The 72,089-nt window shown below is 38.3% G+C and overlaps 1 protein-coding gene, 1 long non-coding RNA gene and 2 pseudogenes across 2 annotated transcripts; 1 reads left to right on the forward strand and 3 right to left on the reverse strand.

Annotated features, from left to right (window-relative positions):
- Positions 1-1,442: 1,442 nt before the first annotated feature.
- LOC132626366 (glucan endo-1,3-beta-glucosidase, acidic-like) lies at positions 1,443-15,219 on the reverse strand. The gene is made up of 3 exons (XM_060341224.1): positions 15,086-15,219; positions 13,381-13,713; positions 1,443-2,206 (listed from the first exon to the last, which is right to left on the reverse strand). Exons 1-3 carry the CDS (start codon positions 15,168-15,170, stop codon positions 1,572-1,574), a joined length of 1,053 nt encoding a protein of 350 aa, XP_060197207.1. The 5' UTR covers positions 15,171-15,219; the 3' UTR covers positions 1,443-1,571.
- Positions 15,220-26,681: 11,462 nt separating this feature from the next.
- LOC132629417 (glucan endo-1,3-beta-glucosidase-like) lies at positions 26,682-35,100 on the reverse strand (annotated as a pseudogene).
- Positions 35,101-44,386: 9,286 nt separating this feature from the next.
- On the reverse strand, positions 44,387-58,981 carry LOC132628465 (fe(2+) transport protein 1-like; annotated as a pseudogene).
- LOC132629418 (uncharacterized) lies at positions 47,179-48,979 on the forward strand. Its single transcript, XR_009578222.1, has 2 exons — positions 47,179-47,921; positions 48,690-48,979. It is a non-coding gene; the product is annotated as an uncharacterized LOC132629418 (long non-coding RNA).
- Positions 58,982-72,089: the final 13,108 nt, after the last annotated feature.

Raw genomic sequence — 72,089 nt, forward strand, 5'->3', positions numbered from 1 at the left:
AGGTGTTTTAGACTAATGATTCGAACTTAGGAAGATAAAATAAAGATCTAGTCCGTCGAGCCGTGGTGGTCAGACCATCTGCCATGGCGAAAATTCATTAAAGCATAGGCCCTCGCCATGGCAGTCAAGACCTTGCCATGGCGGCACTAAGCCCGCCATGGTGAACGCACCAGAAACTAGAAATCTGATTTTTCACAAGTTAATCGCAAAATTCCGACATCAGTTTGAGGCCTTCTGTACACAAACTAGATATGCACTCATACCTAAAAACATGCTACGAACTCACTCGTGGCCTCGAAATTCCCAATGGAGGTTTAATTTACCAAGTCAACCCCCAAACGGATAAAATCAAGTTTCCAACCAAGTGCCCATAACGCAACCAAATTCCTCGAGAACTGAACCATGCACCCCACCAAGTCATAATCGACCCTCCGGTCCTCACAAAATCGACGAAATTCCAAAAAAGGCTGGTTTACCTAAAAGTTAACTATTGGTAAAACGCTTTTCACTTTAAGGTTCTATTTCACATAGGTCATCATAAAACTGGCCCGACTACCTCGGGAACCATACCAACCATCCCCGCGGATCAAAATCGTACCCACATGTCTCGGGGAAGGTTTAACGGGGATAAATGGGTCAAAACTGCAACAACGACCAAACAGGTCGTTACACATGCGATTTCATCTCATAGATGAAATCCCAAATCATTCAAAAAGGCATGATTTGGGATTTCAAATCATGATTTCAAAAATTTTAATTGTAAAACTTGGGACATAAGTTTATATTTTGTAAAAAAAAAAGACTTATAAGTTGGTAGATATTTTTAACAATTACTCTCACCAACCTCATTAACTTCTACTAACCTTTATTTATGTGGGAGGATTATATTAAAGAGTAGTTACATTATTATTCATGTTAAAATTCTTTTTATTGAACTAAAGTTTGATCAATTGATGATATATTTTTCAAAAAGACCTTCTAGTTGCGTATTAATTTTGTTATGAACTATGACTTGCTCATTTGATAAGATTATATAAAAATTGAGATAGTTTTGATAGTTTTCACAACTTGTGAGATTTTTATGTCTATAAGAAAAAATACAACTTAAGAAATCCAAATTGTATGTCCAAACATGAGTTCATCTCATGGTTTCAACTCATGATTTCAAATCCTGTCCAAACGGCTCGCAATCATTTCAATCACTAACTACATACTAATTCTCAAACAAAAATATTAATGATTCTCAAGTTATTGTGAATTTAAATTTTTCTAAAGGTAAATACATATACAAACACATTTAGACTTGGCTTAGTACTATAGAAGCTCAATTGTGCTCTATATATGTTGTAGCCTATAATAAATTTGGTCGGACTCGACTCAATTTGGATCATCTCGATTCGATGCCCAACCTTCTTTGCTAGAGCAGAGTAAGAAAACAAAAATTGACAAATCTAAGTATAACATATTGATATCAAGGAAATATAAGAGGTACATTTTCTATTGAGGAGAAAGATATACCATTTCTCCTTATTATAATTCATATCACTATATATTTAAATAGATATGCTATATTAATTGAAATTGAGTTGATACTTAGGCCTCTGATCTGGATAAAAGAGTCCAAAATGTTTCTCACTGATTTTCCCTTGCTTTTGATTTTCGTCAAACATGGCGAACAAATAAGTTTCTATTGTCTTTCCAGGTTTCTTTGGAGTTCCTGCACCTCCTTTTACATGATTAATCAAATTCGTATAATAAGTCTGAGCATTTTCTATCGTTGCTGCAGGGTCTCCTTCAGAAGGCCACCCACTTTCCGATACAATAATCTCAATATTTTGTCCTCCAAGTTTCTCTGTAGCAAAATACATAGAATCCAAAAGGGCATCAAAAAGGTTTTGATATCCTGCATCATTTTTTTCTTGCTGATTGAACAATGCATAAGAAAACAGAATGTCAGCAGGGTTATCAATATGGCCAAAATAAGGGTAAATATTGGCTAAGAGTGGAAGGTTATTTTGTGCTAGAAATACTATTATGGGATTGATGAAGTTTTTGTATTCTTCGCGAAAAATACCATCTTTGGGTGGATAGGTGTTCGCTAATAGCCCTGAATATGTCGCGGTTGAGACTTTAATTTTATCTTGCAACCCTGCTGCTGATAACGCATTGCGAACGTTCTCCATCACGGGAGCAACATTGTCACGACCTACCCCGTAGGCCGCGGCTAGTGTCCGTGCTGGACACCCGGACGTAGCCCATAACCCAAACCGGCATATTAGCAGAATATATAAATATAAAAGTCAAATGGCGTCACTAACTATCACAGATGAACAGATATAGCACGTAGAAGTCGATAAGGCTATCACGGATCATATCAACCCAAAGCATATACAGAACCCACATGTATGTCTACAGACCTCTACAGAACACATCAGACTCATAAGACAGGACAGGGCCCCGTCGTACCCCTGAATAGCATAAATATGTAAAATGGCAAAAGACTGTACCAAAACGTAGGCTCCGGACAATAGAGCACTCCAATATAGCAGAATATAGTCCTAAGCAGGCGGATCGGCAAATCTGTCGTCTGTACCTGCGCGGCATGAAAACGCAGCCCCCAAAGAAAGGGGGTCAGTACGGAATAGGTACTGAATATGTAAAGCCTGAAGTACAGAAATAAAGTCATAGTCGAAACAGAACTTGCAGAAAAATGAGTGTAATATCTAGATTATCAAATGCATATTTCCAAAACATCAAGAACGTATGCAGAAACATATGCCATATCATATCCGGCCCCCGCCAAGGGACGCGGTGAACAGAACGTGGTCGCCACCCCGACACTGGCGCCACAACACATCATGCTCCAGAATAGGGAATAACCCCGTAACATAACATACCATATCAGATGGCCATATCATATCATATCAGAAAGTGTGTACATGGCACAGCATACTCCACAACCCATGTACAAGTAAACCTGCCCCCTCACATCGAGGCACGACGAACAATGCAGTGGAATACGCTTGACAACATATCCTGGCCCAGGCTCAGTGAAGGAAACATTGAGACATCCACGAGTGGAGTAGTGAGAAACTAATGCAATATGAGACATAATACATTTTACAAGGACTCGATGGAGTATTCCGAATAACAACCTTATTAATGAAACCGCACGATAGTCACGGTGCGTATGTTTCGGATATCGAAAATAGATTATGTGATAATAGTCTTCTTGGGATCATTTCCATATTCCAAAATAATTTATAAGACTCAATAGAATAACTTAAACAAGTGTCATTTAGTAGACAGAAGAGTAGTTAAGACGTTTCCTTTAAAACTTCTCAAAATAGGTTAAAATGCAATAAGGGTGAAATCGAGCATAGTGGGCCCACCTCGGGTCAACTAAAGTGATGGGCTCAATTTACGTACCTTAAGCCTATAGAGCCATCCCTGGAGATCTTAGAACAATTTCCTAACTCTCCAGGCAATTTGTGAAAGCTTACCAAATCCTTTCAACAAAACGTACTTATAGGATTCAATTCTATTGAATGAAAAAGGGACATTTTCAAATTCAGTTTTCTATGAACAGAATATCCCCCGAGGTTCAATTTCAAACCTAGTACATCTAGGACATGCCAACAGAAAGAAGGATAGCTTTACATACCTTTTTCGCGTCTTACGCCTCTCCAACTCAATCTCAATTTTCTCCAAAATCTGCATTTGGTCACAATTACCAACTATCAATTTCAAGCCTTTAGGACTTGAATCTTAAATTACACTTTTCTACAGAAATTTGGGCAACATCTCCCCTATAAATACCACATCCCCGAGATTTAACTCGGATCCAAACATCAACAATCAAACCAACAACAATACCAACAACATTAATAATCGACTAGAAACGCATTCTAACTTAAATAATCTTCTTTTCCAATAATGCAACAATTTCCAATCTAACTTGCATTTTCAAATCAATATCAACATTTCCATATACATTAACAATCAAGATCACTCCGATTCCATTCGGGAGCATTTCCTCTCTTTTAACATAATGTTTACAATTACCCCAAAATTTCCATAAAACCATAATTCTTTCGAAACTTCAAACTTTCAACATAAACATTCCTAACATATTTTTGTCACCTCGTTTCATTAACAATAATCATGATTTACACCTTAACACTTCATTTTCATAATATCATACAATCATTCTAAAATGACATAATCTTCTACATTCCATTTCAATACCAACTTAAACCATTTAACCTTCATTTACATGATAAGGATCACAACAACATAACTAACATATTAAACAAAATTAATTCAATTCCATTCTCACTTCCATACCACACGGCCAAACCCACATTCCCAACCTCCACCAATTCATTCAACTCTCATTTTTAATATCAAGTCCACCACAACTACAACTAGAACGCAACAAAAATTCAACTCATCACATGTATACAACACAACATACACACGGCCACATGCACCCATATACACCCACTTTGCAAACTTCTATATTTTCATAATTTCTACTTATTTCTACATGCTACAACACATATATGTATATTCCAAAGTAAAAGGAGCAAGATCTTACCTTTGTTCTTCCAATCTTCTTCACTAAACCCACTTGTTAATTTGAAGAAACAAGCTCCCTATCTTCCAAATTATCTACACCAAGTTGTAAAGGGTCCTAGAATTAGTGGAAATATCACAAGACAATAATTTTTGGATCAAGATTTTTGAGGGGCTAAAATTTGGCACCATGGCCGAATGGCTTCATCTTTTTGCTCTTGGTATTTTTGTTTTTCTCCTTATTAGATTTCTTGAAGCTTCTTTGGATAAATGATGAATATATAACCCTTTTTATCTTATTTAGCACATGGGAATTTAATTAAAAACCATGGGTTGGGCCTTGTACATGGCCGGCCACCCTCACTCACTTGGGCCTTAATTTTCATCATTTATTTTGAGCCCAATGACTTATGGATCCCATTTTGTAATTCCTGAAACTAATTTCCAAAATTTCAATTTTTGCCCCTAACTTTCCTCAACACTTCCATATTAATATTCTTTCATAAACAACTCATGTGTTAAGTAAAATCAATTATTACCTTATTTCTTACAAGTCAAAGTTATTTCCAATTTTTCAAATGTGCAAAAACACGGGATATAACATCCTCCCCCCCCCCCCCCCTTTAGAACATTCGTCCTCGAATGCTAGATTAGTCTTAGGGTCTATAAGTACTTCGGGGGAGTTTCTTTTTATGATCGGCTCATATGATACACATTCATCTTTGAATATAACCAAGTAAGGGATTTAGATTACCTGTGGGCATAGGGAACAAATGAGGATACTTCTTCTTCATTTCTTCTTCAGTTTCCCATGTCATCTCCTCCCTGTTATTGTTTCGCCACAGTACCTTAACGGAAGCTACATCTTTATTCCGCAATCTCCTTACCTGGCGATCCAGAATGGCTACCGGCTGCTCTTCGTAAAATAGTTCCTCCGTCACCTGAATATCATCTGCTGGAAATATTCTGGAAGGATCACCGACACATTTGCGGAGCATGGATACATGAAATACCGGATGTACCGCTTTCAGATCAGATGGTAGATCTAGCTCATAGGCGACATTCCCAATCTTTCGAATAATCTGATAAGGCCCAATATATCGCGGACTAAGCTTACCCTTTTTGCCGAATCGCATTACGCCCTTCATGGGCGACACCTTCAGGAATACCCAGTCACCAACCTGGAACTCCAAAGGTCGACGCCGTTTATCAGCATATGACTTCTGTCGACTCTGGGCTGTTAATAGTCGCTCTCGGATAAGTTTCACCTTATCGACTGCCTGCTGGATCATATCTGGGCCTATCAATTCTGTTTCGCCAACATCGAACCAGCCGATCGGTGACCTGCATTTTCTGCCATACAGAGCCTCGTATGGTGCCATCTGGATGCTAGAATGGTAGCTGTTATTTTAAGCAAACTCTATCAACGGTAGATGATCATCCCAGCTACCTCTGAAATCAATAACACAGGCCCGAAACATATCTTCTAGCGTCTGTATAGTGCGCTCGGCCTGCCTGTCGCTCTGAGGATAGAATGTTGTGCTCAGACTCACCTGAGTCCCTAATCCTTCCTGAAAAGATCTCCAGAAGTTAGCCGTGAACTGGGCACCTCTGTCAGTGATAATAGATATAGGAACTCCATGAAGCCTCACTATTTCTTTAATATATAGCCTGGCATAATCCTCAGCTGAATAAGTAGTCCTGACGGGGAGGAAATGGGCTGATTTTGTCAGCCTATCAACAATAACCCATATGGAGTCATACTTCCGTGGAGTGCGAGGCAAACCTGTAATGAAGTCCATATTAATTATCTCCCACTTCCAGGTCGGAATTTCCATTGCTTGTAACAGTACACCCGGCTTCTGATGTTCAATCTTAACCTGCTGGCAATTCGGACACTGGGCAACGAACTCTGCGATATCCCGTTTCATGCCATCCCACCAGTATAGGCATCTGAGGTCATGATACATCTTCGTCGATCCAGGATGAACAGAATAGCGAGCATAGTGTGCCTCGCTCATAACCTGCTGCCGTAGCCCTGCAATATCAGGTACACACAACCTGCCTCTGTACAATAATATTTCGTCCGGTGTAAACTCGAACGGAGTCTTCTCCTTTTCATGGGTTGTGTCTCTGTACTGTGCTAAAACAGGATCTTCATATTGGTACCGCTTAATATCTTCCCTAATAGATGATTCAGAAACCCCTCGGACAGAAATCCGCGTACCTCCAGAATCGGCCAGACGCACTCCAAGATTAGCCAGCTGGTGAATATCACGTACTATCTCTTTCTTTACTGGTTGTAAATCTGCCAAGCTACCCATAGACTTGCGGCTGAGTGCATCTGCAACAACATTGGCTTTGCCCGGATGATACAGAATATCAACATCATAGTCTTTCAGCAGCTCTAGCCTCCTCCTCTGCCGCAAATTCAGCTCCTTCTGCTTAAAGATGTACTGGAGACTCTTATGATCTGTATAAATATCAACATGGACACCATATAGATAGTGCCTCCATATCTTCAAGGCATGGATTACCGCTGCTAGCTCCAGATCATGGGTGGGATAATTCTTTTCATGCTTTTTGAGCTGCCTGGAAGCGTAAGCTATAACTCTGCCGTGCTGCATCAATACACAGCCAAGCCCCACACCGAAAGCATCACAATAAATAACATACCCATCTGGTCCCTCTGGAAGAGTCAGGACTGGAGCTGTAGTCAACTTCTCTTTCAGCAACTGGAAACTTCGTTCACAAGCATCAGTCCACTGGAACTTAGCTCTCTTCTGAGTTAGCCTCGTTAAAGGCGCTGAAATCGAAGAAAACTTTTCCACAAATCTTCTGTAATAGCCTGCTAATCCCAGAAAACTACGTACCTCCGTGGGCGTCGTGGGTCTAGGCCAATTCTTTACGGCCTCAATCTTCTGTGTGTCCACCCGGACACCATCAGCTGCAATAATATGTCCTAAGAATGCCACTGAAGCCAGCCATAATTCACATTTAGAGAATTTAGCATATAATTTCTGATGCCGAAGTACCCCAAGTACCGCTCTCAGATGATCTGCGTGTTCCTCCTCTGACCGTGAATAAACCAGAATATCGTCAATAAATACAATTACGAACATATCCAAAAACGGCCTGAATACCCGATTCATCAGATCCATGAATACCGCTGGAGCATTAGTCAGCCCAAAAGACATAACTCTGAATTCATAATGCCCATAGCGAGTCCGGAATGCTGTCTTAGGAATATCAGCCTCTCGTACCCGTACCTGGTGATAGCCTGACCGCAGATCTATCTTCGAAAAACACTTAGCGCCCTGCAACTGATCAAACAAATCATCAATCCTGGGGAGGGGGTATTTATTCTTTATGGTTACCTTATTTATCTGCCGATAATCAATACACATACGCAGTGACCCATCTTTCTTCCGTACAAATAATACCGGGGCTCCCCAAGGCGAAGTGCTGGGTCTGATGAAGCCTTTTTCTAACAGATCCTTCAGCTGCTCTTTCAATTCTTTTAATTCTGCAGGTGCCATTCTGTACGGGGGAAAAGATATAGGCTGAGTGTCTGGCAGCAAATCACTAGTAAAATCTATCTCCCGCACCGGAGGAAGACCTGGAAGCTCATCCGGGAATACATTTGGAAATTCATTAACCACTGGAACTGACTGAAGAGTCGGTGCTTCTGCTTTCAAGTCTTGTACACGAACCAGATGATAAATATACCCTTTTCTGATCATCTTCCTCGCCTTAAGGTATGAAATAAACTTACCTTTCGGCGATGCTGTATTACCTGCCCACTCTATAACTGGCTCCCCAGGAAATTGGAAACGAACCACCTTTTTCTGGCAATCAACATTAGCATAACAGGAAGCTAGCCAGTCCATACCCATAATAACATCGAATTCAATCATATCTAACTCCACCAAATCTGCCTTAGTATCTCGGCCACATACAATTACAGAACAATCTTTATATACCTGTCTCGCTATAATAAAGTCCCCAATCGGTGTGGCTACTTCAAATGGCTCTATAGGTTCGGGCGTTATACCAATTTTACTAGCGACGAGAGGGGAAATATATGACAGAGTCGAACCTGGATCAATCAATGCATATACAGACCGAGAGAAGACCAATAATGTACCTGTAACAACATTTGGCGACGCCTCCTGATCCTGGCGGCTGGCCAAAGCATAAATGCGGTTCGAAGGACCGCTAGTACTGGAAACTCCACCACGGCCTCTGCCGCGACCTGCTGGTGCTGATGTACCCGGCCTCGTAGGGCGCATAGCCACCGAAGAAGATGATGACCCAACGGCTGATCCGGTAGGCTGCGCTGCACCACCCAAATTACCCTTATACGGGCAATCTCTCACAAAATGGCTCCTGGCGGCCACAAGAAAAACAAGCACCTGTGGCCCGGTAGCACTCTCTAGGATGGTATCTCCCACAATAAGAACACTGAGGCTTGGGTGGCCTCATCTGGCCGGAACTCCTGTCTACTCGCGAACCTGAAGCCCTGGAGCTCTGGCCTGCTCCTGAATACCCTGGGCTATCAACTCTCCGACCTGTAAACTGTGGAGGTGTGCTCTGTGCTGGCTGGGAAGAATGTCTGCTAGCCTGCGGCTGCTGCTGGGGCTGGCTGCTCCGAAAATCCCCAGAATACCCAGCTGACCTGGCCCTCTTGGGCCGTCTCCAATCCTGGCTCCTGTCGGGCTGATGTCCCCTGTGCCGGTCCTCCATACCATGGGCGTGCGCCTGTATACGAGCAATATCCATACCGGGCTGAGCGGCCAACACCAAACAACTATCGACCAAATAATCGTCCAGCCCCATAATATACCGGTGCATCCTGTCAGTCATAGTAGCTACCATAGCAGGTGCATATCGGGCCAATGAGTCAAACTCCAAACTATAATCTCGAACGCTGCGGCCTCTCTGTCTCAGCAATAGAAATCTGTCAGCCCTAGCCCGTCGCAACTCCGGAGGCAGAAAATGGCCAAGAAAAGCCTCAGTAAACTCATCCCAGACTGCTGGGGGAGCATCGTCGCCTCTGGATAACTCCCAGCACTCGTACCAATTAGCTGCTACATCATACAACCGGTATGAAGCCAACTCAACTGACTCGGTCGCAGAAGCCTTAATCAAGTTTAACATACGCCGCATCTTTCTGATAAACTCCTGGGGATCCTCCTCGGGCTTTGTCCCGAAGAACTCTGGAGGATTACAGGTCAGGAACTCACGAGCTCTCGAACTGTCACGTCTGTCTGCACGGTCACCTCCCAATCCGTGCCTCTGAACCTGTCCCGCCACCAATCTGGTCAGCAACTGGACCGCATCTCTCAGGGCCCTATCCTCCGCTCCTGGCTGTGGAGCTGGGGGCTCAGGTGCTGCAGCCTCTGGGGCTACTGGTGAAGCCTCCCCCTGATCCATAGTGGCAGCGGCTGGTGCTCCCGACTCCTCTGATGATGATGATGTAGTAGAGTCTGCTGGCCGGGGCGCAGTATCACGCATAATCTGAGCAAGGGTCCGGGTAACTTTCTGAGCCCGGCTAGTCTCTCCGGCCACTGTTGACTTGCCCTTCTGGCAGCTGTCGCCTTTTTCGGAGGCATGGCTGAAAACAAAACAATTCGTTAGGGAGGAATCATCCTGATAATATCGCTCTATCGCACGATCTAAGATAAGAAGGAAGGGTAGCATCCTAAATGCCCTGTAGCCTCCTGTCTATAGATGTGGTGCACGACACACCGATAAACAGGACTCTACTAGACACGGTCTGTAGACATTCCGAGGACGAACAGCTCTGATACCACTTTTGTCACGACCCACCCCGTAGGCCGCGGCTAGTGTCCGTGCTGGACACCCGGACGTATCCCATAACCCAAACCGGCATATTAGCAGAATATATAAATATAAAAGTCAAATGGCGTCACTAACTATCACAGATGAACAGATATAGCACGTAGAAGCCGATAAGGCTATCACAGATCATATCAACCCAAAGCATATACAAAACCCACATGTATGTCTACAGACCTCTACAGAACACATCAGACTCATAAGACGGGACAAGGCCCCGTCGTACCCCTGAATAGCATAAATATGTACAATGGCAAAAGACTGTACCAAAACGTAGGCTCCGGAAAATAGAGCACTCCAATATAGCAGAATATAGTCCTAAGCAGGCGGATCGGCAAATCTGTCGTCTGTACCTGCGCGGCATGAAAACGCAGCCCCCAAAGAAAGGGGGTCAGTATGGAATAGGTACTGAATATGTAAAGCCTGAAGTACAGAAATAAAGTCATACTCGAAACAGAACTTGCAGAAAAATGAGTGTAATATCCAGATTATCAAATGCATATTTCCAAAACATCAAAAACGTATGCAGAAACATATGCCATATCATATCTGGCCCCCGCCAAGGGACGCGGTGAACAGAACGTGGTCGCCACCCCGACACTGGCGCCACAACACATCATGCTCCAGAATAGGGAATAACCCCGTAACATAACATACCATATCAGATGGCCATATCATATCATATCAGAAAGTGTGTACATGGCACAGCATACTCCACAACCCATGTACAAGTAAACCTGCCCCCTCACATCGAGGCACGACGAACAATGCAGTGGAATACGCTTGACAACATATCCTGGCCCAGGCTCAGTGAAGGAAACATTGAGACATCCACGAGTGGAGTAGTGAGAAACTAATGCAATATGAGACATAATACATTTTACAAGGACTCGATGGAGTATTCCGAATAACAACCTTATTAATGAAACCGCACGATAGTCACGGTGCGTATGTTTCGGATATCGAAAATAGATTATGTGATAATAGTCTTCTTGGGATCATTTCCATATTCCAAAATAATTTATAAGACTCAATAGAATAACTTAAACAAGTGTCATTTAGTAGACAGAAGAGTAGTTAAGACGTTTCCTTTAAAACTTCTCAAAATAGGTTAAAATGCAATAAGGGTGAAATCGAGCATAGTGGGCCCACCTCGGGTCAACTAAAGTGATGGGCTCAATTTACGTACCTTAAGCCTATAGAGCCATCCCTGGAGATCTTAGAACAATTTCCTAACTCTCCAGGCAATTTGTGAAAGCTTACCAAATCCTTTCAACAAAACGTACTTATAGGATTCAATTCTATTGAATGAAAAAGGGACATTTTCAAATTCAGTTTTCTATGAACAGAATATCCCCCGAGGTTCAATTTCAAACCTAGTACATCTAGGACATTCCAAGAGAAAGAAGGATAGCTTTACATACCTTTTTCGCGTCTTACGCCTCTCCAACTCAATCTCAATTTTCTCCAAAATCTGCATTTGGTCACAATTACCAACTATCAATTTCAAGCCTTTAGGACTTGAATCTTAAATTACACTTTTTTACAGAAATTTGGGCAACATCTCCCCTATAAATACCACATCCCCGAGATTTAACTCGGCTCCAAACATCAACAATCAAACCAACAACAATACCAACAACATTAATAATCGACTAGAAACGCATTCTAACTTAAATAATCTTCTTTTCCAATAATGCAACAATTTCCAATCTAACTTGCATTTTCAAATCAATATCAACATTTCCATATACATTAACAATCAAGATCACTCCGATTCCATTCGGGAGCATTTCCTCTCTTTTAACATAATGTTTACAATTACCCCAAAATTTCCATAAAACCATAATTCTTTCGAAACTTCAAACTTTCAACATAAACATTCCTAACATATTTTTGTCACCTCGTTTCATTAACAATAATCATGATTTACACCTTAACACTTCATTTTCATAATATCATACAATCATTCTAAAATGACATAATCTTCTACATTCCATTTCAATACCAACTTAAACCATTTAACCTTCATTTACATGATAAGGATCACAACAACATAACTAACATATTAAACAAAATTAATTCAATTCCATTCTCACTTCCATACCACACGGCCAAACCCACATTCCCAACCTCCACCAATTCATTCAACTCTCATTTTTAATATCAAGTCCACCACAACTACAACTAGAACGCAACAAAAATTCAACTCATCACATGTATACAACACAACATACACACGGCCACATGCACCCATATACACCCACTTTGCAAACTTCTATATTTTCATAATTTCTACTTATTTCTACATGCTACAACACATATATGTATATTCCAAAGTAAAAGGAGCAAGATCTTACCTTTGTTCTTCCAATCTTCTTCACTAAACCCACTTGTTAATTTGAAGAAACAAGCTCCCTATCTTCCAAATTATCTACACCAAGTTGTAAAGGGTCCTAGAATTAGTGGAAATATCACAAGACAATAATTTTTGGATCAAGATTTTTGAGGGGCTAAAATTTGGCACCATGGCCGAATGGCTTCATCTTTTTGCTCTTGGTATTTTTGTTTTTCTCCTTATTAGATTTCTTGAAGCTTCTTTGGATAAATGATGAATATATAACCCTTTTTATCTTATTTAGCACATGGGAATTTAATTAAAAACCATGGGTTGGGCCTTGTACATGGCCGGCCACCCTCACTCACTTGGGCCTTAATTTTCATCATTTATTTTGAGCCCAATGACTTATGAATCCCATTTTGTAATTCCTGAAACTAATTTCCGAAATTCTAATTTTTGCCCCTAACTTTCCTCAACACTTCCATATTAATATTCTTTCATAAACAACTCATGTGTTAAGTAAAATCAATTATTACCTTATTTCTTACAAGTCAAAGTTATTTCCAATTTTTCAAATGTGCGAAAACACGGGATATAACAAACATATTGCGCATATTGACCGGTATTTGTACCGGGATCAACTTCATTTCCGACAGCTATATATTTAAATTTAACATCTGGGATATAACTTCTTACATTATCTTGGACCCAAGCATTGGCACTTGAAGGATTAGTTAGGGCTTCAAGATCTTGATTTGGGACATCAAGAATTATTTCAATATTACTACCTTTGAGTGCATTAAAGACGTTTTTATCTGGGTAGTAGATTCTCATTTTTTTTAATGCCATTAGCATTGTATAGTTTATGACATCTTGCTCTGATGGTAAATTGTTGGCAATTTTTCCATAGCATACTCCAACCGACTGCACTCCTGCATTTATGAGGGGGAAAACATCAAAATAATAGTTATAATAATAACAAGGCTAATGGCGATTAATAGTTGAAAAACAGCCTATTTAGGAGCTGATTTTCTTTTTTCTTTTTTTCATCCGCACGCGCCTAAACGACAGTGTAGCCATGGTCTTTGTCACATCGATGTCTAAGGGAGTAAATACTGTCAAATAGCCAAGTTCAAGGGGGATAACTAAGACTACTAGTAGTTTAGGTATGCAACTATTAATTCGTGCCAAGTTTAAGAGAGTCTTTAGCTATTTTGCCTAACAATAACAACACCTCAATAAAAACAAATTGAGATCAGTTATACAAATGCTCACTGGCCATATTTCTCTATTTATATTTTTCTTAGGCAAGCATTACACACAATAAAATAAAATAAAACAAAGCACTAGAAATTCTCTATATTATCTATTGGCGTGGTGTCAAAACAACTATTTGGAAAAGATCAATTCAGGATGGTTGGTTAATACCTCCATAAAGAAATTATGTTTTGGTTTGCAAGGATTATTTTGAGACATTAGTTGAAGTCTATAAAATACATTTTGTAAAGATCTTTGTAAATGTCACAGACTCTCGATTGCGTCTGTATTTTATGTCCTTATCAATAGGACCTACTGCACCCTCCTGGAATAAGGTAAACGCGGATTAGCTCACTAAAATATGTAGTGCTTTTCACTTGGACTTTTAACTCGTTTTACACTAACAGTGACAAAATTGTTATATTATCAGGTCACCAAGAAGTAATTACATGCAATTATTTATAATAAGTAGGATTAGTAATCTAGAAAATAAGGTAGGTTATCTCCCACGATATATTAAAATGCTCCTAATTAATAGAATAAAAATTTACATTACTAGTGTGTATAAGTAAATCCACATGATACAAGCAGTGGCGGATGCAGATGCAATATCCAGGCACTGGGTCCAGATGAACCTTGTAGTTCTAATGTGGAGCATAAATTTATGTATAGAAAATTACTAAAATTGTAACAAATAGTACGCTTGAATCCATAATTTAAAAATATAATGAGCTCAATATTAAAAACCAAGGATTGAAGCCACAAAATTTAAATATTGAATCTGCCTCTAAATACAAGGTGCGTATACAATTAAACATCTCTATAACAGTATCGTTTTTTCTGATATTTTTTTGTTGTTATAACTAAATGCTATTATAGAGAATACATAACATAACATGAAAGATCGATTCCACATAAAATATGATTGTTATAACTAAATGTTGTTATAGAGGATGATTGTTATGGAGAGGTCATACAATATATATATATATATGTAGCATACGTGAGTGCGTGTGTGAGAGAAAGAAGAGGGAGATCGAGAGAGACCTTTCATTTGGGTACTGCACATTAACAGCCCAACAAGCAAAATGGAAGCTGCAGGAAATAACCCGTTTTTACTGCAAAAAGCCATAGCAAAATTGGAACTGAGAAGAGTAAGAAAACTTATAAAAAATACTTGAGCTGATATTGTGTGTTAAGGAACCATCAAATTGCTTCTTATATAGGCAAGAATAAGAAGAATAAGAAGACCAAGAAATTAGACAGTGTGGAAAAGCCAAGTCAAGTTAGGCAGTGTGGAAATCCCAAGTCAAGTTGCCCTGTGAAGCACGTCAAGGAACTAATAGTAAAATTTAGTCTAGAATAATCAAGTCTGTCACCCAGTGAATCGCACGTCATGGAATATGTCAGATTAAGAAAAAAGGATGTGGAAAGTTCAAATCTAGCTAGTAGGTGAATGGAAACATTTAAATGTACGAGAAAAAAATGGTTGATTCAATTTAATTCCATAAGAAAAAAAAACAAACCCTGAATTTGCACTCATCCCTCTCCATTAATCTGTAGTACTCCCTCCGTTTCAATTTATATGAACCCATTTGACGAGGCACGACATTTAAGAAAGAGAGAAGACTTTTGAAACTTGTAGTTCAAAATAAGCCTTGAAAATTTGTGTGGCTATAAATCATTCATAAAGTGAATTTGTTTCCAAATTAGGAAACAGGTCATTCATTTTGGCACGAACTAAAAAGGAAATAGGTTCAAACAAATTGAAACAGAGGGAGTATTAAATACCAAGTCATCCCTTTTGTCATTTATTTTTTGTTGTTGTTCTGGTTCTTTTTCAGTTATTGAGGTATCCATGTTGTCCTCCCCACCCTTAGGTTTTATGGGATCCTGTATACTACTCTTCTCATTGTTGCTGAATTTGTACTGGTTTGGTTCTGCATCATCTTCCCTTGTATGTCTTTAATGCTATTTCCTTGAGCACTCTGATTTCCTTCTGCTAAGATATTTTTAAAGGCACTTTTTCCTCTCTTCCTAACCATTGTTTGCCATTCATCCTCATTGGTTTGATCATTAATCTCCATGGTGCTGTCTTGAGGGATGAGTGCAAATTCAGGCTTTGTTTTTTCAGGGTTGATTCAATTTAATACTATAGATTTTAGGATTTGACACGGGTACAAAGAAGAATGAGCTCCACTCTACTTTCTTTCTCATTTTATTTTATCATTTTACAAGTATTTTCATTTGTAATATCATCATGGAATGAATATGGTGATGATCATAAACTATCGGGTTCTTTCTAGTTCTTATTTCGTACATGTTTACTAGTAATAGAAAAGGTGCTTGACTCATTAAGATTTGTAAGGTAAGACCTAGCACCCCTTACTTGTACTTGTACTTTTTTTTTTTTTTAGATTCTTTTATTATTAATAAAAAGGTTAGTCGGGATGAATACTTGAGTGGTCCAATATTTGCAAAAAAAAATTATTAATTTGAACTATCCGAGATGACATAGCTTGAATGAAATTTGTAAGTTGTTATAATGTAAAGTTCTTAGTCTCCTTCATAATAAATAAATTAATTAACATATGTACTTATGTTCTTATAAATTAAACTGCCAAAGATTTTTTTCTTTATATTTTAAATTCTAAACATATAATGGCACAAACTTCACTATAAATTTGCTAATCCAATTTTATAGTTCCCTCGTAAACATTGGTTCCCTTTTTTGTGGGTGACCAAAATTCCAAAACTGATTTAAATTTTTCTTTCTAAACGTAGACTTCGAATAGCTTCATATATAGACTGATAGACAAGAAGAAGAAGACCAAGAAAGAAATTGTTATTCTCGAAGAAAATTCAGTTGCCCTGTGACGCAGTTCAGAGATGGGAATCTCTTTGTCCCAATTTGTGTGTCACAATTTGTATTCAAGAATAAAACTTTTCAATTTTGATAATGAATTCAAACATGAAATCTTTAAATTTTTTGATTTTTTTTTATATATTTGAAGATTATGAAAAAAGTACTATAAGTCTATAATAACTGAAAATTCATAGTTATACGGTATATAACAAAATTGCGATTTTAAAGAACTTCGTTTAACCCATGATAATTCAAACCATATAAATTGAGACGGCATTAGTATAATTTTGTCAAGTCGAATACCAAGTCATACCTAGTGAAGCACGTCATGGAGTATATTAGTATATTAAAATGTGATCTTTGTCGCATATGAAGAAACATTAAAAACAAATGCAGAAAGTTAGAATCTAGTGCTGTGACGGAGTCATTGAATTGTACGAGAATAAATGGCTAATTCCATTCAATTCGAGGAAAAAGGTCGTGTTACCCTATATTAAGTGAAATTGAGCGATTTTGCATTTCGTTAGAGTTTTGGTCTGGTATAAATATTTACCGTTAGGAAGATATAATTTACCTTAACTCCTAAAGACATTTTAGCTTGAGGATAATTTAAAATTTTATTGAAATGTTGAGGGAGTAAATTTGAATCTTTTTACTAGAAAATTTTAAAACACATGAAACCTACTCATTTTGCGCTGCAGTTTCCTTCATTACAATGGCAAACACAAGACAATTTGTTAACAATAATTAACTAAAGGTGTAATGGTGGGACAAAATTAAAAAATTTCGCAAGAACTTACTCAGAGAGTCGCCCGCGAGATAGCTATTCATTGTTTCCTGTTTTGCATATGTTGCAAAAATAGGTTTGTTTAGGTTTCGGGCAACGAAAATCACATATATGTCCTTAGCTTGCAACATAAGTCGGTTTTTTTCACGATCGCAAGTTTGTTGTGACGATCTAGTATGATTTCTGAGTGATTCAACATGACAGCTAGGTTGCATATATCATTAAGTCATACAAATTTGACATGACTTATATCATTTTCCTTTCTTGAAATCATGACGATCCAGCATGAATAGTGAGTAATTCAATAGGGCAATTTAGGTGAATATAACATGTAGTCATATCGGTATTGTGTTTTTAAATTGTATTTTTTTCTCTCTCTTTTTTTTTTTTTTTTTTTTTTGATGGTATTGCATTCATGCAACCTCAAAAATAACTCTTTAAAAAAACCTATTTCAAGAAAAAAGGATCAGTTTAAATGATTCTAGTTCATTCATTTCTTTAAATAAATTTCACTCACCAATCACGGTAGGGTGAACTTGGAATAAAACGCCATATTTACTTGGCTCATTAGCTACATACACTTCATCTAGAAAACATACTCAAAAAGTCAATTTATGCTAATGAGTGGGGATTGCTAGGTGGGGTGTTTGGACATGTAGTTGGGGGTGTCAAAAAGAATTTTTAAAACCCGACTAAATCGATTGAAAAGGAATAACCGGGTTGAATAATAAGCATCAGTTTTTGATTTTGTATAAAGAACTGAAAAAACTACTTAATAATGTAGAAAAGTACACACAAATTTATACTTCTCCATTCCAATTTAAGTGTGTTACATTTCTTTTTCATTTGTCCAACAAGAATGTCTCTTTCTGTATTTAGTAAGTTGAAAAAAACATCATACATGTAAGTTTATAACCACAAGATTGAAAATACATTTTAGTATATTATACACATCTTTAATTTAAGAACACAAGATTCAAAAATCTCTTTTTATTTCTTAAACTTTGTGTCTAGTCAAACTATGACACTTAAATCTGGACGAATGGAGTTTTTAATTTGAATACACTAAATTGTGGATGTCCTAGGGTTTGCCCTGAATTTCCTACAATATTTGAATTTTATCATAATTGTGTTTTATTTCATAAAGGATTTCTTGGTAGAAAATGTTTTCTTTGTGGAAAAGGACTCTACCATATTTATCCGTTTTCTTGGATGAGAAGTTTTAAACTTCTATAAATAGAAGATTTATTATTTTCATTCATAACACAGAAAAGCATCCATAATGTAGTCATTAAAAGAGTTTCCTTTAGGGGAAGATTATTCTCTCATAGTTTTAATGTTTTCTTTTTTATATTAGTTTTTCAATATGTAGGTCACTTGACCAAATCATACTGACTTCAAATCCCTAAATCTCGTAAATAGGGTACATAAAATTGGAAGAAATTATTATTCTTAATGGAAAATTATTAGTTCCGGAAACATGGCTCGAATACCACATGTAAGGATTTTAGCAATTTTAGATTGTGGTTTATAAACAATCTATACAAAATCCTATCGATAATTTCAGAATTGTGGAACTACAAGATTTTCACAATCATAAGATAAAAGAATTTCAGTCAAGAAAACATGTCAAAATCGGCCATAATGATCTTGACTTAATCGAGTGGAAGCGAAAGAACTTGATCTTCTTTGGAAACTCTTTTCTCTCTGTTTTCCTTTACTGGTTTCTTTTAGAATAGTGTGTTGATGGAGTATACGCTATTCCAAATTTAAAGACAAAAAGAGAGGACCCATAACTGTGTTGGGGAGTTACAACTCCTCTATCCCACTCTCCATCACGTGAGGAGGGAATTCGTTATACCACAAGTTAACTTCTCAATAATATCCAATTTAATTTAGCAATTTAATATTTATTAAACAAATAAATAATACGTGGGACACAACTTACAAATCTACGATTTATGTTTTTCTCACCGACTTTCAGTGGAAAATAGCCACAGAAAATTTTTCAGTGGAAAAAAAAATTATTTTTTAGTAGTGCAAGTCTTAGACCCTAGTGACACGTTTTTAAGTCTAAAGAGCAAAATAACACAAATAAATGGAGTACGCAAATTACGTTGTAAAGACTTTTTGCAATAGATAGTTCTAAGAAATAAGTAGTTCTGTGAAATATGTAATCATTTTCTTAGAATTTAGGTAGCCAAAGTGATAAATTATGCCTATGATTTTTATTATTTTGATGATTTGACAAATATGTATAAAGAACTACATACACTGGGGGGGGGGGGGGGTAGGGGGTAGGGGGGGTAGGGGGGGTTATTGTTGTCTAGTTATATTAGAATTTGTGATATCATGAGAGATCAAGTGAGAGACCAGGTAAGGAATCATATCTCTGTCCGTACAAAGGTCAACATTACAGCTGCAAAGTTGTTGGCACAGCAACAGCAGTACAGCAACGCAACAACAGAGTTGTTGTGTCTTGAACAATGATCCAAGGTTTATGACTTGTCACTCTCACCTTGTCTCTCCTCTTATATATACAACATATCCCAAGGGAAACATTATCCCTGCAATTTCGAAAATTGTTTAGATCTTAGGCGCAAGTCTCCACCTTTCAAGGTGTGTTCAAGAACAAGGCTTCAACAGATTCAAGGACCTGTTCTCTACGACTGAAGATGTGTTAAGTCCTAGGAGTGTTAAGTCTTTCGTTCTTTTGTTCTATAACTTGTAAACCTACTCTTCTCAAAGAAAGTTGTTTTGTAGGTAGCTTAATTCTCAGAAGAATTTGTTGTAGGTAGTTCGCCTCTTCAAGCTTTTGAGTGGTACTCTTGTCTAGAAGTAGTCAAGGTGTATTATTTTGTTTGGCTAGAGGTAGTCAAACCTTGTTGAGTGCTTGGCTAGAAGTAGTCAAGAGTTGCTTACAATAGGGTTATTGTAAGGGTGAGGGATTAAGTGTATTAATTTCTAGGTTGCAAGAGTTGTAATCTGAAAGTTGCTCAGTGTAGTGGAGTTGAAATCCCACTTGGTAGGTCGTGGTTTCTAATTCCTTGAACAAGGAGTTTTCCACGTAAATATTCTATGTCATTTACTTTCTGCACTGCATAAGGAAACTAGTAGATAACCAGGTCCTTTCATACATTGTTTGGTGGACGCATAGCGTTGTTTGATGGACGCATAACGTATAACAATTGATATCAGAGCAGGTGTTTTCTAAAGGGTTAACGCCTGGAAAGAATCTCTCAAATGGTTGTCTCACCAAACTCAAATAGAAAGCACAATGGTCAGTGGAAGACAAGTGAAGTGGTTGACAAGGATCTGAAAAAGAAGAAAGAAGAAGAAGAAGCAGCAGCAGCCTGTCATCAAGACTGCCAGAAGTAAAACAAGCTGTCATGGATTTGAAGATAGAGATGATCATGAAGGAGCATATGTCTCAGTTGTTGATCAAAGATCTTTGAGATATGGATCTGAAGATGAAGATGAAGATGACGATGAGGTAACGTGTCTTGACATTCAGAAAAACTTGAAAAATTACTCCCCAAAAAGGCTGATGTCATTAATAAGTGTATTACTTGATGCGTATCACAACCTCATAAAAGAAAGGAGAGTCTTCATCAGAGAACTCGGTGAGCTAAAAGAAGAAAGAAATGACATAGTAGAGACCGTTATAGGTTTGAAGGATAAGCTTGATGAAAGGTCTAGTGAAAGATCCATGCAATAAAGTCTGCTCAACAAAAAGGTATACGCACCCTCCAAAGGAAAAAAAGAAACCAGTAAGATGCATCTTGAGGTTGAAAAGAACTTAACAAAACTAAGATGAATCTCACTGCTGCTCTTGAAAGGAATGAACAGCTTCAAGAAGACTTAAAAAGGATAAAAATTGATCTTGATATGTCATTCAGATGGACCTATTCCTCTGAGATGATCAACTTTATGGACAAGAGCAACATGAGAATGAGGGAAGGCTCTGGAGGTCAAAAGGATAAATCTCTCTACACTCCACATAGAAAGTATGTTACTACTTCCGAAAGGTGGTTACAAACTCACTGTGATCAAACAGGTCTATGTGAAGATACATGCAAGTCTAAAATTCAAGTTGTTCAAAAAGATAAGAAATTATTTTAAAAGAAATCTGGAACAAAGAGACCTAGTCTTCGAAAAAAGAAGAATGTGCAGCCTGCATAGGCAAACAGAAGTCTAATTCACCTATTCTACCACTATAATGGACCTAAGTTGGATTGGGTTCCTAAGTCCAGCAAATTATTCTGTTTGCAAGCTGAAGTGAGAGGAGGCAGTCAAATGGTACATGGTTGGTGACCAATCAAAAGCATATGACAAAAATGGAGGATTTCCTCTCACTCATAGCCTTTCGAGAGGAAAGTGTGTCTTTTGGTAATAAGAAGAAGGGACACATTCTTGGCATCGACAGGATTGATGAGGCTTTCCCTTATGAAACTGATAACGTGTTCTAGATGCATGGCTTAAGGAACAACTTGCTGAATGTCTCTCAAATCTATGATAAAGAAAATGAAGAAAATGCAGTTGAATCTTCAGAAGGGCAAACGAACCTAGTCTCTCCATTTCCACACTTGAAGCCAAACATTAGAGGACCAGGTCGCCAACATCTTCCCAAGGCACTAAAAAGGGAAGCCCTGTGAAAGAATTCGTTTGAAGTTGTGCCAGATCAAGCTCAAAAAATTGATCTTTCCTTGGTTGGCTATGTTAAGAAGAAAGGTTTAATGCTAAAAAGTGTTTTTTTTTATTGCGGCATCTGACTTATACTGTTACAGGCATACATAAATGACAGTCTCAGTACAGCAAAAGTATTCATGACATTGCATAATTCAGAGTACTTGCCAAAATTTTGATTTGTCAATAGATTTGGTCTCTATGGTTGAGGTTAGTAGTCTTTTCAGCACTAACATGATTAACAATTGCTTAAAGTGTCATGTCATTAATTGCTACCCGCCTCCACTTCGAACTCTTAAATCCTAACGTTACAACTCTCCTAAAACGACTCAAGCTTGTGAGAAACGTTTTTTTTAACCAATCAAAATTAGTCCCTTCTACTTCTTCTTCAATAAAAAATTCTTATTCTCTCTCCTCTCTCTTCCAAATCAATCTCATCTAAACCCTCCTCTTCGCCTCTCAACCTTTTTTGTGAACTGTACTCTCACTCCGTATCAAAAGGAAAAATGTCTCTCAATGAATCCTCCTCACCCACTGCTCTTAAAAATAATCCTACTCACTCACGGTCCAAAGACCCAACTTTGAAAGACCTAGTGCCGCCTGAGCCATCCCCAGACATTCCAAGCTCCATAAACCAAACCCTATTTCGTCACCCTTAGAATCAATGGTTCATAGCTCTCCAAATACTCCCCAAAATCCTACCCTAGAAAATTCTGAATCTTCCCTTACAAGACCAAGTCCAAGTGACAAGGCAAATGGAAGGTCTGACTCAGGTGTCGTGGGTGATACTAGTAACGTTGGTGATACAACGATGCTTAAAAAGGGAGATGTCTTCGAAAATACTGCTTCAAGTTCAGTTAATCCTACTTTTTGTAGTAGTGATAAAAATTTAGAGGATGTGTCTATAACGGTTGATAAAGAATTGTCAGATGTTAGGGCTGAAAATGTTAAAATTTTAACTGATAATGAAGAATGTATAAATGAAAACATTGAGAATGTAGGTGTTAGCAATGTTGATAAACCGACTGAGGCAGTAAGTGTAAAAAATCAAGGTTTAGCAAAATCAAGTGAGATAAATGAGGGATCTGGTCCCTCAGAGGTAGAGTTGGTAGATGCCTTCCAAGAAAGAATAGTTACCATCTGTTTACCTTGGGGAAAACCTTCTTCCGAAAAGGAAACTGGTTCTCCAAGTCATGATCAAGAGGTTGTTTCGGATGATGAGCTTTGTTCAAGTGATGTCCTTAAGAGGAGGACTCGCTCCATGAAACAGAGTGACAACATTATTTCAAAACCCACTGTCTTCAGGACACCTATCACGAGACATCGAAGCAAGGCTCAGCTTGATGTAGCTCAAAAAACCACCAAGGGAGGCAGTTCAAGAAAAATCAGTAGAAGGCTGGTTCGAAAAGGATACGTAAAGAAGTTGATTAATGAAGAGGAGGTTATGATGATGTCCAATAAAGAGAAGGAAAAGGAACAGTTTCCAGCAGAGAAGAAAATTACCCGGAGTAGAAGGCAAGCAAAAGGAAAACGTTAGTTATGGAAGATGTTGAATCTGCTGAAGGTGAAGAGTCTGGGGAAAAACAGAGTGTGTCCCGGCACACCAAGAAAAGAAAAGGATGTGTTAAGGAGGAACCTGGTTCCTCCAAGAAAAGAAATCAAAACAAAGTTGTGAAGAAGAGAAGGGAGGACAATCTGAAAAATCAAAAAGTATTGTTGGGAAGGGTTTTTTACCCTAAAATTATTGAGAGGTCGGAAATGAAAGAATTGATGGAAATTGCAGAATTCCAACAATGGGAACACTTGTTTGTCTCTCCGGCCCCCAGTGTCTTCAAAGAGGAGGTAGCAGAGTTCTACTGCAATCTTGCATGCATTGATAACTCAACCCTTACATGCTCTGTGAATGAGGTAGTGTTTGAATTGAATGAAGAATACTTGGGGAGATTCTTGGAGTTCCCACAGATGGAGTAAAAACAGTTGGAGGAAAGGCTTCTGATGGGTTCAAAAGCACAATAGTGAAGACTGAGGGTTCAGTGAAAAAACGAGACACTATTCAAGAAGCTTCTCAAGGGCCAATATCATCTTTTTTTCGAGTTCATAAACAAAATGGTGTTTTCAAGGACTGAGGGGAGGTGTGTCGCTTCCATCCTAGATCTAGTCCTTTTATAGCTGTTAGCCGGGTTCAATTCCGTTAGCTTGCCCGCTATAATGATTGAACACATAATTAAGGTGAAAAATGATAGAGAAGACAAGCATGGTCTACCATATGGGTTCTTCCTGACTGAAGTCTTCAATCACTTCAAGATACCAACAGGTAAGGCCACCAAAGGAGACTACAATCGGATGTTCACAATGTCCACACTAGAGGAATGTGAATATGTGCCAAGGAAGGATTGAATGGGAAACAAATCCACTATATCCATATTGATTGAAGCCCAAGAGAAGGCTTATGCGGATATTACGCACCTACAAGCAGATAATGCCCTGCTCAAAGCTCAATTGGTAAAACAAGTAGGAGAACCTGGTCCAACTAGCGAACTAGTAGCGGCATTGCAGGCTGAGAAAAGCAGATTAAAGCAATAGAATGAGGAGCTACGAGATCAAATAGTCAAAGATCAAAGGGCTGCCAATGACCGAATTGATCTGATCCTCCAAGCCCTCAAGAAAAATTGATGTTTCCCATCTTCCCTCTCCCTGCTCTTTCAGCTCATCTTCGTTCCTCTCAAGCACTCTCCTGATTACTCCCTGTCTTAATGACATTGGTACTCATTGTAATTGGTTAATTTTCTTTTGTGCTGTTCAGACTACTGATTGATTCTACAGTTTACATAAAAAAAATCTTCGACAATTTACTCTAAATATGCAATGCTTGCCAACCTTCTTAGATCCTGATTATGTTCATTGTGTATTGGTCGTATGGCTTTGAGTTTATGCCGCCAAATTTCTTTTTACTTTCCTCTTTTCGATGATACCAAAAGGGGGAAGACAAAAGAATATAGATGTGTTCCTCTTAATGACAAATGGTAGAGGAAAATTGTACGAAGAAGTTGATTGGTAATGTGTAAAGGGAGTAAGAGAGAAGAACCTAAGAAAATGATATGGTTGTTATTCCTTGAAGAATAAGTGGGATTTGGTTCTCAGAGGGAACATTAGTTCGAAGTTTGTCATCATCAAAAAGGAGGAAACTGATAAGTTATGCTTCTGATTTTTTATTGTTTTGATGATTTGACAAATATATATAAAGAACCAGATACACTAGCGCGGGGGTGGGGGGTGGGGGGGGGGGGGGAGGTTGGATGTTGTTGTCTAGTTATTTTAGATTTTGTGATATCATGAGAGATCAAGTGAGAGACCAGGTAAGGTATTAGATCTATGTCCGTACAAAGGTCAACATTACAGCTGTAAAGTTGCTGGCACAGCAACAGTAGTACAACAACGCAACAACAGAGTTGCTGCGTCTTGACCAATGGTCTAAGGTTTATGACTTGTCACTATCACCTTGCCTCTTCTCTTATATATACAACATATCCCAAGGGAAACATTATTCTTGAAAATTCGAAAATTGTTTAGATCTTAAGCGCAAGTCTCCACCTTTCAAGGTGTGTTCAAGAACAAGGCTTCAACAGATTCAAGGACTTGTTCTCTACGACTGAAGATGTGTTAAGTCCTAGGAGTGTTAAGTCTTTCGTTCTTTTGTTCTATAACTTGTAAACCTACTCTTCTCAAAGAAAGTTGTTTTGTAGGTAGCTTAAATTCTCAGAAGAATTTGTTGTAGGTAGTTCGCCTCTTCAAGCTTTTGAGTGGTACTCTTGTCTAGAAGTAGTCAAGGTGTATTAGTTTGTTTGGCTAGAGGTAGTCAAACCTTGTTGAGTGCTTGGTTAGAGGTAGTCAATAGTTGCTTACAATAGGGTTATTGTTAGGGTGAGGGATTAAGTGTGTTAATTCCTAGGTTGCGAGAGTTGTAATATGAAAGTTGCTCAGTGTAGTGGTGTTGAAATCCTACTTGGTAGGTCGTGGTTTTTAATTAATCCCTTGAGCAAGAAGTCTTCCACGTAAATCTTCTGTGTCATTTACTTTCTGCACTGCATAAGAGAACTAGTAGATAACCAGGTCCCTTCATACATTGTTTGGTGAACGCATAGCTTATAACACAAAGTACTGAAGTAACATTGATAAATGTATCCTAAATATACTACAGGAAAAGGAGAGAAACATTTGCATATGATTGGAAAAACATAGAATTCTTTAATTTCCTTGTTAATTAATTGCTATATATACATAAATTTGAGGTCATATTTTGCAGTCTAATTTGGATAGAACAATCCAAAGTGTTTCTCTGTGACTGCTCCTTTTTATTTTCACCAAACATTGCAAACAAATAAGTTTCTATGATCCTTCCAGGTTGTTTTGGAGTTCCTGCCCCTGATTTTACATGATTAACCAAATTCCTATAATAAGTTTGAGCATTTTCTATAGTTGCTGAAGGGTTTCCTTCAGCGGGCCAACCACTTTCAGATACGACAATTTCCATATCGGTCCTCCAGCTTTCTCTATAGCAAAATAAAAAGAATCCAAAAGGGCATCAAAAATATTTTGACATCCTATTGAATTTGTTCCTTGTTAGTTGAATAGTGCATAAGAAAGTGGGACATCGACCATGTTAGAACTATGGCCAAAATAAGGGTAAATATTGGCTAAGAATGGAAGGTTATTGCGTGCTAGGAATTCGATTATGGGATTAATAAAACCCTTAAATTCTTTGGGAAATTACTATCTTTGGGTGGGTAGGTGTTCGCTAAGATATGTCGCGGTTGAGACCTTGATCTTATCTTGCAATCCTGCTACTGATAACGCTTTGTAAATATTTTCCATGGTAGGACCAACAAATCGTGCATATTGACGGTATTTGTACCAGGGTCAACTTCATTTCCTATAGATATATATTTAAATTTAACATCATGGGTAATAATTTTTTATGTTGTGTCTTGGACCCAAGTATTGGCTTTTGAGGAATTGGCTAGTGGTTCAAGATCTTGATTTGGAACATCAAGAAGGTTCTCAATGCTACTTCCTCTGAGAGCATTGAAGATGTTTGTAACTAGAGAGTAGATTCTCATCTTTCTGATCCCATTGGCCTTGTATAATTTATGACATCTTGATATGATGGTAAATTGTTGGCTATTTTTCCATAGCATACTCCAATATTAGAATATGTCCTATACATTGCGAGAAAAGAAAAAGAAAATGGTGTCAAAATAACACTTTCAAAAAATATATACAGTCAGACATCTCTATAATGACCATTATAGGTAACAATATTTCACTATAACAATCATGTTTTCTATGGAATCGATCTTTCATGTTATGTTATATTATATGTTCTTTATAACAATATTTCACTATAACAAACAAAAGATATAAAAACGTAACAAACTATGATGTTATAGCGAGGTTTGATTGTACACCCATAAAAATAAGCTTTCTCATAGGGGGCTAGGGGCACAATCAACTCTTAGAAATATAGTGATGGAATATGCTTAAATTAAGGCCATGAAAGAACTTAGACGGTTAGAAAGTTCACACCAATTTATGTAAGATGTGAGCATGTGTTAGAGGTGAATCTAAAGTAATCTCGATGAGTCAACTAAGGATTCCAGGTAAGAGTTGAATGAAGCATTAAAAGGACTCTTTTCCACTTAATAGATTCATTCCTCCGTTATAGTGGTTATCGATATCTGCCTACAACCTTTAATTTCAAAGAAAGAGAATTATCCTCCATTCGCTTAAAGTAGCTTTATGTTCATTCTAACATATAAAATAATCAAAATATCCAATCACCCGAGTGATCAAAGTAAACATAAATATAGCTAAAACCATATATACATATGAAAAAAAGGAAGAAAATAACGATTCTAATTCAGTAATTCTAAATTATGAATTCCCCTATGGCGTGTGTATGTGCAGAGAGAGAGAGAGAAAGTAACCTGTGATCATTCGGATATTGCACATAAACAGCCCAAGTACAAGAACAACTTTTAGTGAACAAGTAGCACAAAGCCATAGAAAAAAATGGAACTTATGGGTGGAATTGTATATTAAGAAACCATTCAATTACTTCTTATACAGGCAAGCAGTATAGAAGCCCAAGAAAAAAAAAATTGAAGTTGGAGAATCCAAGCATACCAAGTGAGGCACTACATGGCATAATAGTGCAATTATGTCACAAACGAAGAAAATTTGCTAAAGTTCAACCCCAAAAGTGATGGGGGGTATGGAATTTTACAGGAAAAATGGGAACCAATTTAATATATCTGCATGATGATTGTTTAGGTTATCACAACATGACACATGACAATACAATTAGGTCTATCTTGATAATACAGATTAGCTCAATTCGATGTTCAAATCCCCAAATTACATGCTCTAACCGTAGGTCAAAATCCCCCAACTTCACTTCGTTAATTTAATCTATGTTTTAGCTGTAATAATCCGTAAATACTAATGATATACATCACAGTAAGTGTTTAGAATACTCAACCAATGTTTGTAAAGAAAATCCCTACTTGAATTGCCTCAAATCGAGTTCACCTAATCCAGCATTAGTGAAATAAACTCAAATCCTGATTTTGTTCTTTTTGTCTGATTTCAGGTCTCCATCGTGACCCTGACAAGCTAAGGTGAAACATGATTGAAAAGAGCAATCCAGGCAAACCCTGATCAATCGCAACCCTTAATTATGCGACCACAATGCTCTACAGCCCAGGCTTGCGCTATCTCAACCTAATGCCTCACAATCGCGAAGCACTACAAATGCACCAAAAAAATAATAATTAAACTTGCACTATCCAAAATGTGGTTTTCTTTCTCAATAATCACCCAAGCCCCTTGTAATGGAATATGAAAGTTTTTAAAAATGGACAAGAATATGACATGTCATAGTAAAATGAGCTTTAATTTAAGTTTCTCCAATTTGCTAGAAAATCTTATTGAACCGTTAAAAGTTCGGTGTGTTAGATACAATTTTTGTCTGCACAATGATATTTCTAACCTCACTTGGAAAGTCTTGAACTAGATATCCCATCATGCAAGCTAGTTGAGTCCCACATCTTCGTTAGCTAAAAGTGACAAGGTGAATAGTATTGTTATAAAATGACTAATAAAAATACAAGGAAACAAGAGATGTAGAGAAAGAATCTAGAAAGAGAGATATATTTTATTTATATTGAACTTGATGTATAAATTAAAATGAATTAGTTTTTTATTTATAGAAGAACATTGAAGGAAGCTATTGCAAGGCTTCTCTCACGGCTTCTTTGAGAGTTGCTAACACAAGCTACTTTCCTGATTGCAAGGTTCTTTAGGAAGTTAATATACTTTTCAGGTTCTGCATTGCAAGCTTCTTACTTGAACTACTTGTTTGACTGCAAAATTCTTCAGGAAACCGAAAGAGTACTAAATGAATATTCTATTGGGATCAAAATAATAGAGCGTCATGTGGAAACTAATAATTGCAAACCTTTGAATGACGATAAATCAGACAACAAAGAAAATATATTAAAAATATAATATGATATGGTCAAGTGACCTAAATATTGAAAAACAAATATAAAAAATAAAACATTAAAACTATGGGAGAATACTCTTCCCCCAAACGAAACTCTTTTAATGACTGCATTGTGGATGCTTTTCTGTGTTATGAATGAGAAGAATAAATCTTCTATTTATAAAAGTCTAAAACTTCTCCTCCAAGAAAAAGGATATTATGGTGGAGTCCTTTTCTACAAAGAAAATATTTTCTACCAAGAAATCCTTTATGAAGTAAAACACAATTATGGTAAAATTCAAATAATGTAGGCAATTCAGGGCAAACCCTAAGAAATCTCCCCTTGACCTGAATTTTCTAGCAAAATAATCTTAATTCTCTTTCTGCACATAATCTTCATCACTATTTCTTGTCATTGTTAAAAGTAGGTATGGTTGAAAATTTGAGTCTTGTGCTTTAAAAGTGACCACAAGTTGAAAGTGCCGCCCATGCATTAAAAGTGAACATGGGCTAAAATTGGCCCAACCCTTTAAAGTAAGCAAGGGTTGAAAATTTGAGCTCATACGTTAAAAGTAAGCATGATTTGAAAATTGGAGCTCATGCGTTAACGTAAGCATGAGTTAAAAATTATTTTTGTTTTAAAAATATGCCATGGTTGTTGAAAATATATGAAAATTGTCTCCACATGTAGTAGTACTTTAGATTTTTTATTTTTTTTTGGACAAAAATCTTCATTATCGTTGAGTTGGTTGCAACTTGAACTGATCCACCTTGAATCTGTCTTCGACCTCGTTGAACCATTAGCTTTGATACCACTTGCTAGGATCGAAATAACAGGACGTCATGTGGAAGCTAACAATTACAAATCTTGAACGACATAAATCAGACAACAAAGAAAATATACTAAATGAGGATATCTGATCATGCTTGTGGTATCTGTTTACAACGCATGATTCAAAACTTACGATACGGAAATATGAGTCTGGTTAATGTTAATCATATAAGATGCATCTTTCAGTATGTGAAGTAGATGTATCGTTCAGTAGGTGAATCCATGTAGAAGAAATATATGTACAAATTATAGAATATAATCATGACATGTTCATCAATTCATTTATGGATTCTTTTAGTCAAAACCACTGAACTTGTAAAGCTTCTTAACTTGTAAAGGTAAAGTGAAAGTCTTGGTTTTAGATTTACAGTGAACTTGTAATTCCTTTATTAATCATATTTGAATTACATTTCTCCCTTTCATGAATGTACTGTATTATTTGAAGACCTTTTGCGATCATACCTGATGGACTCATAATGTATTTAAATAAGAGTGATACCTTGGATTCGGTCTTACTATGTTACAGAAGGATTTATACCCATAATATCTAGTGGTAGAAACTTCACTAAAATTACCGTTTCCAATTTTTCTTGAAATTACGTATGTGGGATTCGTTAAACGCCAAAGCGGTCGAATACTTATGAAATTAATTCCAAAATAATGATTGAACTTAAATTCAATTACCCATTAATATTGATGTTTATAACTGATATAACACTTATGGGTAAATTGAAATTTTTGGTTATAAGACATTTATGGATTGCCCAAAGGTTGATCGTTTGTTCTTATAATCATTAAATATTAAAGTGATAGTTTAGATGTGCCGTTAGTTTTATTTATTTATCCAAAGATAATAAATATTACTAATTGGTACGTTAAAAATTATCGAATTACGTTAAATTCATATTTAAGCATCATTATGTTTAAAAATTAGTATTTCGATGTTCTACCCAAAGTTGAGCATCAAAGTACACTTAAGTCTATAAGAAACCATTTTTGAATCTGATAGTATGTTTAAATTCATAATTCAAAGCATTAAGTAATGAGCATGTTCTATTTGCAGCATTTTCTCTTCATTCTAATTCTACTTCTGTTACGACCTTTAACAGACTTAACTTCTCAAATTGGTGCGAACAAATCAAATTCCATCTTGGAGTTTTAGACTTGATGCTGCACTTTACACCAAGAAGCCAACTGCTATTACTGATGCTAGCAGTGCTGAAGAAATATCTCATTATAAGCACTGGGACCGGTCTAACAGATTAAGCCTAATGTTTACGCGAATGAGTATTGCGGGCAACATTAAGACTACTCTTCCAAAAACAGAAAGTGTCAAAGAACTTCTGAAACTTGTGGAAGAATGCTCCCAAACTGCTGATAAGTTTCTTATTGGGACACTAATGGGTACTTTGACCACCATGAAGTTTGATGGTTCACGTACCATGCATGAGCATGTCATTGAAATGATAAACATAGCAGCAAGACTTAAGACTTTGGGAATGAAAGTAGATGAAAATTTCCTTATACAATTAATCATCAACTCATTACCGTCTGAGTATGGCCCTTTCCAAATGAACTACAACACCATGAAAGACAAATGGACTGTCCATGAATTGCACGAAATGCTGGTTCAGGAGGAAACAAGGCTGAAGAATCAAGGAATCCACTCTATTAACCTTGTAAGTCATCAAAGAGCTGGAAAGAAACATGGTAAGGGAAAACAAAGGCAACATAATGTTAATGAGTCTTCCTCTCAAGTATGTAAGAAGGAACACAAGAACGATAAGTGTCATTTCTGTGGAAAACCTAGACATTTTCAGAAAGATTGCCAGAAACATAAGGCATGGTTGAGAAGAAAGGTGAGCCTAGTGCTTTTACATGTCTCGAATCAAATTTAACTAAAGTTCCTTATAATACATGGTGGCTTGACTCTTCTTGCACCATTCATGTTTCTAATACGATGCAAGGATCCCTTACAACACAGATCATAAACAAGCATGAAGGATATGTGTACATGGGGAATAGAGGGAAGGCTCCAATTGAAGCTATCAGGACTTATCATTTGATCCTAGATACTAGCTATTGTAGCGGGTCGATATTTTTTCCGATTCGCATTTACACTTGCCTCATTTAAAAAGGAAAGTGTCCTGGGGAAGTACGGTTGTCAATCGTACCGGGAAAAAGAAAAAATATACCTCTACGTAATGGTACTCTAAATAGATAATGTTTTAGAGATCCGTACGGGTTCTAATAGTATGCCTTTGTAGATATAAATTGCTTGTGATAAAAACAGTTTTTGTTTCATATTTCCGCAAATAAAAATTAGTCATTCATACCAAAAACACTCCTTTTCAAGAAACGAAAAATGGTAGAGTTTTGCCCAAAATTGGGCGTTTTTTGAATTTCGGACTAGAACACCTAGGTTAAAACCCGAAGGCGTTAACCCAAGTAGAACAGTACGTAAGCTCACCCGAGCTTAGAAAAGGGTTTTTTAGAAAAAATATTTTAAGTATAGAAAATAGTTTTTAAAAATAGTTTTTATAGACATACTAATATAATCCATAGATTAGCCATATTTTTCGAACTTTTATCCAATTCTTGGTCTTAATCTTTACAAAAAGTCTCAAAGTTAACTCATTAGCCTTTTTAATAGTCAAAATAGTTCACCCAAAATGATAATCCAAGTTTACAAAATGTCTTTTCCAACTCAAGTTTCAAATCAATCATAGTAGTCCTAAAGTTTCCCTATAAGTTCAAAATCATATCAAAGGTATCCAAAATCCTCAAAATCATCCGCAATCCTAAATTTTCCTAAACGGTTTTTTTTAAAAAAAAATTGAAAATCAATTTTAGAAACTCTTAGGAGTGATAATCTCATTCAGGGTTCCAATTTATATACAAGCATAATAATCAAGTAAATAATATAGAGAGTAGGGAATTGGGCCGACCAAGCCCAATAGAAAAATGCATAAATAAATATTTCCCCTCCAAATTATACTCCAATGACTTAGTCCTTCCATGATAGGGGTTGACTCGATCTAGAAATGTTAGTGGGCCTCGAAAGTGTCACATCCCCGACGAGGAGTATGACAGGCTCCGACCCGTAGGCCGAAGTCACCTGACTTAACCATTACTCGGACATCACATACCATAACTCAAAGAACGTCTACTCGCTGAAAAAGGGCCCACATAGAAATATTCGATAATTCAACACATATGTACATAGGCGGACCGGCAAGGTCGCTACAACGTAAAGTATATCATAAAGCCGACAAGGCTATCAGAAAAATATCAAGAAACCAAAACAAGGCCGACAAGGCCATACATAATATTTACATATCCCACAATGTCCACGAGCCTCTAAGAGTATACATATGAACATATATTATACTAACAGAAAAGTACCCAAAAGATAGCAAGCCCGGAGTAGTGGTAATTGCTAACACCGCTGAAGCTGGAAAATCCTACTGCGGTTGCTCCTCGATGACTCTGTCAGAGCCTGCAGCACGAAATGCAGCGTCCCGGGCAATGAGACGTCAGTACGGATAAAAGTACTGAGTATGTAAGGCAGAAGGGTAACAACATAATTAAGACAAAATGTGACATTACTATAGGCAAAAGAAAACCAAACATCTGGAAGTAGCACAAAATACAATGCATGATAAAATCATTTGTATGCTTATATATATATGTATGTATATATATATATATATATATATATATATATATATATATATATATATATATATATATATATACATACATATATGTAACATATAGTATCAATGCCCGGCCTTAAGGCTCGGTGTTATATATGTAAAATCATGCCCGACCATTAAGGCTCGGTGTTATCATCATTAGCCCGCGTCCGGGGAAATATCATAACATGTCCACTGCAGTGGTGTGCGCATCTACGCGCCATGCCTGGCCGACTATAGCGCGGCACGGTGTAGTAAAATAGTGCATTTCATTTATATATAAGTATATACCATTATTGGTCTGGACCGAAAAAAACTGTACAGGATTCCGCTTTCCTTCCGCGATGCGGACGGAAAGTGCAAAGTCTTGAGACCTTCCGCTTTCCTTCCGCGATGTGGACGGAAAGCGCAATGTCCTGAGACCTTCCGCTCTCCTTCCGCGACGTGGATGGAAAGCCTGATGCTGGAGCTGATTTGGATGAGAAGTCAATGATCTGATCTTGGCCTTTCGAAGTGACATAAGGTCGGTAGCCTCCGAATAGCTTATGGAATTCGTATGGAGTCCAAAGGAGTAATCGATGATGATAAGTAAAATAATATTTCACGAATCAATAAAATAACAAGACATTAAGACTTGAAATATAAGACATGGGAATAGACTGGATTTGTTATGGAACACTTGTGTTTATATTCTAGTTGGATTCGTGCCAAAGAAAGAGGGAAACGAACACCTTACATACCTTATCCATCAAGCTACCACTTAAAGAGTCCCTTACATCAAAGCTTGCCCTTCACCCGAGCCTATATATCGAGAAATATATCATTAATCACTCTTTCATCACATTTCCATCAACTTATAAGCACTAATTACGGAAGACTAATTTGGGTTACGAAAATTTGAGCAGCATCTCCCCTATATCATCGACTTCCTCCAAATACCAAAACAACTCCTAAACAATACCAACAACATCGATAACAAAATCCTCAACATTCTACAAGATAAATATATGTGTTTTCATCCAAAATTCTCTTCAAACCTCAATCCATAAGCCAATAACATCAATACAACAAACTATAACTTTTATTCTTGCAATTATTCCTTAATCAATGTTAATAAGGAAAGAGATTCAATGCTTCATACCTTATGTTTACTAAAATAGCAAGATCTTCAATATTCACTTGTTCCCAAGCTAACTCCAACACAAAAATGAAATTATAATCGCGTCTACACGCTGTCCGGTCCTCGATTAATATTCTGTAGCTTGAATTTTACTCAAATTCCTCACTTCTATGTGATATAAGAGCCCTTTTGTTGGCTGAAGTTTCTGGAATTTTTTGGAGAATTAGGATGAAGAAAAATGGGGTTTTAACCCCTTTTATAGTAGCCAAGGTCGGTAGTACTGTAGCAGTACTGTAGTGGTACTGTAGCAGCTCTGTTTCTGCTTTGTCAGCTCAGTTTGTAACGTCTATAATTCTATACTCCAATGTCCTATCGACGAGTGGTTTGTTGCATTAGAAACTAGACTCGACGAGCTTCATTTTAGGATTTTGAAACACCTTAAAACTCCTAATATACATGGAGATATACCCCTCCAAAGTTGACTCAAAATCCTATTTCAAATTCTTGACAAACTTATTTTCCTTGATTTGCTTGGCCCCAGAGTCTTCCATAGCTTATTATATGAACTCAAACCCTCGTAACCATGAGATAAATGCTCCACGTCTTGACTTAAACACTAACTCCTAATAGATTTCACGTACAAGACTACGAGGTGTAACAGAAAGATCCACCAACAAATTGGGGAGGTCACAAAAGATAGGTGTACAAAACATTAGTATTAGGCCGAGGTCAATTATTTAATTTACAAAGATAAAAAAGTGAATTACAATACTTTTAAACCAAGCCCATAATTATCATACTTATAAATAAAAGGACAATTTATGCAAAAAGCCCAATAGTTGCTATGAATTAGTAACAAACTCACAAGAACTAAGGTGTTATATATATATATATATATATATATATCAAAAGCTAACAAGAATGAATAAATCACACTAAACGTATCAACACAATGTCAAAATTCTAACTTAAGCTACCATATTTTCTTATTTTTATTGATTCTAATTAACCTAAAATCACTTGACATTGTCAAAAATAGTAATAAATTCATAGGATACTCACTTAATCATGTAAACAAAGTTAAGCTAGCACATAGTCCTTTTCAACCACACAAGGATCATAAATAACATATAATCATAACTTAAAATGAAATAAGGGGTGAAATCTCTTTTTCTTATTTTTATCGATTTAACTAACCTAAAATCACTTAACATTGTCTAAATCAAACTTCTAATTTATTTTCATTTTTTCAAATGGTATCAAATTCATATAGTATCCACTTAATCATCTAACAAGACTAAGCTAGCAAAGAATTATTTTTAAACAACAAAAGTATCATAATAAATATATAATCATAACTAGAAATGAAATAAAGAATAGAATGAGAGGTTACCTTTTAATGGGGCAACCTAAAGATCAAAATGAGGATTGGTTCAATCTACTTCAAGCACCAAACACTTCACAAATTTTTAAACCCCTTTTTCTTTTAATATTTTTTTCTCTTTTTCTATATGTATATCTTATATTTGTCTCTTTTGTTGCTAAGCTTTGAATATATAAATCAAACTTTATCTTTTAGGATGCCAAATTTGAACCTTTTTTTTTTTTCGTTTTTCTCTTTTCTCTTTTATCTTTTTTATTTTTTTTTTCTCTCTTTTTCCCAAAAATAGAAAAAGAAGATTCCTCCTCTCTTTTTTTTTTCTCTAAAAAACGTGACCTCCTAAAAAAAATGTCCCCTTCTTAATGTTCATCCCCTCTATTTGTAGGCAAGCCAATTTAGAATTCCATGGACAAAAATAGGCCATGTGGCCATAGCTTTCCCCCCCAAAGTTCTTATTCAAATTTTCAAAAATCATCCAACAAAGCAATTAAAATTCTATGGACAAAAATAGGCCACTTGGCCGTACTTCCCCCCCCCCCCCCCCCCCAAAATCCTCATTCAAATTTTTTAAAATCATCCAACTAAGCATTTAGAATTCTATGGACAAAAATAGGCCACTTGGCCATACTTTCGCTCCCAAAATCCTTATTCAAATTTTCAAAATCATCCAACTAAGCATTTAAAATTCTTTGGACAAAAATAGGCCACTTGACAGTACATTCCCCATTCCCCCCCCCCCCCCCCCCCCCCCCCCAAAAAAAAAAAAAGACCTTATCCAAATAGTATCAACAAAGGTACAAATGGATAAAATCCCCTTCTTATTTTTTATAAAAATGTAAGCATAGTTTTATATAGTTAGGTTAATTAGTCTAATACGGCCCTCTTAAAATAATATTTTGACGAAATAAAAATTATAATATGTCGTTTTAAAATATGAGCTTCAAAACGAGCCCAATATTGATATACTTCCGAGCAATATTTAAATTTATGAAAATTCTTTTAGAGAAACTTTTAGAGAAAGAGCTTCATTGCAAACTGTGAAGAAATGCGACCAAAATGAGCCGTAATTCATACGTCATTTTTAATTAACAATTTTTCCGAGTTAGACGGGCGGGATATGTATCTTCTTTTAAAATCACGTTTGTGAAAGTAAATAACTTGTAATTTCTTGTAATTGTTAATTTTTATGAAAATAATAATTAAACGTCAATTTTTGCAATTTTCTAGGGATTTTTAAATTTTTAATTTTTTAAGGGAATCCTTATTCCGTCTTGGACTCGGAAAATTTGAAAATTAAAATACGCGTTTTATGAGGTGAAAATTAGGTGTCAACAGCTATCACTTAGATTTATTTGAAACTCGTTATGTACCTTCTCTTTCGAGGAATTTAGTTTCTTTACGTATGTTGGATAAGACTGGATACTCTTTTAATTTCAGTAATGGATGTTTTAGTTTGTTTAAGCATAATCTTCTCATTGGTACTGGTATTCTTTGTGATAGCTTATACAAACTGAATCTTGATAATCTGTTTGTCGAAACACTCTTAACTCTGCATCATAATGTTGGAACCAAACAAAGTTTGGTGAATGAACAATCTGCTTACTTGTGGCGTAAACGTTTAGGTCACATATCCATAGAAAGACTGGAAAGATTAGTTAAGAATGAAATCCTTCCAGAATTGGATTTTATAGACCTTAATATTTGTGTTGATTGTATTAAAAGGAAAACAAACAAGACACACAAAGAAAGGAGCCACATGAAGCACGCAGCTTCCTGAAATTATACACACCGATATATGTGGTCCTTTTGATGTCGCACCTTTTAGTAAGGAAAAATACTTTATCACTGTTATTGATGATCTTTCACGTTATGGATATGTCTAATTGTTGCATGAAAAATCTCAAGTTGTAAATGCCGTTGAGGTATTTATTAATGAGGTTGAAAGACAACTAGATAAAAAGGTGAAAATAATTAGGTCAGACAGAGGTGGCGAGTATTATGGAAGATATGACGAAACTGGACAGCACCCTGGTCCATTTGCAAAATTCCTTGAAAAGTGTGGCATATGTGCTCAATACATAATGCCTGGCACACCACAAAAAAATTATGTAATAGAAAGGTGTAATAAGAAATTCATCTTTACTCGTTTCGTTGTGGATGTATGCTTTAAGGACTATCGTTTATTTGCTAAATAGTATTCCTAGTACAGCAGTTTCAAAAGACACCTTTTGAACTATGGAATGGTAAGAAACCTAGTTTGAGGAACCATCATGTTTGGGGTTGCTCAACAGAAGTTAGAGTTTATAACCCACAAGAAAAGAAACTGGATTCAAGAACAATCAGTGGTTTCTTCATTGGTTATCTAGAAAAATCAAAGGGTATATATTTTACTATCCTAATCATAGTACGAAAATAGTTGAAACTGGAAATGCTAGGTTTATTGAGAATGGTGAAGTTAGTGGGAGTGAATAACCATGTAATGTGGAAATTAAAGAAGTTAGGGTGCAAATTTCTCTACCCTCCACTTCTTCTAAAATTGTTGTTCCTGAAGTCGTTGTACACCTAATAATCAAGAAGAACAACAAATAAATGATCCTGTTATTCAGAATGAAGCCATAATTAATGAACCTGCAATAAATGAACCACAAGAAGTAGCATTAAGATAATCTCAAAGACAAAGGAGATCTGCTATGCTTGATGATTATATGGTATATCTACACAAGTAAGAAATTGACTTGGGAATTGATAATGATCCAGTTTAATTCTCAAAAACCGTTGAAATTAATAATTCTGATAAATGGATTATTGCTATGAAAGATGAATTGAAATCTATGAAAACAAATGAAGTTTGGGACCTTGTTGAATTACCAGAAGGTTGCAAAAGAGTCGGGTGTAAATAGGTCTTTAAGACCAAACATGACTCAAGTGGCAACATAGAACGTCACAAGGCCAGACTTGTTGCCAAAGGTTTCACTCAGAAAGATGGTATTGACTATAAGGAGACATTTTCACCAATCTCTAGAAAAGATTCACTCAGAATTATAATGGCTTTAGTAGCTCATTATGACTTAGAGCTACATCAAATGGATGTGAAAACTGTTTTCCTAAATGGGAATTTAGAGAAGGAAGTTTATATGGATTAACTTGACGGGTTTTCCATTAAAGGAAAGGAACACATGGTGTGTAAACTTAAGAAATCAATATACGGACTTAAACAAGCTTCCCGACAATGGTATCTTAAGTTTAACGAAACTATTGTCACTTTTGGATTTAAGGGAAACACTGTTAATCGAGGTATATATCTGAAGGTCAGTGGGAGTAAGTTTATTATGTTAGTCTTGTATGTTGATGACATATTACTTGCTACTAATGATCTTGGTTTGTTGCACGACACCAAGAACTTTCTCTCTAACAACTTTTAAATGAAAGATATGGGAGAGACATCCTATGTGATTGGGATAGAAATATTCCAGAATAGATCACAAGGATTGTTGGGGTTGTCTCAGAAAGCTTATATTAATAAAGTGTTAAAGAGATTTAGAATGGAAAAATGATCATCAAGTCCCGTTCCAATTCAGAAAGGAGATAAATTTTGTCTCAATCAAAGGCCAAAGAATGAATTGGAGCGAAAGTAAATGAAAGATATTCCTTATGCATCAATAGTTGGGAGCTAATGTATGCCCAGACATACGAGACCAGAGATTAGTTTTGCTGTTGGGATGCTGGGCTGATATCAAAGTAATCCAGGAATGGACCACCGAAAGGCTGCAAAGAAAGTGTTGCGATACTTGCATGGAATGAAAGATCTTATGCTCAGTTATAGAAGATCTGATCATCTTGATGTGGTTAGATAATCAAATTCAGATTATGTTGGTTGTGTCAATACAAGAAAGTCCACATTTGGTTATTTGTTCCTGTTAACTGGAGGAGCAATATCATGGAAGAGTGCGAAACAGTCTGTTATAGCTGCATCCACTATGGAAGCTGAGTTTGTGGCATGCTTTGACGCCACGGTTCAGGCTAATTGGCTGTGGAACTTTATTTTAGAACTTGGACTAGTCGACAGTACTGCCAGGCCACTGAAACTTTATTGTGATAACTCTGCAGCAGTCTTCTTCTCTAAAAACGACAAGTATTCAAAGGGTGCTATGTAACGATCCGCTTGGTTGTTCAATGGTCCCCTCAGATTAAAATTTGACCCTTCTCCGAGCTCAGTTAGCTCACTTTTGATCCGAGGGGACCATTGACACGCTTCCCGAGGTGGTCGGGGTTGATTTTGGTGAGTTTTTGGGAAAATTGGCTTTAAGTGAAAAGAATTGACTCAAAGTTGACTTTTGGATAAACAGACCTTTTTCGAAAATCCGTCAATTCCGAGAGGTCTAGATGGTCATTTAGTAGTTGTGTGCATATCTGGTTTGGTTCCTAATGCACTCGGGTGCATTTTGGAACTTGAGTTGGGAAGTAGGAATTGAGGTATCGGGGGTTGACTCGGTCAACGATACATCCATTGGGAATTTCGGGGCCACGAGTGCGTTCGTAGTGTGTTTTTATATGTGGTTGTGTGTGTGATTTGTGAGCAGACGGCCTCGGGTATTAGTCAGGATTTCGGATTGAGATTGTGTTTATTTTGGAAATTTTTGGTGCTGGTGTCCGCCATGGCAGCACCCTTACTGCCCCAGCGGTACCGTCGTAGCCGTTGGGTGGACCGCCATAATGGCCCAGAGCATTTGTGGGAACACCGTCATGCCGATCTGAGAGGCCATTAGGGCGGGACTGCTGCTACGGTTCCGCTGCCTCCGTAACGGTATCGGGCTTGTTATTTCATTAATTGTGTATTAAAAACCCTTAGTCTCTCATTTATTACTAATCCGAAATCTGAGCTATTGGGAGAAAATCTAGGGTATTTTTAGAGAAGAGTCTTGGTGGTAAGTCCTTCTAATCCCTTTGCTATTCCATTATCCTTAATTATCTTAGAATCCCTTATCTTGATATTTCATTAAGTGATTGAAGATTAAGAAGGGGTTTAATGAATATTCTTTCTAGGCTTCTAAATCATGATTTGTTGGTTGGGTTAGCTTCTTTGAGCAGTGAATTGATGATTAGAATCCTTTATTTCATAACTTCTTCCTAATTAGAGGCTAATTTGTGGAATTGGAAGTTAGGGTTTATACCCAAATTTGAGGGCTTTGCCTAGAATCCGAAATTGAGTGAATTGTTGGTTATTCTTGCTTGCTATTGATGGGAATTGACACCTAGAGGTTAAATTTCATGTTGGGACCTTTAGATTCCTAATTTCACCCTTCTAGTTCATAAACCCTATTCCATAGGTTGGGGATTTGGGTCTTGAATAAAAGAAGGGTTTGTTTGATGTTCTTCTTGATTCTAATTCCATGATTCGAATATGCTTAGACTTTCTTGATCTCGAGGCTCAAAGGAAAGGAAAGGCTAAGGAGTGATTATTGGTGATATTGTTGTTCAGCCTTCCAGGTAGCTTACGGTTTATACTATGGTGAGACTTCATTTAACGAAGCATATATTTAGACGATATTATCGGAGAAAGCATGTAAACCTTTGGGTGTGAAGTTGGGTTGGATATTTTCTTAGGTTGGGCCTTGTTGTGTGATTGGGGCTAGCCACCATGTTGTGTTGTGATTTGATTTGTTCTATTGTTGTTGGCTTGATGCCACGTGGTGATAGTAGATATTAGGGACTATTGATACATCTTGATCATGATATTGTAGTTTCTTACTTGTTGACGTTTGATACGAGAATAGTGTTCTATATAGCTTGTGTATCCTTTTCATGATATTATTGGCGTACCCATGCTTGGTACTTGTGATATTGATCTTATTAGTGACATTGAACTCATACATTTCACGCATTCTCATCCTTCATGATATACTGTTGACACACTGATGATACTTGAGGAAACACTGTGATGAGCTGGGCTCAGTTGGATGAGAGTGACGGGAGGAACGATATCCGATGGTTGTCCCGGAATCGAGGTTATGCGTAGCGATTGCCGAGGTTTTTGTCAGAATTGTGAGGTAGCGGTTGCCGAGGTTTGTGTCAGAGCCGTGAGGTACATGGACTCCGCGGGTCCCCCATGGGTTGTGCTACCGAGACGTTAATATTTCCGTCCGGAGTACATGTGTAGACAACATTGCATTGCATATACATTTCATACATTATTGCATTGCACTTGGCTTCTGTTGTGATATTCTTGTGATGTACTTGTGATATACGGATTCGAACTGAATATTTGAGACTTGACACAATTGGGTTTAGATGCTATAACCTAGGTGATGACGTGTATTTGATTTCTAGCTTGTGTTTGACTTATACCTTGATTGATTACCTGCTTATCTTACTTTATTGACCTGATATGTGTTAGCTAAACTTAGTCAGCCTATGATACCTACCAGTACTTGTTGTTTGTACTGACCTACACTTGCTGCATTCTTTTATGAATGCAGAGTTCTAGGTAGGATCGACCTCCGTTTCTCATCGCTGATCTTTGTGTGAGAGTTGCTGATCAGAGTCTTAAGTTGTGGCCCACATATTATTTATTGGTTTAATAAATATTAAATAGCTAAATTAAATTGGATATTATTGAGAAGTTCACTTGTGCTATAACTCCCTCCTCACGTGATGGAGAGTGGGATAGAGGAGTTGTAACTCCCCAACACAGTTGTGGTTCCTCTCTCTCTCTCTCTTTAAATTGGGAATAGCGTTTACTCCATCAACATAGAGGAGTTGTAACTCCCCAACACAGTTGTGGGTCCTCTCTCTCTCTCTCTTTAAATTGGGAATAGCGTTTACTCCATCAACACACTATTTTGAAAGAAACCAGTAAAAGAAAAGAGAGAGAAAAGAGTTTCCAAAGAAGATCAAGTTCTTCCGCTTCCGCTCGATTAAGTCAAGATCATTATGGCCGATTCTGGTATGTTTTCTTGGCTGAAATTCTTATATCTTATGACTGTGAAAATCATGTAGTTCCACAATCGTGAAATTATCGATACGATTTTATATAGATTGTTTATGAATCACAGTCTAAAATTGCGAAAATCCTTACAGAATTTTCACATGAAAAAATTATGAAGTTTTCCAGTGTTTCAATAGGAACTTGTTTCCCACCATGCATTTTCTCATTGAGATTGTTCGATGGAAATGAGGCCGGAAAATCATGTTTTATAGCACAAATTTTCCACTGCATATCGGTGGGAAAAAACTCTTTTTCTAGTAGTGTTGCTTCCTTATGTACCAAACATCTTCCCGTTGTTTTGTCCACTGTGGAATTTTTCTAGGATGTTACATACTCTCCCCTTAGGGAATCAACGTCCTCTCTCTGAGATTTGCCCACGATCACCTTCAAAATGTAGGATTTTTTACTCGGTTGCCTTTGGCACATACAGCGCAGTTGACTGGAACTATGGCAAAGTCAGTTGCCTTATACAGTGGTAAAGGAGATTCGAATTTCAACCCTAAGAAGAACAATGTTCAGTGTGAATTCTGCTATTTAAAAGGGCACACCAAGTATATTTTAGCTGAATGCTTATCCCTTGGGTTTCAAGTTCAAGAAGAAAATTCATCGACCTACAACATGAGTACATAGCTGAGAATGAAGCTATTCACCAAGCCCAGCTAGTTGTAACAGCTATTGCTGCACCGGGAGATTTTGAGGATGTTGGGATCGGAAAGGGAAAGCAAGTTGAGCTTCAAGATAATACTACAGGTATAGTAACTGCTTTTATGTCTCAAAAAGTCATGAAAATAAACAATACATATGGGTGCTTCTAACCATATGACTTCAAATTTAGAAACCTTAGCTAGCTAGTTATAATTAGAAGGCGTAATTACAAGAACTAAACTGCATTCGTCAATAGGAGATCTAGCTGCAGTATCACATATCAGTTCATCTTTTGTGTTTAATGCCTTTTTGCAAAAAACAAAAAAAAAAAAAAAAAGAAAAAAAAAGAAAAAGAGAATCGTTTTACGCCCATATGGCCATGAAAGACATTCCACCAGCACTTAACAAAACAGTAAGATAAGCCCACGATTGAAGCTTCATATTATTTTGCAATTTTGTTCCCATGAAATCAGAAGCAAGGAGATCCACCAATGCCATGTAATTCAATAGACCTACTGAACATGCATTAAGTAATTCCACTGTTGGGTTTTTGGGTTTTCCCTTCCTATGTGGAATTGGATTAATAAAACTCAATCCAATTTGTACCAGGACACTTTGCCCTAAAATCCTTTATATATAGGATCAACTTAAGTATTATTTCAAAAACACAAGAGTGAATTCATAGCAACCATATAGAGAGAAAAAGCGAGAGAGAAGAGCAGATTTTCGTCCAGAAATTTCCTGCTACAGCAGTCTGCTTCAAATTCCTTTTTCCAATTCGTTAACCATTGGATAGTTCTTAAATTTGAACTGAGGGTTCTCAATATCTGGTTCTTTTATTTCAACGGTGAAGATCGGATGTCGTGCTATGTAGCTCCAGTTTTCGAGTATGAACAGTGGCTCATTTTTTGGGGTGATTTCTCTCCTTTCTTCACTAGTTTTGGTGCTATCATTTGTGTATTGTTGCTCCGTCTTTGGCATTAATATTTTAGACGTTTGGAAAAAATTGTTGTAACTCTTGTAGATTTTAGTAGAGCTTTTGTGGGCCGGAGTTCCCGTGGATGGTTCCTCTTCACCTTGAAGGGGTTTTACCACATAAATTTGGTGTCTCTTGCATTGATTTATTTTTGCTTGCTTTGCTATTTTGTTGTTGGTATAGTTGTTGTCCGGATTTTCATTTGTGCTAGTGTTTATTGTCTTCTCTTGATTCAAATAGTGTGAAATTTTTTGACTTGGGTATTTCTTCCGCTGTTACCTCATCGTGCAATTTGGTTATTGCTTGTTTCTTCCCAACAAAATGGTATCAGACCTTGTGGTTATATTCGGTTGTATTGATTGTCTATTTGGATGATGTAGGCAAATATGAGAAAGATGGTTTGTTTAAATGACAGTAATTACCATATTTAGAAAAGCAAGATGAAAGATCTTCTATTTGTCAAGAAATTGCATTTACCAGTGTTTGCTTCTAAGTTACTCGAGTCTATTGAAGTTGAGGATTGAGAATTTGAGCACTTACAGGTTTGTGGCTATATTAGGAAATGGGTTGAACATAATGTTCGAAATCATATTGTGAATGAGACAAATGCTAAAAGCTTGTAGGAAAAGCTTGAGACACTTTATGCTTCGAAGACTGGCAATAACAAGTTGTTCCTGCTGAAACAATTGATGAATATTAGATACAAAGATGGCAGTCCTATTTATGATCATATCAATAATTTTCAGGGTGTCCTTGATCAGCTGTCTGGAATGGGTGTCAAGTTTGATGAAGAAATACAGGGACTTTGGCTTCTTAATACTCTGCCAGACTTGTTATATCCCGTATTTTCGTACGATGAAGTATTCATAAGCTGAGGTGGGGTCCACATGTCGAGATTTTTTTTTTAGAACATGTGACAAGCTATATGAATAATATATGAGAAGTTAAACACAACCCAAGAAGGATCCTTGAGCCAAATCAAAGTGAAAGCCCTCCAAAATAATATTTTTAAGATACGTTTTCGGGTGATTTGATTTCGGGAGGTCATAACCCTATCGTCCTTTGGGAATTTGGGAAAACTACCAGAATGAAAGTTGTAGATAATTGACATAGCTTTCCAACCATAGGTCGTGGGTCTTCATGTGACATCGGGATAAGGAGATATGGCCATTTTAAGGCAGAAAGGTCAAGCTGGGCAATGAATTCGGCCCAACCCGATTCCAAGTCGGGTCAGCCCATTTTCTTTGCCATTTAATGAAAAAAAATTCGGCCTTATCTTTCATTTTCAGACCTCAACAAACCCAGAAATTTCAGAGGTAGAGAGAGAGAGAGAGGAGAGATAGAGAAAGAAACCAAATTTTGACCACAATCTAAGCCCCGAATCGCGAAGCTCCTGAAGAGAAAAGTGTTGTACGTCGCGTTGCCTTCAATTTGAGCTAAAAATCAGCCAAGAAAGAGAGGGTGGAAGTGGTTGCTGCAAAATTAAGGTAAGATTAAGGTCCATTTTTCATTGTTAACAAGTTTATTTAGAGTTTTAACGGATTAGAACGGAGAAAATTACATTATAAACTCGTTTGTTGTTTTGTTGGGATTTATGGATTAAGGGGCTGTTTTAGGTGGATTAAATGGATGGAATTAGCTGAGTTATGATGTATAATAATTGTTGACATTGTTGTTGAAGTTGTTGATAAGTTGTTGTTCTTGAATTTGGGAGAATAAAGTGTATAAAGATATTGTATACAAAGCGTATACCGGGCTGTTTTGTGCCGATATTTGGGGCTGTTTTATGTAATTTTCGTGGTTGTTTATTGACAATATTTTGGGGCTGTTTTATGTAATTTTCGTGGCTGTTTTATGACAAAATTTTGGAGCTGCTTCATGTATTTTTCGTGGTTATTTTGTGACTATATTTTGGAGCTGTTTGGTATAACATTTGTGGCTGTTTTGCGATGATATTTTGGGGACTGTTTTATGGTCGTTATGGACTGTTTTATGGGCTGGAATATCGGGGGATTGGCTGTAGTTGTTGTTGTTATATTATGAATATACGGAAATAAAGAAGTGTATACAAGCATTGACATCCGAATGTATATTGGGCTGTTTTGGGAGTAATTTAAGAATGGATTTAAGTCTAGTTTGATATGAAATTGTTGGTGTTGTTGTTGTTGGTATTTTGATTGACGTTTGGCTAAGTTGGAATTTTGAGGATTGTTAAGTTTACAGGGGAAATGCTGCCCAATTTTCTCTAGAATTTACGACGCGTTCTTATAATCTATTAACTAATGTTAATATGAATTCTCGCGTGAAGGTAACAACGTGACATTGGGGAGAGCAAGTGAACGATAACATAGCTAAACGACAAAGGTATGTGAGGCTAGTCCTTTCTTTCGAATGGCATGAATCCTATAGCATAAGTTCTTTTCCTCTTCATGAGTTCCTATTTTCCGGAAAGCTAGAAGCCTAAGTCCATAAATGTCTATATAAGATAAGAGATAAGAGATATGATATGATGATGTCATATTGATAATGATGCTATTTATTTCTTACACTCACCTTATGTACTAATTCCTTCAAGGTGAGGCAGAATGTCAATAATTGCTCCATAATGAAATCGGGGGATCACGACCTTACGCCACCCCGACAGAGTATAGTTGATCTTGAGTCTTATGCATGTACTATGATAAGCATATTATGATAAGCATATTATTACAAGTATTTTTTATGAGCATGTCATGATCATATTACACCGCGCCTAGTTGGTCGGGCAGTCACCGCCAAGGCGGGCAGCTATACGGATACACCATGACCTTTTGGCATGGGCAGACACCACTAGTGGGCGGCATGAGATGGTACCCCGGACGCGGGAGACCTGGACGCGGGCTAATGTTATTGATTATTACACCGTTCCGATATGGACGGGCAGCTTGCATATTATGGATATATGAAATTATGATGAGTATGAGTAAGACAGCATGCAATACTTCTTTTATGATTATCATTCAGATTCAGATGTTTCACATTGATGTTCACATTATATTAACATTGTCTTTCTTTATTATTTATGCCTCTCATACTCAGTACAATGTTCGTACTGACGTCCGTTTTCTTTGGACGCTATGTTCATGCCCACAGGTAGACAGGGAGGTGAGCTTGGTCCAGACCCTTAGTAGCTGTCAGCTGATTGAGAGCACTCCATTGTCCGGAGGTGCTTATGATTCTTCTTTTGGTATATATGCATATTTTGGGCACGACGGAGTCTTGTTCCGTCTTTATGTTTAGTATGTCAGTAGAGGCTCGTAGATACGCAGTGTGGGTCAGATGGTCTCACAAGATGTTATTATTATGTATATATTATTTTGATGGCCGAGAGGAAAATGTATATAAGTATTTATGTTTCTATATAAAATATGATTTTCCTACAATTCGTGTGTAAAATTGGTAAAAGGGCATTAAATGAGTAAGATGAGTATTAGAACGAGTGGTGCTCGGTGGCTAGCCCCGGGTACCCATCACGGCCCCTAGCTGGGTCGTGACAAGACTCTTGGGAAACTCTTCGAGTTTCTTTGACTAATTATGCTCGCATTGATGGTGTAACTATAGAATATGCTAATAGTGGTGTTTTTAATGAAGAGATGAGAAGAAGATCTCAAGCTTAGTCTTCTTCAGCTTCACACTCCGATGTTTTGGTTACTGAAGACAGGAGAAGAAGCAACTTCAAAGGTCAGAATGACAGAGGCAAAAGTAGAAGCAAGTCAAGAACCTCCAGGTACAAGAATATTACATGTGACTATTGTCACTTGAAAGGGCACATCAAGAAATATTGCTACATATTTAAGAGAGACCAGAAAAAGCTAAAGAAAGAAGGCGATAATGAAAATCGTGTTGCTGAAAATGATCTTCTTGTTGCTTATGGTAATAATGATATCAATCTTGTTTGTGACGAGTCTACCTGGTTTGTGGATTCAGGTGCCACTTCTCATGTCACGCCAAAGAAGGAGTTATTTTTTTTGTTATACTCCAAGTAATTTTGGAATGTTACGAATGGGCAATGATAGTGAGGTTGAGGTATTTGGTATTGGCACAGTTTGCTTGAAAGGTAAGAATGGTTCGAGGTTGGTTTTTAACAATGTTAAGAATGCTCCAGATGTTCGTCTGAATTTAATTTCTATAGGAAAGCTTAATAATGAGGGTGTGGCTTGAGATAACAAGATATCTGACTTGTACTTATTTCAGGGCTCCATTTGTGGTGACTCAGTAAATTTGGTGAAGAATGATACTTCATCAGAGTTATGGCATAGAAGGCTGAGTCATATGAGCGAGAAGGGGATTGATAATTTGGCAAAGAAGAATTTGCTTTCTGGAGTGAAACAAACAAAGTTAAAGAGATATGTTCATTGCTTAGCTGGGAAACAAAAAAGAGTTTCCTTTCAGAGTCATACACCTTCAAGAAAGCTTGATTTGCTGGAGTTGGTACATTCTGATTTGTGTGGTCCTTTTAAAGTAAGCTCTCGTGGTGGTGCACTTTACTTTGTGACTTTTATTGATGATCATTCTCGCAAACTCTGGGTATTTCATTTGAAGTCCCATGATCAAGTACTTGATATGTTCAAGACTTTTCAGGCCATGGTTGAGAGACAGACAAGGAAGAAACTAAAATGCATCCGCTTAGACAATGGTGGTGAATACATTGGTCCTTTTTGATAATTATTATAGATAACAAGGTATTCGGATCAGAAAACTCCTCCAAAGACTCCTCAGTTAAATGGTTTAGCAGAGAGGAGAACAGAACTCTACTTGAGAGGGTTAGATGTTTGCTTTCAGATGCTAAGTTATCAAATTCATTTTGGGCAGAAGCACTTAATACTGCTGCTTATGTTATCAATTTATCTCTTACTGTTTCTTTGGATGGTGATGTCCCTAACAGAGTTTGGCTTGGTAAAGATGTTTCTTATGCTCATTTGAAAGTCTTCGGGTGTAAGGCCTTTGTGCATGCTCCTAAGGACGATAGGAAAAAGCAGGAAATTAAAACTAGGCAGTATATCTTCATTGGTTATGGTCATGACGAATTTGGTTATCATTTTTATGATCCAGTTGAGAAGAAACTTGTTAGAAGCAGTAAAGTTGTGTTCTTTGAAGACCAGACAATTGAAGATTTTAAAAGGCTGATAAGGCTGATTCTCAGAGCCATGAGAGCTTAGTTGATGTTGATCCAGTTCCTGTAACTATAGCACCTGAAGAAAATCTTCAAAATGATGAAGCTCAAGTTGATAATGAAGATAATGATCATGTTTAGAATGACTATCATGATGTTGTTGATGCTCCAGTGGAAGATGATATGGTTGGCCAGCAACAAGCTGCTATTGATGCTCCAGAGAGTTCTCTCAGAAGATCTACTAGAGAGAAAGTACCTTCATCTCATTATTTTCCCAATGAGTTCGTACTCTTGACTGATGGGAGAGAACCTGAAAGTTTTGATGAGGCCATGGATAGTGAAGAAAAAGAAAGGTGGTTTGATGCTATGCAAGATGAGATTAAATCCTTGCATGATAACCATACGTTTGATTTGGTTAAACTTCCTAGACAAAAAAGCTTTGAAAAACAGGTGGGTTTTCAGGGTGAAACATGAAGATGGTAAACCAGTTCCACGGTATAAGGCTAGATTGGTTGTCAAGGGATTTAATCAGAAGAAGGGAGTTGATTTTGGGGAAATCTTTTCTCCAGTTGTGAAAATGTCATTCATTCGGGTTGTTCTGGGCTTGGCTGCAAGTCTAGATTTAGAGGCTGAGCAAATGGATGTTAAAACTGCTTTCTTCATGGGGACTTAGATGAAAAAATTATATGGAGCAACCAAAAGGTTTTGAAGTCAAGGGTAAAGAGAATTATGTTTGCAAATTAAAGAAGAGCTTGTATGGTTTGAAATAAGCTCCCAAGTAGTGGTACAAGAAGTTTGGTAATTCTTTTATGAGTCAATAGGCTTCAAGAAGACTTCTTCAGATCATTGTGTTTTTGTGCAAAAATTCTGTGATGGTGACTTTATCATTCTATTGCTTTATGTTGAGGACATGCTTGTTGTTGGTCAAAATGCTTGCAGAATTCAGAAGTTGAAGCAAGAGTTGAATAAGTCTTTTGCTATGAAAGACTTGGGACCTGTAAGGCAGATTCTTAGCATGCAGATTGTTCGTGATACAAAGGCCAAGAAGTTGTGGTTATCACAAGAGAAGTACATTCAGAAAGTACTTCGCAGGTCAACATGGATAAAGCTAAGGTTGTCCGTACACCTTTAGCTATGCACTTCAAATTGAGCATGAAGTAGTGTCCTTCTAGTGATGATGAGAAGGAAGGTATGAAGAAAGTTCCCCATGATTCAGCCGTTGGCAGTCTGCTGTATGCGATGATTTGTACAAGACTAGATATTGCTCATGCTGTTGGTATTGTTAGCCGTTTTCTTTCTAATCCATGAAGAGAGCATTGGAATGTTGTGAAGTGGATTATGAGATATCTTTGTAGCACTTCTAGTCTGAGTTTGTGATTTGGGACAGGGAAGCCTATTCTTTGTGGTTACACTGATTTGGATATGGCTGGTGATGTTGATACTCGCAAGTCTATTTCGGGGTACTTGATTACTTATGCAGGGGGAGCTGTGTCTTGGCAATCTAGGTTGCAAAAGTGTGTTGCTCTATCTACTACAGAAGCCGAGCTTGTTGCTGCCGTTGGAGCTTGTAAAGAGTTTCTCTGGATGAAGAGATTTATAAGGGAACTTGGCTTTGCTCAAGAGAGGTGTGTGCTTTATTGCGACAGTCAAAGTGCAATTCATCTTGGCAAGAATTCTACAATCCATGGTAGGTCAAAACATATTGATGTGAGATACCATTAGATTATAGATGTGTTGGATCCTAAGTTTCTTGAACTTGAGAAGATTCCCACCGATGATAATGGTTCAAATATGTTGACTAAATCTTTGCCAAGAGGGATGTTTGAAGAGTGTTGCATGATCACCGGGATGGCGTTCTCCTCCACATAGTCTAGAGGGGGAGAATTGTTAGGTTTTTGGATTTTCCCTTTCTATGTGGAATTGAATTAATAAAACCCAATCCAATTTGGACCAAGCCACTTTTGCCCTAAAATTCTCTATATACAAGATCAACTTAGGTCTTATTTGAAAAACACAAGAGTGAATTCATAGCAGCCATATAGAGAGATAAAGTGAGAGAGGAGCAGATTTTCGTCCAGAAATTTCCTCCTACAGCAGTCCGCTGCAAATTGCGTTTCCCAATTCGTTAACCATTGGATCGTTCTCAAATTGGAACTGGGGGTTCTCAACATCTGGTTCTTCGATGTTAACTGTGGATATTGGATTTTGTGGTATGTAGCTCCAGTTTTCGAGTACGAACAGTAGCTCATTTTTTGTGGTGATTTCTCTCATTTCTTCACTAATTTTGGTGCTATCTTTTGTGTATTGTTGCTCTGTCTTTGGCGTTGATATTGTAGCCGTTTGGAGAACATTGTTGTAACTATTATTGATTTTAGTGGAGCTTTTGTGAGCCGAAGGTCCCGTGGATGTTTTTTCTTCACCTTAAAGGGATTTTACCACGTAAATTTGTTGTCTCTCACTACTAAAAAAACGGGAAAAACCGACGACGAAAACCGACGGATTGCGGCGATTTTTTTTAATGAAACCGACGGGAAAACGACCCTTTACGGTTCGTCGGTTTACATAGCCTCACCTTTTGGAAACCGACGGACCACGTCGGTTTTTTCCGACGGACTGCGTCGGTTATGTGGTCCGTCGGGTTTTATCCAATAATTTTTAAAAAACAACAAAAACCGACGGACTGAGTCAGTTTTTTTAATTTTTGATTTTTGATCTTATATTAAAACAATATATATTTTATGAAAAAACCGACACAGTGCGTCGGTTTTTTCATAAAATTTAAGAATCAATTTCCAGAAAATCGACGGACTGAGTCGGTTTTCTGGAAAATTTCCAAAATTATTTTCCAGAAAACTGACGGACTGCGTCGGTTTTCCGAAAAATTTCCTGCATGCAATTCATGCATTTTCTGCAGCCACACCTGCACAGAAATCAGTACCAAAAGTTGCTCAAAGCTAGCATTAAAATGCTCCAAATCAATTCTAAAAGAGTTACAACACATAAAATCACCCTAAGTAACAATCAAACACATCAAACACTATCTAAACACATTAAATACGATCTAAATAGACCTTCAAAGTTCAAAAATATTTAAATGTCCAACCAAAAGTACCATTAACTAGTTCCATAAAGCATAAAACATAAGTCCATTATGAAATCCAAACTAAAACATAAGCCCCACGACTATATAAATGAACCCTAACCGCTTCCGGTTTCAAATACTTCTTACATCGGCAACGAGAACAAGCACACCTAATTACCCCTTTATTTTGAAAAGGGTGAAGTGACATTTCATGTGTGTAAACTTGTCAACAAATTCATCGTGTACACCCACATGATCACTATTATTTATATTATACATCCACATACGATCCATCTATAAAAATATACCCACAAATTATTAGGGTTATAGAAATATATTTTAACTTAAGAATTCTAACTTAAAATATAACTTAAGAAAACACAATCCCAACCAATTCTAACTTTGAAATTTCAATAACAATTCTAACTTTAATAACTTATGGATTCTAACTTTAATATAACTTTTAAAAACACAATCCCAACAAATTCTAACTTTGAATTCTCAATAACAAATCTAAATTTAATAACTTATGGATTCTAACTTTAATATAACTTTTAAAAGCACAATCCCAACTAATTCTAACTTTCAATTCTCAATAACAATTCTAACTTTAATAACTTATGGATTCTAACTTTAATAACTTATGAATTATAACTTCAATATAACTTTGAAAAGCACAATCCCAACCAATTCTAAAAATTGAAAAGTAAATCTAGCCAAATAAAGTCTACATTTTAGTTTTGAGGTTATAGAAATATTATAACTTAACATTCTAATTTTGAAAAGCACAATCACAGCCAATTCTAACTTTGAATTCTCAATAACAATTCTAACTATAACTTATGGATTGTAATTTTAATATAACTTGGAAAAACACAATCTCAACCAATTCTAACTAAGCTAACACAAATACATTGACAATGAACATAAAAATTAGCACAATCTCAAGCAAATATATATATATATATATATGAAAAGTAAACTAGTCAAATAAAGTTTACATTTTTTCACAAATTTAACAATAATTTAAGAAAGCACAACACCAACCAATTCTAACTTTCAATTCTCAATAACAATTCTAACTTTAATAACTTATGGATTCTAACTTTAACAACTTATGAATTATAACTTCAATATAACTTTGAAAAGCACAATCCCAACCAATTCTAAAAATTGAAAAGTAAATCTAGCCAAATAAAGTCTACATTTTAGTTTTGAGGTTATAGAAATATTATATCTTAACATTCTAACCTTGAAAAGCACAATCCTAACCAATTCTAACTTTGAATTCTCAATAACAATTCTAACTTTAATAACTTATGGATTCTAACTCTAATATAACTTTGAAAAGCACAATCCCAACCAATTTCAAAAATTGAAAAGTAAATCTAGTCAAATAAAGTCTACACTTTAGTTTTGAGGTTATAGAAATACTATAAGTTAACAATTCTACTTTGAAAAGCACAATCTCAAACAATTCTAATTTTGAATGCTCAATAAAAATTCTACTAACATATGGATTCTAACAAAAAGCACAATCCCAACAAAAAATAAATAAATAGTCAAATAAAGTATACATTTTTGCACGAATTCAACATCAATAATATTACAAACAATGATAACTAAGCTAACACAAATACATTGACAATGAACATAAAATATAGCACAATCTCAAGCAAAAAAAAATGAAAAGTAAACTAGTCAAATAAAGTTTATATTTTTTCACAAATTCAACATTAATAACATTACAAATAATGTTTAACAAAGCTAAATAGACTAACATTAGGCCTAAAATCTACAAATAAAACTAAAATTGAAAGAATTTTAAAAGCCCTAATTTAAAAGAAACTACCTCAAATAACAAGTTAAAAACGGGGCTGGGGTAGGTGGGGTTGGGCTGCGTAGGTAGCGACGGGTGGGCGGCGGGCATGGGCAGAGGGGGGTGGGCGGCGGGCATGGGCAGAGGGGGGTGGGCGGCGGGTTAGGGTTTTTTATTTTAGAGAGAAGTGGGGGTTTTTTTTTGGGGTAGATAGCAAATGATATGCCAAACCCGTTTCTATCATATTGTTAAAAAAAAAAACGACGGAAAAACCGACGCGGTCCGTCGGTTTTTTAAAAATGTTGACCAGCCTTTGACCAAAAAAAAAAAAAACCGACGTAGTCCGTCGGTTTCTTTAAAAAATTCGTTTATTAATATTTTACAAAACAAAATGAATTATAAATTATTTAATATATTTTTAAAAAATTAATTAATTTTTTTTAATAAAACCGATGTGGGACGTCGGTTTTTGTAAAAAATATTTGGTGGAAACATAATTTCAAAATTTTGCGGAAAAAACCGACGTTGTCCGTCGGTTTTTTAATTAAAATATAAATAAATTAGAAATACACAAAACCGACGCACTGAGTCGGTTTTCCGTCGGTTTTTCAAAGCGACGCAGTCCGTCAGTTTTTGTCCGTCGAATTTTGCCAGTTTTTAGTAGTGTCTTGTATTAATTTATTTTGTTTGCTTTGCTATTTTGTTGTTGGTATAGTTGTTGTCCAGATTTCCATTTTTACCAGTGTTTATTGTCTTCTCTTGATTCAAATAGTGTCGGAAGTTTTGACTTAGGTATTTTTTCCGTTGTTACCTCGTCGTAAAATTTGGTTATTGCTTGTTTCTTCCCAACACCCACGACTATTACAGCTGTTGAACTATTCTCACTATACACATTCGACAAACCTATTCCAAGTGCTATCCCAAATGGTGTTGTTAATGAAAAAAATAACACTAGAATTGTTTTCATCCTCATACCATATTCCGCCTAAACACGAAAAAATACAAAAAGTTAAAGCGGAACTGAGACATAGTTATATTGTCAAACATGATCATCTCTAATCACATATGTTTTTGATTATGCATATTGATGCAATACAGTCAAATCTCTCTATAATATAATCGTTTGTCCCGATATTTTTTTGGTAGCTATAGTGAAATGATGTTATAGAGTACATATAATATAACATAAGATGAAAGAGCATAACTATTATAGTGAAAAGTTGTTCTATATAGAGAATGACTATTATAGAGAGGTCCGACTGTAATTAACAATTTTAATCGAAAATTGAAGTTTATTTTCAAGATTACCTGAAGGATGCAACCTCCTAGGCCCATTCCTTCAAAAAGTTGATGGAAGCAAATAGCATCTACAAGTGGCCTAATTGTACATGGATTATCATATGCTCCAATGGATAGTCCTATCACTACTGAGTGCACAATAATTCCTAGCTCCAAAACCTGCATTTCCATGACATTCAAATATTAAGGTGAATAAACATGAAAGTAATGCTTCTTTTGATATTCAGCAAATCGTCACAGTACTAAAAAAAAAAAAAGGCTAGTCATATATCACAATCATCGTATATACATTATACGATAGTACAGTTTTTACATAACAACATTGTAAAAATGTATAGTGTCATTTAAAGAACATTATATACGACTTACAATTGTGTAAGTTATTTAAATATGACGGACGATTGATAATTGATGATATACGAGCAATAGACCTGTAATTGATGATGTATAAATGCTCTGCATTTGTTACAACATTCTACATTGCTACTACGTGGAAATATACTATAAAGCCATGATTACTCCAAAAACAAAACAAAACTTTTGTAGGACAAAAAAATTACTGCGCTAAAGGTAGTTTTGTAACTTTTTTTTTGTTGGATATTTTGGTTCAAAGTGATTTTTTTGGGGCATTTTGATTCCGGACTCCATGCGATGCAGTACAATGAGAACTTAAGAAGAAGAGAAGGTAGGTGGGCAGCTAATGGAAAACAAATGATGTGAGAAAATATAAATGAGAGTTGAAATTCATTGGCTGAAAAGGTGAAAAGAGGATGACTTTTTGTTTGCTCATTCACGCACTAATTTAGTGCGTGAAAGGGCAAACTGTTATTTTTGCAGTTTGGTCCTTTCACGCACTAAATTAGTGCGTGAAACCTATTTATGTTTTTTTTTTTTGTATTAGTTTGGTTTAACTTTTTTTTTTTTGCCCTACAAAAGTCGCAGATTCACTTTAGCAGCAATGTTTGACATGCCTAAGATAAAATAACCACTTAATTATATACTTGGCCAGTTATTTCCACAAACACTATCAAGAATTCAAAGAGGGAAAATGGAAAAGGTATACTTAATTAAATACTTGGCCAGTTATTTCCGCAAACACTATCAAGAATTCAAAGAGGGAAAATGGAAAAGGCATACTCAATATAAAGTAAAATTAAGCCGTGACACTCAACTTTCTACAAGACACAGTAAGGGTATCCTTTTCTACTTTGATCAAAAAAAGCATACAACAAACAACATCCCTATGTAATCTAATAAGTGGGGTCTGGGGAAGGTAGTGTGTACGCAGACCTTAGCCCTACCTTAGGAGGATAGAAAGGCTATTTCCGATGCTTTTGTTGATTTTGATAAACATAAGGTAAAAGCATAAGATAAAATGTTCCGTCAGTTTGAAATCATAAATTAACATTTTTTCTAAAGTTCCTTCGACAAACTTCTTAAGCACTGAAATAGGAAGAGGATTTACTTGTTTCTGAAAATAATCAAAATAGATAGAAAAATTACGTAAAATTGAAATATGAAAATATTTGTTGAGCAAAAACGATTGAATTATACAATTACTAAAAGTGAGAATTGTACCCGAGCCACAACCCGATACCTAAGCAGTTGTGAAGCTTTATCATCACATTTGGCTCCTCCATGAACTTGGCTATTATCAAAATTTGTGCCTCCATTTTCACATTATTATGAACATTATCTCTTCCGCCGTTTCCCTCTTCACTTTCCATTTTGTACTTCTTAAAGTAACTCATGGCATATGAATCCACACTTAGAGTTAAAATAGCCGAAAGCATAGCAACAAACGTCGTGACGGGGAATTTTCTCCAAGGGTTCTCCGGCAAACAGTCTGACCTAAGGCAATCGAACGAGTCAGGTAAAACGTGCATGTAACCCGTGGCTAGTATAACTCCGGAAGCAAAAGCCTTGACCAACACGAATAAATTCGTATCGGGGTGTAATGCAGGGATTGTACGAGAAAAAAGGGGTAAACAAACACCAATCACACTAGTCACAAGAATTAATGCCTCGTTTTTGTTTCTACATCCGTGACCAGTATCTAAACCACATTTCATTTTAGTAATAGTATCATTATTATTTTCAGATTCACTTCTGGTTTTTGATGGAAAAGAGACAAGGATGAAAATGAGAAGAATGGTAATGTATACGGTAAAAATCGGTGTAAAGTGCCTCGAGGGGTCGGAGTAAAATGTAAACGCAGAAAGATGTGGCATTGGATTGAGTTCGGATTGATTAATGTTCGAAGAGTGGTTTGCACATAAAACCGAAGAGACGCCAGAAATCGAAGTGACACCAGAAATCGAATGGACACCAGAGACTGAAGAGACGCCGGTCGACATACGCGAGGAATTCATTACGAGCCGGATTTCTCGCCGCCCGTTACGCCGTCCGTTACGCGGACAGCTCTGGACGCCGCCTTTACTTAGGGTTTTTATCGAGATTTTAGGGTTTAAGGAAAGGCCCACTCTTGTAACTATAAAAAGGGGTGAAACCCTCATATTTTAGCTTTGATTTTTTTTTACTCATTTGCTCTTGCTCCGTAATATCTCTCAAAAAGTGTAAGCTCTCGTAATTGGCTCGGGTTCATTGTTCAACACGCTGGACCGGACCAATTTTCCAGTAAAGATATACACGAATACAGGCTATCATTCTCCTTGTTGGCTTTACACAATTGATTGTTATTTTTTGTTTCATTATGTTGACAACTAATCAAACCATATATCCTTTAAACCGCGTACAAATTCAATTATTACCTTTTTAGGGGTAAACAATTTGGCGCCCACCGTGGGGCTAAGGATAATAGTTGTGATTTGTTTGCAACTCTACTTTCACTTGTTCTGTTGAAATTTGTTTTTTTAGGTTAACCTCGAAATGTCGAATAGCAGCCAGTCGATTCACTTGAACAATAATGGTGAACCAGGTCACCACAGCAAAAACAACAACAACGGGGTACCAGTCAACAATTTTACCCAAGATCCAAATGGCGTTCACCCCGTTGATCCAAATCCCGTCAATACAAATAACGTTGTCGATCAGAACATAGACGGCAACCAGTCCGTTGATTCGTTCAATAGCAATAACCCTGTGATTTCACCTCGGGCATCTGTACGAAAGAAACCGGGTGATGCCGGAGAAGAAATTGACTTGCGCTTGACATTTGAAATGATGCAAGAACAGCAGTCGGCTATTGCCCAACTCCAAAAGAAGGACAACAAAGTCAATGCGAAGGAACCAAACTGAGCTAGTGGATTGGCTCGGGGGGGGGGGGGGGGGGGGGGGGAAATCAGGCGGCTAACAATGGCAACGAATCGAGTTCCGGTGGGTCAACCGAGGTCATGAAGATGCTTGAGGCGTTGGCCAAACGGATCGATACAAACGAGCAAAGATTTTTGAAAATCTTTTGTCATGACATGTGACTTTGAGTGCGGTCTTCCGCATCCCCCGGGAGGTATGACTGCTGATTCCCGAACTTGGTGGAAGAATCTCAAGACTTTTCTCAAAAATTCTGTCTAAGTTTGGGCTTGCCTTGAGCGGCCCCCGCTACTTCTCATCATGCGGGAAGTTTTTAGGCTCCCTCAAAAATTCTGCCCCAGTGTAGGGTCTTATTTTGCCATCTGCCTGTTGATTGTTCTTGATAGGAATTTTGTGAGATCCTCTCAAAAATTTCGCCCCGGTGCGGGGTTGACACTGGCCAGTCCTTGTGTCTCGGTCTTCGTAGTTTGATCTCATTGATTCTATCCCGCTTCATTGCCTCTGGGGTTTTCTTAATGGTTTTTGAGTTTTTCTTTTGTGACGACCGAGCTCGAAAGCGCCTACGAATCCTGTCGTAGCAGGAATTCAAGTCGAACGTAGTTTGGGATAAAGTAATCGAGTTTTGTTTTTTCTAATAAAGAGATCGGGTTCGATATGGACTGCCTACGCATCCCACCATAGGGAAGTCAGGTCATTGCGTAGTTCATTACATAGATGATTTATTTTTCTCCTATTCTAGTACGAATACAAGCAGAAGGTACAATTACAAGGGAAAACAATGCGATTATGAGCAAATGGAATCCTAAATATAGTATCTCTTGAGTGCATCTGCATTGATGGCCTTGGTCCACTCTTGTCCGTCCATTTCGGCTAGGACTACGACTCTTCCCGAGAGTATTTTCCTGACTATGTATGGCCCTTGCCAGTTTGGCGCGAATTTTCCCTTATATTCCTCTTGGTAAGAGAAGACTCGATTGAGTACGAGTTGTTCGATCTGGAAGAGTCGGGTTCTAACCCGCTTGTTGAAAGCTCGAGACATTTTTTGACTGTATAGCTGTCCATGACATGCTGCCACCATTCTCTTCTCCTCTATCATAGCCAGCTATTCATAACAAATTTTCACCCATTCTACATCTTGCAGCTCCGCCTCTTAGATGATCTGGAGCGAGTATGACTGCTTCTGTACCATAGATAAGGAGATATGGGGTTTCCCTGTTTGAAGTGCAGGTCATCGTCCGGTACCCTAATAAAGCATAAGGCAGTTGTCCGTGGCAATTCCTGTAGTTATCGACCATCTTCCTCAGGATTCTTTTGATGTTTTTGTTGGCGGCCTCTACGGCTCCATTCATTTGCGGTCGGTAGGCGATAGAGTTTCTGTGGGTTATCTTGAATTGTTCGGCAAATTTCCTTCATTAAATAACAGTTTAAATTTGCACCATTGTTTGTTATGATGGATTATGGTACACCAAAGCGGCATATCAGATTATTTTTTATAAAGTCGGCCACGACTTTCTTGGTCACTGACTTGTGGGAATTGGCTTCCACCCATTTAGTAAAGTGGTCAATGGCGACTAAAATGAAATGGTGTCCATTGGAGGCCGAGGGATCAATGGGTCCTATGACGTCCATCCCCTATGCCACGAAGGGCCACGGTGAGCTTATCGCGTGCAACTCGGTGGGAGGAACGTTGATTAAATCCTGGCATTGATGGCATCTCAGCACGAATGTGCACGAATCATGCTCCATGGTCATCCAGTAGTATCTTGTCCTTAGGATTTTCTTTGCAAGGATGAATCTGTTTATGTAAAGACCGTATGCCCATGCGTGCACCTCCGCCAGCAGTTTTGTAGCCTCTTAGGTGTCCACACATCTGAGTAAACCTAGGTCGGGCATCCTTTTGTACAATACTTCTTTGTTCAGGAAGAAACCGTTAGCCAGCCTTCTGATGGTCTTTCTCTGATTTGCTGAACTCTCTGAGGGGTATTCTCCCTTCTCCAAGCATGTCTTGATGTCGGCGTATCACAGTTGGCCATTTGGCTAGGCCTCAACGTGGGCGTAGTGAGCTTGTTCTTCATTTATCGTGATCTCCAGAGGGTCGATGTGAGCACTTTTGGGGTGCTGGATCATGGAGGCTATTGTAGCCAATGCGTCCGCAAACTCATTTTGGGCTCTCGGGGTATACCTGAAATCGATATTCTTGAATCTCCCACATAGTCTTTGTACCAAATTCACATACGGGAGTATCTTATCATTTTTGGTTGCCGGACTTCCTTTTTCCTGATTTATAGTTCGTACTTTGTCACGTTATTAGTACACCTAAAGTTGAACTTCGCGGCCATCGGATAGTGTTGTCCTGTCTCCAATATCAACATAGCTCCGTTGCCTGACCTTTTGTAATTGACCGCCCCGTCGAAGAGTAGCCTCCACCCTGTGTATGGTTCCGTCAATTCTTCCTCCATAGCTAGAACCTCCTCATCTGGTAAGAAAGTCCGTAGAGGCTCAAGGTTATTGTCGACGGGGCTCTCTACCAGCAAGTCAGCCATGGCTTGTCCTTTGATTGCCTTTTGTGTTACGTATATGATGTCATATTCACTTAGCAAAATCTGCCATTTAGCCAACTTTCCCACGGGCATTGGTTGCCTGAAAATGTATCTTAATGGGTCCATTCGGGATATGACGTGGGTGGTGAACACCGATAGATAGTACCTCAGCTTATGAGCGATCCAAGTCAGAGCGCAATAGGTCTTTTCTACGCGGGTGTACTGCGCCTCGCAGGAAGTAAACTTCTTGCTCAGATAATAGATGGCATGTTCCGTTTTGCCTTCTTCATCATGCTGGGCCAGCATATAATCGAACGCAGTTTCTGATACCGACAGGTACAATAAAAGAGGACTCCCTTGCCTGGGTGATACTAGAATGGGGGGTTGGAAAGATACCTTTTGATTTTGTCGAATGCCCCTTAGCATTCCTCTTTCTAGTTCGTGGAGGCGTCTTTCTTGAGCAATTTAAGGATTGGCTCCATGATCACCGTGGATTGGGCTATGAATCGCCCAACGTAGTTCAACCTTCCCAAGAAACTCATGACCTCTTTCTTGGTTTTGGGCGGTGGAAATTCCTGAATCGCTTTGATTTTGGTAGGATCCAATTCAATGCCCCTACCGCTGACTATGAATCCCAACAACTTTCCGGCAGGCACTCCGAACGCGCACTTAGCAAGGTTCAGATTGAATCTGAGAAGCCTGTCGAAGAACTTGCGCAAATGTGTGGTATGTTTCGAGCTTTCCTTTGACATTATGCTGACATCGTCCACATAGACTTCGATCTCTCGATGCATCATATCATAGAATAGGGTATTCATGGCTCTCATGTATGTGGCGCTGACAGTTTTGAGGCCGAATGGCATTACCCTGTAATGATAGATTCCCTAAGGGGTGATAAATGTTATCTTTTCAGCGTTTTCCTTGCTCATGAGTATTTAGTGGTACCCGGCGAAACAATCTACAAACAACTGCAGCTCGTGCTTGGCGTAGTTATCTATCAGGATATGGATGGTCGGGAGAGGGAAGTTATCCTTTGGACTGACCCAGTTGAGATCTCGGTAGTCTACGTAGATTCGGATCTTGCCATCTTTCTTGGGTACTGGTACTATGTTGGCTACCCAAGTGAGGTAGGACGTTACTTCCACTATTCTCGACTCGATCTATTTTTTCACTTTATCCTTTATCCTGATTTTCATGTCTGGTTTGAATGTCCGCGTCTTTTATTTGACTGGGGTAAAACCCTCCTTGATGGGTAATATATGGGCTACTATTTTTGTGCTTAGCCCTGGCATATCCGTGTATGACCAAGCGAACATATCCACATATTCCTTCAACAAAGCTATGAGCTCTTACCTTTGTGGGGCTCCTAAGTGAGCATTGATCCGCGTCTTTTTGACGTCATCTCCGTTACCGAGGTTGATCACCTCAGTTTCATCCATATTTGGCTTCCTCTTTTCTTCCAATTCTTCCAACTCTTCTACAAGTCCTTCTGGCATCATTGTCGATTCATCGTACTCCTCGTACTCCTGTTGGTCACTTTCATCATTCGTGTCGTGACATGTCATGATATTTTTGGTTGTTTTATAATGATTATTACTGAAAAAGCGAGGCGAAGTAACATTAGGCTTATTGTTATTACCTAGTTAGCAAGAAAAAACAGTTATTATTAATCAGAAAAAAGTAGTGATTTGCAAGGCCTTCATTAATTCAAAACGTAACTGATTACAACTGTGGTCCTGGTCCGGAACAATGTCGGTCCATTTGTATTTTTTCAAAACACCGCAAAATACTTTTTTAGGAATGGGGTGATCGTTCGGGCCTCAGCCGATGTCACCGTTTTTAGCAAACGATTTTGTTTTCTCAAGAAAGTCCATCTCTCTACCGAAAGGCCAAGAGGGGGGTGGATGTTCAATTGTTTAGGCATTCTTCTAGCCTCAGACTGCGTATATTGGGTGTCTCCTGACTTTCTTTAGCGATGCGTAGTATCCCTCTTCGTGGAACAGTGATTCGAGACTTTCACTGGCTTCCTTTTCATTCGGCATCGACATCTTTCTGGGGAATAACTGGTACAGACCTGGGATTGGATGAGGCAGTTTCCCTATTCTGGGCTCTCTCCTGATTGCCCTCGTGAGCTCGTCTTCGTTAGGGGTATACCCCAGACCGAAGTGGTAGTTCTATTTCGGGATTGGGACAGGCTTGTTATCCCTCTGAGGGTTCTTCCTAAGCCTTTTCCTATTTCAAAGCCACTTCTCAGCATGGTAGAGGCGATCATTTTGTAGACTACCGGTATAGGTCTGCCGACCTTTTCTCAACATGTGTAGCCCTCACGTATTCCACTATGTGGAAGTTGGAGAAATAATGACTCTCTTCAATCACGGGAACGGTGTTGTAAGAATACTTCTGAATATGCCTCTCAGCTACTACTACAATCTCTTTCCCTTGCCATTCGAATTTTATGGATTGGTGCAAGCTTGATGGAACCGCGCCGGCCGAATGGATCTAGGGTCTTCCCAAGAGCATGTTGTAATTGGCAATCATGGCCGTGACCTGAAATTCTGCTGTGTAGGAGGCAGGTCGGACCCAGATCTGTAGATCGACCTCTTCTAAAGAATCACTTAAAGATCCATCGAATCCCCTGACGTTCGTTGCGCTCCGGCGGATCTTTCCTATGTCGTAGCCAAGTTGTGTCAGGGTAGTTGCGGGGAAAATGTTGAGGCCCGACCCGTTATCCACCAGTACCCTTCTTATGGCCTGGTCACGACATTCCAGGGTGATATGGAGGGCTTTGTTGTGGGATGTCCCTTTGACGGGCAGTTTTTCCTCAGAGAACCAGATCTTATGCTCCCCAATTATATGGGCCACTAGCCCGACCAAATCCTCACTACTCGTTCCCGCTGGTACGTGTGCATCATCCAATACCTTCATAAGGGCATGTCTATGAGACGACGAGCTAGCCAACTGTGACAGCACCGAGATTTGCGCCGGTGTCTTCTTTAAATGCTCGACAATGGAATAATCTTTGGGCTGCATGCGCCGCCAAAAATCTTCAGCCTCCTCTTCGGTTATTGCATTTTTCTGAGCATTCTCCTTCCTTGTGTCATTCTAGGCCAGCTCTTCAGGAGTATAGCACCTTCCTAAACGAGTCATGCCTTGGGTCATCGATGTCTGTGCAGTGATTGGCTTTCTGAGGTCAGGTGCAATCTGTTGTGCTACTTGGGATACCACAGGTGTTGGGACCAAAATCATAAATAGGGGTGTAATCTTGGGAACTCTCGGACTTGGGATCAAGACCTTGAATTTGGGCTGTTCTTGGAGGGTGGGAGAAGCAACCGTCTGTTCTAGAGGCTTGGTGATTCTGGGAGACAACTTTCCATAAGCTTCCCAGTCTTTATCCCTTTCTATCATGTGGACCCCACCATTTCCATGATTCGGCAACGGGTTTGTGTTTATGTTAGGGGCTGCAATTTCCAAGACGATTTCCCTTTTATCGATCAGATCCTGGATTTTGTGCTTCAGGTTTATCCAATCCTCCGTGCTGTGCCCGACCCTCCATGAGTGGTAGGCACAAGTTTGATCTGCCCTGTAGAACTGACTTCCAGGCTGTGCCAGCTTTGGCGGGGATTTCTGAATTATCCCTGCGATCAACAGCCTTTCTAGCAGTCTAGCCCTCGGTTCGAGGAGCGTCGTGAATTCCCTCACAGGTCTCTTCTCAAAAACTGGACGTGGCGCATTATACGTTGGGGGTGATGGCTGATTTCGGTAGTTTTGGGTTCGATAGGCTTTGGGGGTTATTTTGTGGTGGATGATAGTTTTGCTGAGGTGGTGATTGGTACGTTTGTTGTGGTGGCAGTTGGTAAGCAGAGGTAGATACACGGACGCTGGACGGAGCCTCGTATGCTGGCACAGCGGTTGTAAAAGCTAGTTGTGTGTAATACACGGGTGCTGAGTTGTACGAAGGGGTAGAGTAATTCAAATGGGGTGGGGCTTGGTGGGAAAGTGATGGTCCTTTTGAATTTTGGTTTGAAATGTCGGATATGCTCGCCACGTCCTCTTTCATTTTGCGGAAGATCCCTGCGGCAACCTGCCCAGACGTTTTGTTAAAAATGCTGATGATCTTTCTAGATTTGAGGCCATCTTTTATGGCCTCTCCCATTTTTATTAATTCAGATAACGACGACCATGGATAACATCCTATTATAGAAATTTGGCTCCTGTGACCTGATGAATACGAAAACGAGCTCTCTCTCGCTCATTGGTGGCTGCACACGGGCTGCTTCGACCTTTCATCTGCTAGCGAATTCTCTATAGTTTTCCGCTGATTTTTGCTTGACCTTCTCAAGGTAGTAGCAGTTTGGTACGATCTCGATATTGAACCGAAACCTTTCCATGAAGGATTCTGCCATGGGTTTCCAGCGAAGCCATTGGCGTATGTCCTGTGTGGTGAACCATTCTGCGGCCTCACCGGTCAATCTACGACTGAATAACCGCATAATCAAGGGTTCATTCCTTTTTACCCTGACTAACTGGTCGCAGTATGAACGGAGGTGGGCTTTGGGGTTTCCTGTCCCATTGAACATTTTGAATTTCAGAATTTTAAACCCTTCCGGCAGGTCTAGATCTGGATGCATACATAAGTTGTCGTATCTTAGTCCTGTCGCCTTCCTTGTGGACCGGTTGGACTTTTCAAACCATTCTTCCATCTTTCTTTCCATATCTTTCTCTCCCCTCTCTTGTTCAGCCCTCCAAATCCTTTCCATCTCCTCATAGTTATCTAGTTCCTTGTGTCTTGGGGAGGATTCATTTTGCATGTTGGAAGTGAAGAAGGATACCTGGGGGGTGGTGTGGCTGAACGGGATAGTGGTGTTTTGCCCAGCAGGCGGGGCTAGTGCGTGTGTTAGCTTGTCTGATTGAAGAATAATGGCTGAGGGGCTTGGTATGTGGGGACTGAATGGGTGGTCCCTGGGACTTGAGCATTTTTAACAGGTGGGAATGTACAGTAAGAGGGGCCATCATGGTTCGGGTTGGCGATGTTTAGTGGCGGTTGCATGGTTCCTGGCGAGTAGATGGGAAAATCACTGAGAACTGTAGAGCTTATCGAGGGAAAGGGTGAGGGGGCCTCTTTCCTTCAGCGGAGGCATTCTTTTTTGCATCGGCTGCCTCTCTTCTAGCTACCTTCTCTTGGAGAGTAGCGACGGTAGTTAACAATGTTGCAATCACATCCTCCTGGGATGCTGTCTCTTGTGAGTCCTAGGTGTTCCTGTTGTGGAGAGCGAGCTCATTTCTTATTTCTTCGGGAGTACCGGTCATTTTTTCCTTTCCTTTGTCGGAGAGGGATGCTAACGCGACTTTGGATCTTGTGAAATATGCCAGCTTTCAATACCACACTAATCGGCCCCTTTCTATAAGATATGAATAACTCAACGGTAAACAAAGTTAGTTTCCGCACGCCAAATATAAAAGAAGAATATCAAATATGGGTATTTAAAGCACAAATAACACATAAGATCGTATATTGAAGCTTGAGTACTCTTGATCCGATGTTCTAAAGTCTTGGATATCACGGACTTTTATGTTCGGGTGGATTTTGGCTTGGTGGTCTCGCAGTTGACTTAACATGGCGAACCCTTGGGCTTGTTATTTAGGCAAACGGGGATTTTAAAATTTGAAATAGGAAGGGACCGAGTCTTACGTAGAGTGCTTACGTATCCCGCTGTTGGAAATCAGGCCCTACGTAGTTCGATTACAAAGAACGATATATATTTCTTCCTAAATATCCTTTGACTTATCCTAGCTACAGACATCCCCATACCAGGCCCGACTAGGGCTTCCCGCGTATCCCTCCATTGGGACATCAGGTTGGCGCGATTCCTTTACATTTTTATGAGGGTGGGGGTAACATTTGTGCAAAAGATGGAACACCTAATATCTACCCAAAAGTATAGTTCTTGCAAGCCGATGTCCTTATGAGCTTTCCTTCTCATGTCGAATCTTTCTTCGCTCAGAACCATGGTAGGAGCAGGACCAAAATCTGGTCAGTCCTAATCATATTTTCAAGTTTGAGCTTGAAAGAATGGCATCCTTCAATATAATGTCCCCTGGCTCCAGTATGGTACAGGCAGAACTTGTTTCTGTTGGGCCCTAATGGTGCGGGCTCGTAGACAGGCTCCACAGGTCTGATTTTGTTCAATTAAGCTAAAGTTGAGAAGAGGCGAGCATACGACACCTCAAAAACTGTGAAATCATACCGCCATACTTGGGTTTCAGGGGTAACCCCCTCTCCTGGGGTGATGGGGTCATGGACCAGCAAAGTATGTGGCCCTCATAAAGTCCCGATGATCTTGTCGTCTATGAGACTAACAATCCTCCTTCTTAACACTAGACACTCATTCAAGGTGTGCCCTGCCTGATTGAGATTAAACGGGCATCTTTTGTCAGCGTATACCAAGTCAGGGATCGGTAATCTAGCCCTGGTGGTGCAATCCATCCCGACGGCCATCATTTTCTTGAATACCTCCTTACAAGTGACAGGCAACGGAGCTACTCTGAATGGAGAAGATCGAGCTTTGAAGGCTATGCTCCAGGGAGCTGGCGCAAGAAGATTTGCCCTTCCAAAATTCTCTAAAGCCATAATAGAGGGGGCAGGCATCAGCATGGGCGAAGGCGCATAGAAATCTGTTCCTTCCTCAGTGGAGGCATAATAACCAGACTCATTGTCCATGTCATTCCCTTGGAACTCGGGGAACATTTCGAATGGGTTCTCCCCTCCTTCGGCCTCTATGTCGACGGGCTCTGTTTCTTCCATGTCTTGAAGCTCTTTCCCTTCTTCATCTTGCTCCTCTTCTTCCTCCTCTGGCTCTTCTTCCTCCTCCGGCTGTTCTTTCTCAACGGGTTCAGAGTCCTCCTCCCAGGGCTCTGCTCCCTCTTGTGGGTCTGGTATGAACATTCATGGGTCTGAACTGGCCCCTTGTTCCCTGTTGGCTCCCTTTGGGTTCCTTCCCTGGTGTTACAAGTCTTTCCAGTGGTATGTAGTTCATCACCAATTCCCTCACCTCTTCAGGGACATTTTCGTAATAATGCTCCTGGGTATTTTTCCAATTGCAGCATTTTGCCTCGTAGCATCTCCGCCGTCTCTCCCAGTGTCCATGCTTTTTGGCCACCTTGGTTCGCCATTGCAAGTCAACCTTTAGTGGAGATAAGTTCGGGTAAGTTTCAAACCTCATGGTTTTTCTTTTTGGTATGTAGTTTAGATTATTGGATCAATTGTACCCAAGCTCAATACACGATCGTACACACAACACGTAAGCATGTGAAACACGTAGCAGATAAGCATGTAATTTATAGGCATTTATACCACTCGCGTTCCTAAGGCCTCTTGAGTCAAGGCTTTCCTAGTCGTTTGAAACATGTATGTGCCATTTGTGAAGGTGAACCATTGCGTCAAAAAAGTCATCATAATTTATAATAGTAATTTCTTTCCCAACGGGATTACAAAAGTGATGACAAAAGCCGACATGGGGCTTATATATATAAAAAAAGAAGAAAAATCAGCAATCAAGGAGGTCTTCCGGCGGCTGATGTCGTGGGTTGGTTCGTTCTGGCCTTCTTGACCCTTCGGAGGGTAGTCTGGATTCGAAGGCGTGCTTGATAGAGCTTTATTCTGACAATTACCGGGTCAGTTTCTTCGGGGATCCTAGCCAAATGCTCGTTTGTACCTTTCAAGCATTATTTCATGTGTTCCTCTTCTTAGGCTTCCTGGGGAGGTGCGGGCTCTGGTGCAGGTGTGAGAGTCAAGTATCCCTGTAGCCATGCACGATACCTGGGTCCCACCCTGCTTCGACCCTGTCAGGACCCAGAGTATTCGGGCCCCAGCTCACGCGGCCATTCCATTCTCTGAGGATCACACCAGCGTGCCTGATTTTCTATTCGATGTGTTCAATGATGAAATACTCGGAGTTTCCTACCTGAGGTATCCCTTGCCTCATGCCGAATTGTCTTAAAACCCTAGACAGATAGTAAGGACGGATTCCTCGAACCCTGAATAGTGGCATAAATGGGAAATTCTTGCCTCGGGCTACCAAAGTCTCGGATATCAAAATAGGGAAAATCCAACGGATCCAATCTTCAGTCAAGTCAGTGAAGAATTCAGCCCAGGAATTTTTGGACATAAACTCGAGATTTGGACGGTAATTCACGAGGCGGTTTCATCTGATTCTGTCGATTCTAACCTTGAACCTCTTTGGCCATGTTAAGGTGTTTGATTATCCACTATTGCAGCAACACATTGCACTCTTGGAAGTATCGGAAGCGATTTCGGCATTTGTCAAGAGCTCGAAAGATGTCGGCCAATATGATGGGTGCTAGGTCAAAATAGCTCGTCTCTTGATCCTTGGTTATCCCATGGAAGATTGCATGGGCTAGGTATATCACCTTGGTGTCTATGGCCAACAACTTATCCTGTGGAAAAACCATAATGCCTAACAAGGCTATGACGAAGGCTAAAGGTCTAGCAGCTTCCCACTCTTCTCGGCTCATGAATTCGCGTTAATATAGGGTGCATCCGGTGACGTCTTCGAACCTTCAGTATAGATCTCTGAAGGCTATAGTGGGCCCTTATGCCCAGGACGCTTCGGTCAAAGCAAGAAATCGCATAATCTAGCTGAAGGTGGGCTTGTGTGGGAACAACAGATTGTGGTACGGCTTGTTTCGCCTCCTCAGAAAGGTTTCATTGCTGGCTATAGCGTCCCTAATCTCTTCTACGGTAGGAGTCATTTCGATATCACCGAAATGGAACAACATTTCTTTATCATCCCAAAATTTCGCCAATACTTTTATCAGCTCCAGGCGACCTTTCATTGTCATAATGGAGGGCAAGTGTCCTAAAGTGCAGTTGATCGTTCTCTGGTGAGCGTCCCCCAACCATTCATACCAAGCCCTCAACAATTCTGGAGCCTCAGTGACGATGTCAAAATGGATTCTTCATTCCATCTACCAAACAAAACACGGTTAATATTCCCCCGTCCCCATAGGATCAATGGTTCGTCACACAGGCACGAACATGTTTCCACATAGCACATAAATGAGATGCGGTGTATTTCGGGTCATAGACCGTCCGAACACAGGGTTGTCACTTTTAAGAGGCCTTAGGTAGGTGTGAGATACCCAAGGCCTGTCTAGGTATAAATGCTCTAGTTCAGTAGGGATTTGGCTTAGCTCTATCCTAAATTTTCTAGAGTGGTTTTTCACGTATGACTGAGAACCCGAGCGGACAACTGGGCATGAACCGTTAGGGCTGTTGGATGACCGTGTACCAACCCCGCCTCATAACGGTTCCAAGAGAAGATTTGGTTTAATAGTGAAGGAACGAGCTCCG

This window comes from Lycium barbarum, chromosome 2 (genome assembly GCF_019175385.1).
Source record: "Lycium barbarum isolate Lr01 chromosome 2, ASM1917538v2, whole genome shotgun sequence".
Lineage (NCBI taxonomy): Eukaryota > Viridiplantae > Streptophyta > Magnoliopsida > Solanales > Solanaceae > Lycium > Lycium barbarum.

Coding starts and splice junctions, on each gene's coding strand:
- LOC132626366 (XM_060341224.1), bottom strand. CDS start 15,170: ATGGCTTTTTGCAGTAAAAACGGGTTATTTCCTGCAGCTTCCATTTTG. Junction 13,714..15,085: donor GTGCAGTACCCAAATGAAAG/GTCTCTCTCGAT, acceptor TCATAAATGCAG/GAGTGCAGTCGGTTGGAGTA. Junction 2,207..13,380: donor TCAATATGCGCAATATGTTT/GTTATATCCCGT, acceptor CCTACGGGGTAG/GTCGTGACAATGTTGCTCCC.